Source organism: Ornithodoros turicata, chromosome 7, assembly GCF_037126465.1.
Source record: "Ornithodoros turicata isolate Travis chromosome 7, ASM3712646v1, whole genome shotgun sequence".
NCBI lineage: Eukaryota > Metazoa > Arthropoda > Arachnida > Ixodida > Argasidae > Ornithodoros > Ornithodoros turicata.
In genome coordinates, this window is record NC_088207.1 from 13,973,793 (window position 1) to 14,044,220 (window position 70,428).

General features: G+C 45.9%; 2 long non-coding RNA genes across 2 annotated transcripts; one reads left to right on the forward strand and one right to left on the reverse strand.

Moving 5' to 3' along the window:
- The first annotated feature begins 37,081 nt into the window (after positions 1-37,081).
- Positions 37,082-58,376, forward strand: LOC135399560 (uncharacterized). Its single transcript, XR_010424338.1, has 3 exons — positions 37,082-37,383; positions 37,473-37,519; positions 58,305-58,376. It is a non-coding gene; the product is annotated as an uncharacterized LOC135399560 (long non-coding RNA).
- LOC135399559 (uncharacterized) lies at positions 46,481-47,300 on the reverse strand. The gene is made up of 3 exons (XR_010424337.1): positions 47,277-47,300; positions 47,070-47,209; positions 46,481-46,638 (listed from the first exon to the last, which is right to left on the reverse strand). It is a non-coding gene; the product is annotated as an uncharacterized LOC135399559 (long non-coding RNA).
- Positions 58,377-70,428: the final 12,052 nt, after the last annotated feature.

Sequence of the window (70,428 nt, forward strand, 5' to 3'; positions counted from 1 at the left end):
GATGATGAATTGGGAAATTACAAGATTAATTGGAACGAATAAGAAGTGCATAAACATCACGTGCAGAACAACACCTTTTTCTCAGGCATTCGCGAACCCGGCATGTGGTTGAAGCGTTCTTCGGCATAATGAGCTCGCGGTTCCGTGTCCTGCTGACGGAGATCAATGGCTTGCCTGAAAACGTGACACGGATTGTCCTTGCATGTTGTGCTCTACACAAGTTCGTAAGCCACAAGGGAAACCAGGAGCCCACGTCGCAAGCAACAGGAGGACTCGAGGACCTCGAGGGGTATGGTGCCAGGTCATCAGATGAGGCTCGAACGACGAGGGCCCTCTTCAGGGAATACTTTGTGAGCGAGCGTGGTGCCCTGTCCTGGCAGGACAAATACCTAGATGCACGCTAACCGTGAGGTTTACTTTTTTACTTGCCCTTGTGTAATTTGCACCATTGTCCGGTTGTCTGACGCAAGCCTGTTGAATATCATGCCTTTGAAAGGTTGCTCAAGAGCGGTGTAATATGGGAACATCTAGTCCCTTACAGTACCACCACTGCTCTGTCCCGGGCCACACACACACCCAGCAGTTCTTCTGAATGACCTGGCGCAATGCCTCATCATTCTTGCCCTTCCTGGACATTCCATCATCACCAATCAGGACTCGTGTACACCGTCTCCTTTGGACCCTGTGTATTGGGTAGTTCAACATGGCCTTAAAGAGTACCCTTAGAAGATTATCCTCCAAAATGTGTTGGAACTGTGTCAATGGCAAGAGTGGTTCTGCATGGGGAGCAACTTTATGTGTACTATATTCTACCTCACATTTTCATCTTGTTTAAATGTGTATGCAGCCACATGTATACACCATTGCCACTACCATTTAGCAAACACAACTTTAGCAAACATTTGTTTATTTGTGACTAGAGAAAGTGATTGCACAAAAGGGGTAAACTGTGGTGTTCATTTCACGCCTTGTCAACTTGAGTGAAACCTTGTTTTGGCCTGCAAGCGAACAAAAATAAAATGCTGTGTGCAGGCACCTATAGTAGGAACTAAAAACTGTTCACTGCAAATTTTTCTATTTGCAGTTTTCTGTTTTTTATTCTTGGGTGAGGCTCAAAGTGTTACAAATTCTGTACACAAGTGTTGTGATGCTAACCCAGGAAGCAGCATTTCTTTTTTCTTTTTGTTGCAACGATTGGGTAACATCGTCCAAATGAAAAGTCAATAAGTTGCAATTATTTTCTGACCCAAACAACAGCCATATGTGTGAACACTTCTCCATGCAGAGAAAGCCATGCTTAGAGAGTGCACCCTAGGAATACGCACCTTGAGATTGACACATTGTGTTTTGCTTGAAGTATGAGCTCTAGTATTTGTATCTTTAGAACGTCTTTTCGTAAGGGATCCAAGGTGCGGAGCGGAGCTCTGACGCAACCTGCATGCCGAAGTAGTAGTCATCGTCCCGAATATCATCGGGCTCGTTCAACACAGATATAGCTTTGTTGAGCATTTCTTGCGGTGTGGGAGCTGTCTGTTTTTTTTTTTTTTTTTTATCCTGCACTAGAGCTCGGCAGCTTTTTCTTTTTTGGAGGTGGTGCCACTGGCTCAGGATCTGGCTGCATTAGTACACACTGTAAGCTATTTGGTTGCTTGCTTGCTTCTCTAAAATAATGTGCTGTATGACAATTTACCTCATCTAATAGAATTTCACTTATACACTCACTTGTGTCATGGCTCGGAGAAACAGCCTCAGTGCACGACGCCTGACATGGGTTTTCTTCAGGGGGCTCGCACATTGCCTCAGCGTCGGCATCCTCTGTCGGGGTCCCACTGAGGCCAGTGATGTCCAGAGATGAAACTCCCTTGCTTGGTTTGTAGCAACCAGGTAAGAACAACATCTCACTGTAAAGGTCCCATTTTGGGACATAGACCTCATTTGTCCCAGATCCTGATTTTCTTTAATTAGCTTTTGCGTGCTCCTTGAGGAAATATGTCCTCAGGTTCTTGAACTTTTCGAGTGCAGCCTTGGCTATAATGAAATATGGCATGCACAATGTACTGTGTTCATCTTTCTCAATGTTAATGGAAGTAGTAGGGGTGCGTGTTGTTAAGTGGTTGTTGTGCTATGTCAACAAATGAATAAATGACATATTACTACAGCAACGTGTTCATTTTCATAAGGTTAGTAATGGATCCACTAAACATTCATATCCAGTGCTTCAAAAAAGGGGATTGCTCGCAACGTACATTTTTTCCTACGGAAGTTTAGTAAGAATGAACGAGGACAGTGAGAAGCTAGAGAACTACAGCAGCATGCATGGGACGCTTTGTTATGCGTCCACGTACCATCGCAGCCCAATTCCTTTGCAATTTCTCCTAGCTGCCGTTGCCGCAACGTGCGGTTTTTGTACTGCATATTATTCAGATCGTACAGGTTCTCCCGCTCACTGAAGAACCTGACGAGAGCTATCAGATGCTCAGGCGTCCACTCGAAGTTCGAGGCCCGCAGATGAACCCTGTCAATTCGTAAAATAGTCACGAATTTTACGCAAAACATACCATATCTGCTGCAAACGCCGATGCAAGACAGTGGTTCTGGTTTCGACGGCTAGGAAACGTTAAGCGTTCCGGAGAAGGAGGAGCCAAAAGCCGCGGAAAATTTGAAATGTGACGCCAGAAGTCACGTACCCCTGCTCGTCTTAGGATTGGCTGGTGCACGAGCAACTTCAGAATCTTCTTGGAGGTTTTCGGTCGGCGAGCGTTTCGCAGCAACTCGAGTTGCTCGAGGTTGCCGGCTAACAGCAACTCCAAAGTTGCTCATAGATGCTGGAAAAAGTTGTCCCGTGTGAACGCTGCCTTAGGAGGGTATTAGCATACTCCTAAGGCAATGTCTTCATTAACTTTTTAATTATAGAAGCCACGAAGTTGTCCCCATGACAACATCTGGTCCCTTAGGTCACCTGATACCGGAGCCGTTTTCAGAACAAAAATCGGTTCGATACATCGTCCGCAAAAAATTCGTGAAAGAACACCACTTTTTTTTCTTTATTTTGTTGATTGCGCATCTTCAGAGACGCGTCTTTCCTTCACCCCAATGTGAGAGGGTGAAGGAGCACAGTACCTCCTCGTGCGTCGAAGGTGAGCTTTAACTTGCTGAAACAAAACAAAAACAAATGTATCGGGTGACTCTATGGGCACTGCCCGTATCTTGGGTTGCATTTTCTGTTTTCTTTTAATTTTTTTCGAGGACGCAAGAGGCGATAGTGTGCTCTTTCACCCTCTGTCTGAAATGTCTGTTTCATTACTATGACCTCCGCCGTCCTTTCATGGGGTATCGCTATTTATGAAATGTTTGGCGGCCTGTTTACGGCCCCTTTAATATCCCAATAGATAACGTGCACATACCAATGCCTCACGCCAGTGGGTTACACACAATGGGAAGACGACGGATACTATTGCCTGGTAAGAGACATATCTTATCAAAGCACTGCCCCGTTCGCTTGATATGGGAATGGTAGCAAATATTCCGTTTGAAATAATGAGCTGAAGAGCTGCTTTTTTGCGTCCGGTATACGTGAAACGGTTAGTGACGTGTTCGCCTTTTGATACCACCCAAGCAGTACAATGTACTGAAAGTCGTGTGCAATAGGTGTGGACGGGTAGGTGGAAGACCTTGAACAGACTCCTGAAGCTAAAGAACATTGATAAGACACATACCGTCCAACCCATTCAGTACATTGTGCTGTTTGGGCACGGACGCCTAGACTACCTACTTGGGCGTTCCCGGGAGTTTTTTCGAACGAGCAAAGCGTGCAACCCCTCCACCTCTTTTCCTTGAGGCGGACGCTGCGGATTGTGCTAGTCGTAGAGCCAGTGGCGTCACTAGGGGGGGGTGCGGGGTGATGCGGTCCGCATACGGTGAAGCGACGGAAGGGGTGGCGCCCCGAACAAATACTGCCGCTTCCTCCCGTTCTCTGTGGCACGATGACGCCAAAAAACAACATGAAGAGCCTTCTACGAGGCACATTATGTTTTTTTTTCTGAATGTGGTGTAATGTTTATTTATAGTAAATCGCCTGGTACCGAAAGGAATCCGTTAATGGGACATGAGGTGTTGGGGGGGGGGTGACGTAAAGAGCCCTGAACCGGGCGACTAAATTAAATCCAGAACGCACGCGGTCATGGACGTTATCGTTACACTGTCAAGTTCTTGCGGAGGTAGAGGATGCTGTCGACAAACTCCTTCTCTCAGTCCCAACCCTCCTCACCAAGCTTTGCCAACGTGGTTGTGAAATACGTGAGGAGTGAGGAGCAATGTAAAGTGCTCCTTTAAAAAGCTTTGATAATGTTCTAGAGGGTCGAATCATATAATGTCCTTTGCTTGTCTTTCCAAAATATGCGCAGGAATGACGCAAACGCGTGATGATATGAACGCAACCCAACGTTTGAGCGCGTGCCGTCAGAGGATCCGGCAGCACGTGATATCCTCCCGTCAGGGTGAGAGACCCTGAGAGACTGGAAGCCCAGTGCAAAGCCAGTGATATATGTATTAGAGCCCTGCACGGGCCGACTTTTCCGGGCCCGACCCGGCCCGGTCGCATTGCAAAAATGGCCCGGCCCGACCGGGGCCCAGACATTCATATTTTTATGCGGCCCGGCCCGGCACGGTGACCGAGTGACTAGAGCCCGGCCCGGCCCGGTGACCCGGCAAGTAGATCCCGGCCTAGTATTTCCAGCCGCGACGTACGCGTTTCTGCCGATTATCAAACAAATTTAGAAGTAAATTTATAAGGAGAGAAGACAAACATACAAGTGATGGCGCTTTAACACCGTCACCGCACGAGACCAAATTAAATCCAGAACGCACGCGGGCATGGGCGATATTGTTACACTGTCAAGATTTTGCGGAGGTAGAGCATGCTGTCGACAAACTGCTTCTCCCAGTCCCTACCCCTCTCACCAAGCTTTGCCAAAGCGATTGTGAAATATGTGAGGAGTGAAGAGCACTGTAAAGTGGCTTGGAGAATGTTCTACAGGGTCGAATCATATGCATAATGCAGTATCCTTTGCTTGTCTTTGCGAAATATGCATAGGAATGACGCAAGCGCATGATGATATGAACTAGTGCATCTCCATTGTGTGGAATTAGCTGCGTGGCTCGGCCGGGCCTGACTCTCGGGAACATCTTTGTCGGCCTGGGCCCGGTCAGGCCCGCGGTTGTGGCGTATTTTAACGGCCCGGCCCGGCCCGCGGTGATGGCGTATTTTGTCGGCCCGGGCGCGGCCCGGCCCGCAGCACGCAGCCAATAACAAGCCTGGCCAGGGCCCGTGCAGTGCTCTAATATGTATATAGACCGGTTGCTCTGGGCCAGGTGGCTCGAGTGAGCAGCAACGTCAGCGCCCCAAATAATGCAACACTCCCTAGTTTAGCAGACGACGCGGCACTTTCAAATACACGGTCTCGAGTTGTTCGCACTTTTCAAGAAGCACCGCTTTTCCAGTGGATTTCCTACAGGTTTTGTAGCTATCCTTGGCGCTATACCGTTTGAAACACCATGCAAAACCCGCTGATGAAACTACCTACTGTTGGGATCCGTGGCCGATTGGGCCCAAAATGGCGCTGTGCAAACTTCGCTGCAACAGCCGTATACAGAAAAAAAGAGAAGCCAGAGGTCTTTCGCTGCAGGTAATGTATGTGTTTGTTGCTCGCATTCGCGGCAATAACCACATCGTCAACCTGCCTCCCTGTCTCGTCTTTCAGAGTGCTCTTGTGACTCATCCCTTCTGTGTCGAGCGCCTCACATACCGATCACCTATTAGAAAGTGCTGTCCCATTCATAATCAAAAGTGCCAGTGGCAGAAATTGCGCTGTCAATGACACGTCCTAGTTAGACAGAGCCACCACGAAAGCAGCGAGAGTATTAGCAAACGATATCACGCTGTCTTGTCAACCAACTGGAGGAACTTTCCGTGACTAGAACGCTGTATGCGCTGTTCATGTAATATGGAACAGCAACACGCTATCGAAGAAGAATGGGGATGCATTTCTGAGTCTGGTGTTCGCCTCTATTCACCTGCGTTGAGCAGCATTACGGATTTCAAATCACGAATTTGATTTCAATCCACATGAAACCCGTTTGGATTTGATTTGAATTTGATTGGCGCAATTTTTGGATGGAATTTGGATCTGTAATGAATTACGTTTTTGCAGGGGAAATCGGATACAGATTTAATCCATTTTGTAAAGAAGGACTTGGACTTACTCAATCGTATTTTGCACTCGTATTTGACTTCGGATCAATTTTTTATAAAGAGGTATTTAGATTCAGACTGAATCCACCTTCAATAGACGGACGTGGATTTGAGTTGAATCACTCGTTATTGATGGGCTTCAATTGTAAGCTCTCTATTCATGTTGAAAAGCACGTCGTACGTTTTATTGGAACATGAAGGGACGCCCACAGTTTCCTCAACACAAATAAGCTAAATAAGCCTTGAAAGTAGTTCAGCCTTTCGTGCCTCCCCTCAGTTTTTCCCCTTTCCCATCGTTCACTAAGAACTGTCTCATTGGATCGCTCTCAAATAAGGTACCACAATAACTGCACGTGAGGTCCACGTTGCTTCACATACGTGAGGCCGACAACGGCAAGCCCTTTCACCATCACCACCACCACCACGTTGCTTCAACTTTTTCACCATACGGTTGTGGCGCGTCTGCGTATATCCCCTTATTGCTGCTTTCTGTTACGCTTTGTTACATGCTTTCTCCCACCTCTGTGAGGCTGACAACGGCAAGCACATTCCACCGTCACCACCACCACCTCCACCAACCTTCTGTTTCCCTCATGCGTCACCTTTCCGCTTTGCTGTTTCGGTGATCGGAAGAAAAATAAACCCAAGCTTCCGCGACGCCACTACGGAAAGAAGCTCTCAATTGGTTAACGCAGACTTAGCGCTCAAAATGGAGATGGAAAGGTTGACGTGGCTCTACCTCCACAAGCGGTGTGTTATTGCGGCTCGCAGCACTGAGAGCAGGAAACCATAGCGCTGTTTTTGTTTTAGTGCTGCGTCTTAAATCGTTCTGTGTGGGAACAGGCCTGAAGTGTACATACAGGGTATTTTTATACATGGTATTTTAAGAATGAGCTACGAATGCCACATAGATGCCGCTTTCTTTTTTTTTTCTTTCTTTTTCCTAAAGAGCGTACCATGGATGACAAATTAATAGAAATTCATGAATGTATTAGAGGATTTCGGGCAAAAGCGAGATAGCAGAATGAGAGACAATCTTCGTTCAAAGCCATCCTGATAACCAGCATTATTCCGCATTTCATGCGCATATTTTTAGGTCTCCTACTGGCATTAATACGTCTTGTCATCTTCGCAGACCGGAAGTTTGAGAACAGGCAGATGTTATAAGGGGTGGTGCTTGTCGTGGGAAGCATTTGAGTACCAACAACAGCTGAAGCAACAGCAGCAACAACAACAACAACTCCTGCTATAACAACAGCTGGACCGTGTGTGTGAATAAAATCTAATAGTGGCATTGAGATTGCCATCCTACGTCTCTATTTTGTGTTACCGGAAATTTTTGCAACTTGACTAGCATGTAATATAGACTAATATGGTTGATGTCGAGCGATGCTGTAGACACTGAAGCCCACAAATATTATGTGGATACTGAGAGCATTCCGTCCTACAACTGCTTACTCATGCCCGAAGTAGTCTGCCGATGGTTCTTAACCTCATAACCTCTGCCTTACGACGTAGTTCTAAACTTGCGAAGCATTCATGAGGAGGATTCAGGGAAATTCCCTCTGAACGCTGGCTTCACCTCTCTTCAGAGATGCCTTGTAAGATAAGCAATGCCACGGGTCACAACAGATGAAAGGAGGAACCGTTGGATAGGGCGGGAGAGTAAGACGGAGGCCGCAGAAAACGACTTACCGTTGTTTCGCTATCCTTCTGCCAGCATGGTTATCAGTTTATCATTTCTCGTTTCCCTGATTTTTTTTTACCAGACGCCTCCTAAACAAGCTGAAGAAGTAATCCGCTTCCGTTGTACGGCCATTTGAAAGCTCGCCGTTTTCAGGCTACGGGAGTACAGCTTAGAAAAAAAAGCTTCTGAAACGCTGCGATTTTGTATTGACCTTCTCTCAGCCTCCCCTGCTGCTTAGGGGAGCAGGTGTTGAGCAAAATCCTGGTGGTTGTTGTGGAATATCAGGTGGTCGTGCAACCTTCAGGACGCTTACCGAATAATGCGACCTTTCTAATACGTGACTACAATTCTGCTATCCTCGTGCTTCCGAAAATCCACCAAACAGAAAGAGCTAATTTTGGAAATATTCATCTGACACACGTGTACTGTAGGCCATGGAATTTGCACCACGCTACGTTCGTGTGTATACGAAAACAGAATGCGTATGCCACTCATAATTACGGAATCCAAAGTGTGCGATATTCAATATCCCATTTCACCCACGTTTTTCGTTCCTCTCGGAAATTGTCCATAAAGTGTATAACCATAACGTAACCGTATAAACGTCCATAATAACGAATCGTCCTACACTTAACTACATTTATTACGAGCAAAAGAAAAAACACAGTAACCACTGCTTGCTTGTGCGCATACCTCGTGGAGCTCAAAGTCGACAGCATTCCAGCAATTTTCATTGCTTCAGATCCGTCCCCGTTATATTTGAAAACTGGAGCGCCGTTTGGAGACCTGCTCGAGCCATGGCCGCTGTGACAACTGGATTTGCGCTGGCTGAATCGTCAGTGGAAATGTCCGAACAGTCTGACAGCTCCACGCCATTCGGAAATGTTCTCACGGTAAATCGCAGATCCACAGTTTGGGGCTCGTTGTCCTCAGCACACTGGATATAGCGCCACACAAGCGCTGCTCTGCAATGGGCCTTAGTAGCTCGAATGATTCCTGCGTCTAGAGGTTGAATCTTGACTGCCATGTTCGGCGGAGTGTAGAACAGTTTGGCATTGGAAAAATTGTGGCACCCTGGAAAGGTGCCACAATAACCTGCAGAAGTAGTGACAAAAGAAAGAACAAATCTGGAATAAAGGACTCGTCATCCGATTCTTCTAGAGGTTGTCGTCCTGAGAACATGTTCATAATAATGAGGCAAAAATGCATAGGGTTCTATGGAATTAATTGGTATTAATTTGTGCTGTCCATTGTCGGAAAAGCGGGGTTCCATATTACCGAGACACCAATACATGGCAAAAGTTTCGTTCCGGGGAAAAACTGTCCATAATTCGCGTCGTCCATAATAACGGGGGTCATATTAACATATTAACGAGGCACGACTGGTACATGGATATGTAACGTCCCTGCGCTGTCGGGTCTACAGGGTGTCCCGCCTAACGTGTCACGAAATTGTATTTGAAGAGGGCGATCAAACGAAAGCGATCGCTACTTTTCTGCCACTTGAGCTAGAAACACGTGCTACGTCAAAAGTAGCACCTGTTTCTAACTCAAGCAGGTGCAAACTTGTATTGTTTTTCTTTTATTACTCAAATTAAATATAATTTCGTGACACGTTAGGCGGCACACCCTGTATGTAGATGTACTATGTATATTGCATGTACTTCCATTTAGACACTGTATTATGTCTTGGTAATGTAGCTCTTTTCAATATAACTTTTTATGCATGAAGGTTTTGGAAAATGACGTGTTCCTTCCATCGTTATGTAATGCGCACGCCGGATGTTTAACGTAATACAGCGCATTGTTAAGTGTAATAAACTCATCTTCTGAGGGTACACGACAAACGTACGAACAGCGTCCGCTGCACTGAATAGATCATAGTCGGACCCGCCGAAAAGCACGAGGAAGGAAAGCAATCTTGTGGATCTGTCCTTGAGGTCGATGCTCCGCCGCAGGCTTCATTCGTCGTACATCGCTCCATTTCACCATTCTTAACTGCCAAAATATATCCCCCTCCCCGCTCGAAAATATAAATAAATAAAAGAAGAGAAACCACTTGCTTGACGCCCTTATCAATCGTTCTTATCATTGCTAATTAACACTCTACCACTGTTCTTAGCTGCCTTCAACCAAGCTGAGTGAGCGTTTCTGTACCAATTGACAGAAACAATTATCACCTGCACTGTCCTTTCGTGGCAAAAGATATTGATAGAGCTGCCAGGTGTGATAGCGACAAGTCTTGTTCCCAAGCAGCACAATGTACTGAAAGTCGAGTGCAATAGGGGTGGACGACCGTGTGTCTTATCAATGTTCTTTAGTTTCACGAATCTGTTCAAGGCCTTCACCTACCCGCCCGCCCCAATGGCTTCCAGTACATTGTGCTGCTTGGGTTCTTGCTCCGCACAGAACACGAATAGCCCCGTCTTAGATCGCAATGGTCTTTTCCTTGTCATTTTGTTGAAATCGTGTTGGAATCGTGGGACACATGGTACATTTGAACTGAAATGGTGTGATGTAAGCTTCGGTTTTAGGCTTACTTTGCCCTCTGATCTGGCGGGCACACGGCGTATCTGTCACAAAGACACGCAGCATGGATATAGCAAAGAAATGGATGACAAAGTGCTAAGCAAAAAAAATGCAAATGACCATCCCTGGGGTAGCTCCTCTGCAACAGGAAGACTTCGCCCTTGCTTCCATGTTTCGCGAGCACATTTTTTTTCTTATTATTATGTGTGAATCATCCAGGCAACGTCTGCCAGCTACTATGTACCAGTGGCTATCCACAGGTCAGTGAAGACAGATATAGGCCTGTGGTTGAAAGAGCGGGTGACGAATGTAACTAAAGCAATAGCATGGGATTAGAAGAATCCTTAACGAGGTTCACATTTAAGGATAAACTGTGACAACACGAGCTATTCCCTTTTTCATAGATCACTTGCTTTGACTTAATTTCGGGAGACATCACTATTCCGAAACTGCTTCCGCGACAGCGAGGGAGGAGGGTGGGAGGGATAACAATAAAGAGGAACTCCTATATTTAAGCCGGTTGTGGGTATAAACGTGCAGATCAGCACACTGCCAACTCAGACTCAAACAGCAGTTGCTGCAACGCATCCGCGATATCGATATGCGATTTTGAAGTTTCAATCAACGAACTGTTGGAATGGTTCCACGACGCTCACCGTGTGCTAATAACAACGTACTCATATTAGTTCCATGCATCTACGCAATGGTATCTCTACAGCGCTAGTCTTCAAGTCCCGATCCCCGTACGCGCGGATTTTAGCACAAAGAAAAATAAAAGAAGCGCAAACAGCAATCGGTGCGAAATGCATAAAATACTTACCAAGGTGGAAATAGAAGTAGTAATGACTGGACCAGACTGCCGCCATCTCACAACTTGGTCTAACCACGATTTAATTAGCAATTAGAGCTAATTGGGACCCCCCACATTAATGAGCACCCTCCAGGGTGTCACCACATTAAGTGGGGAACATCTAACTCGTGTCCAGACCAAGCTGTGAGTTGGTGGAAACCTGTGTCCATAAAAAAGAAAAAAAAAGAAGAAAAATAGATAGAAATAGAGTGGAGAGAAACAATTTATTCGAGTTTATTATACTACTGCACTTTACTGCACTACACTACTGCAACTTATTAGCGCCCGCCATGTTGGTAGTTGGCGATGGGCAGTTGCAGAGATCGATGACAGGTGGCCACTTAGTTGCAAGGCATCACACCAGATGGTGCCACCATCATAGCTCTATGTGAAAAAGACAGAGAACAACAAGATACTAGCGTCAGGTAAAACTGGCAACACTGCTAAACAAGTCTAGGCATGCGAGAGGAAAGGTCTAACCGCTACTGCTAAACAGCACGGAGAAAACACTACACATCGGCGAAAAGGCTCAGGGGGCGATCGGTTAGGCCTAACGACAGCATCACAACACTATGCAGCTAACACAATGCGGGAACCACTGGGCACACATCGCTAAACATGCGTCAACACGAACAAAAGGCTTGCTCACTGCTAAACAAGTCTAAACATGCGCGTACGGCAAACATGCGAGAAAAGGCTTAACACGAGCGCGGTCAAACAACACGCAAACATCGGCAAATCACTCGTTGGTCACCGCTAAACATGCGCGTACGGGGCATGGCAAACATGCGAGAAAAGGAACGCGGTAAAACAACATGCAAACATCGGCAAATTACTCACCTTTTCCCCCGCGGCGACATTGCGACTGCTCCATCCAAGAGCCAGGCAGAAACTGAGCGGGCACGGAGACTGCGGAGCGACCGAGCGTGCGTCTGCTCTCCGCGACAGCCAGCGAGCAAGTCACCAGGGTGCCGTGCTGCGCGCCCTCTGCACCGTCCGTTCACCTGACCGCGGGTGGTTTTGGTTTCACTCTCTGCTCCTTCCACTGCGCGTGCGCTCTCCTAGCGGTAACGGGTGGCTTCTTCGTTTCAGTTTCGCTCTCGTTTCTTTGCGCGCGTTAATCTGCATAAAGGCACGTCATCACTCTGATCGATACGTGAAAAACGCCATGTGTGGTTTATTCTCCTGCGTTTCTCGTCGTCGCCAGGAAAAGACAAAAAACAACGAACTTCGCGAATTTATTCGCGGCGTAGTGGAGGAAGCCTTTCAAGTCCACCACCTGGAATGGTTGCAAGCACTTCAAGAAATGTGTCTGGACGCTCGACCGCATCTTAGCGGTGGACAGACTGACAAAAAATAAGTTCAACTTTAGCCTGGATAATCTGTATTGGGAACGCAGTCCCGATGTAGAGGATGACGACGTGCAAATAAAAGTGATGCATTTATCTTCGAATCTCAGTTTCTTCGTGCAACGTGTACGCACGCAACATGTCACCCCCCGAACCTTTTCGTTTCCGTCGTCCTTTTCGCTGTATCTTAAGTGGCCCCTCCATGTGCGGCAAATCTACTTTCGTTGCGAACGTGCTGAGGGACCTGAACGACGTGTTGGACAAGCCTCCATCACAAATATTCTACGTGCAGAAATATGCTTCGCCGAGCATGCAGGACGAGTTTGGGGACTCTGTAAAATTTACCAAGGAGCTACCGCGAAAGTGGGAACGTCGCGCGCTACGCTCATCGTCGTCGACGATCACATGACCGACGCCGGTTCTTTGAAGGAGGTGACCGATCTTTTCATTTGGGGTTCTCACCACGCCCACGCGTCGATCTTCTTACTCGTTCAAAACATCTTTTTCGACAGTCCTGTGATGCACCGTGGACAGCGTGCACCAGATGGAACATTTCTGGCAACAGCTATTTGGCAGAAAAAGATTGGAGTATTTTCTGGACGCATATAAACAAGCGATGTCGTCGCCCCACGCTTATTTACTCGTGGATCTTCACAACTATACGCACGAGGATCACAGGTTGCGTAGGAACATCTTTCTGGGAGAACGTCAATATATCTACGCCCCGAAATGAACCTCCGCCCTCACCTCACTTTACTCAAAGTACTCTCCACTCTACCCCCTCTGTGCCGTCGCGACGTCTTGAGACGTTCTTCTTCGTCCGACATAAAACATCACTCCGAAATTTGCCTCAATGTATTGAACGGAAACGTAGCTCTAGTTCAAGACACGTTTGCGCATTCGAAGAAGCACAAACGCTTCTTACGTCGGCTCGCCTACAAAAAGATTCACAAGAATCCGCAGCGTTTGAAGTGCTATCTGTCTCAGCAGTAAGGACAGTGCGTTCTTTCATCGGTGGTTCCTCTCCTACTTTCCGCCGTGTTGAACCTCTTCGCCAATGGCCAAGGAAAATTGAAGTGACCGGCTCCTCCATCGGGAACATTCTTTCCTCGAAGGAGAGTGACGACGTCAAAGTGAAACTGATACTGCAAGCACTGTATCGCATACTCAAGCAGTACAGATTTGACCCCTACGACAATAAAAATGAGGCGTCTGATGCTACAAATGACTTTGACTCTTCGCTCCTCTCTCCAGAGGTGGACGAAGAGGAAGCGGAAAGGGTTGTCTCAGAATTAAAGAAGGTTGTTTCCTGGGATTGCGAGGGTTGTGTCTCTGTGTCGGGCAAGCCCATCAGGCACTCCTCCGTTTACGAACTCGCCAATTATTTGTTGCAACGTAAGACAGGAAAGAAACCCTCCTGGTTCCCCAAAGTCTCGAAACTATTATGCCTGATTTCTCTGCCCAAATCTCGCGAGCCTCAACAGCAGCAACAACAAGCCTCCATTGCGTGGACGACTTATCGAGGGATATGAGAAGCCAGAGGGTGGTTTGGGGGAGTGGACCGCTATAGAAAAGCGCGTCACATGGGGAAAAACAAGGCTCTCGCCATTCCCAGAAAGCTGGACGCCTACACACTACACCATCCGGTGAGAAGAAAGTTTAATAGGAGACGCATCATCGCGCTCAAGATCAGCGACGTGTGGCAAATGGATCTCGCCAACTTTTCACAATACAAGAGATTCAACGGCGGCTACCGCTACGTTCTCGTGGCGATCGATTCCCTCTCCCGCTTTCTGCGCACCCTCCCGCTAAAGACGAAGCGCCCTGCCGAAATGAAAAGGCCATGATAAGACTTTTTCGGGGAGGTAACGCACCGACACACATATTTTGCGAGAAAGGAGGGGAATTCTACAACAAGATCGTCAAGGATTACCTGTCATGAAAGAAGGTCTACATGTATTCCACCTTCTCTCCCGTAATCAAGGCATCGCAGGCGGAACGGGAGATACGCACTTTACACGACAGAATATTTCGCTATTTTAGAGTAAGCGGAAAATACCACTTCGTTTCCGTGCTTCCTAAGATCGTGCGCGACTACAACAACACCAAACACAGGACGTTGGGCATCAGCCCGTCCGAAGTCACACCCGAAAACGAATTGGAGCTGTTCAATAAGATAAATGGGAAGCCCGTCATACCCTCTGTGAAAAAGAAGCTCAAAGTGGGGGATAAAGTGAGGGTCCTACTACACAGAAAAGGTTTTCATAAGAGCCCGGAACGGAGTTGGTCACCTCAGATTTTCACCGTCTCCCGCCTGAGAGACACCTCCCCTCCCGTCGTGCACCTGGAAGATTATTGGGGTAAGGAAGTGGACGGATCTTTCTACCCCAAGGAGGTACTCGTCGTAACCCGAGACGCCAATCAGCCTTGGCCAGTAACTAAAGTGCTGAGAAAGTAAAAAGTGAACGGCCAGAGCTCCTCCTTGGTTCACTGGTTCGGTTACGACAATGAACACGACACTAGGGTTCCGAGCAGTGACGTGGTCAAGATTGGGAAAGCACGTCAGACATCTACGTCCACCTGCTCTCGAACGACAGCATGAATAAGTTTCCCTCGAATAAACTCAACGCCTTCACGGTAGTCCGCTTTCGATAGTCCGCTTCGGCTCTCGAATCACTATAATGTCGGCCTGATGGATCTCAGCATAAGCGATTTTTTAATTATCGGGTACGAAAGGCAAGATGCGAAAATCGAGGTTTCTTCCGAGGACACGGTCTAAGCCCGTAGAACCTTTTGTGTCACCTCGGATCTCAAGAGGGACTTGGGAAAAGCCCTTTTGAAATTTAACGTTTCTTTCGCGTACAATAAATCGCGATACGACTTCGTCTTACCCGTAGACGTGAAGGTCGTGGGATTGGACCCTCGGCTCACACAGGCGCTCGACGCCTCGCTAGCATCCCGAGAAACAGGTTGTGCGGTGAAGCCTCCCAAATTGAGCGAACGCGAAGCCACCTTCATCTTACTGGAGCACGCAGCACCCGTTGCTTTCGGCGACGTCACTTGGAATTCGGAAACCACGTCCCTACGTAACACACTCAACAAGTATTTCCAGACGTACAAGCTGGATGCCTCGCTAGAATTCGTGGATAACGTCTACTCTCTGAAAACGCCGAAAGGGTTGCACATACCGGAACCCCTTGTCAAGCTGCTACAGCTCACACCCGTCGAGGGACAAGAGGAAATGCTACGCGTCTCTCTTCCCATAGCACGTAAATTTTCTTTCACGATCAAGACGAAAATTCCACGATCTCTGCAACGTACATCTGCCTCCCAGCTATTATGCAATGCCGCAAGCACTTCTGGATGCGATTAACCAGCGCGTAGGCGAACGCGCGCGCTTCAGCTTCGACAAAACCGAACAGAAATGTAAAATTCGGCTTTCTGAGGGCACCACCACCTTAAGACTTTACGAGTACCTGGCCGTGCTTTTGGGCTTCGAATCGCGTACCATGTTCACGGGGGAGGAAGAGAATGTCACGAGCTCCGACGAGGTACTCCTGGAATCCCCATTTCACAACATAATCGCCTGCACGGATATCGTGGAACCCACGTACGTAGGGAGCGGGAAAAAACCGATAGTAAAGATACTACCCTTTTATTACGAGAAAGACAAGCACGTCGTCACCTACACGTTAGACAACATCCAGTACTTTAACCTGTCTAAATTCGAAATTCCCTCAGTGACGATCGTTCTCGCGGACGAAACGGGAAGACGTTTGCCGTTCCGGTTCAAAGGCAGAACCAATTTAACGTTGCATTTCAAATATGTACCGTAATTCCCCACAATAATTCCCGTGTACACGGGACCCGTTTTCCAACGAGGGGGTGGTGTGTTGAGCAACATATCCAAGTTTATCGTTCCCATCTGGCATCAAATAAAACCGATCGCTACGAGAACGTTGAAGCGCTTGGCGCGGAATTTGGCCGACGGCGAAGGAATATCGCGCGCAGTAAAAAAGACTGCCATAGCAACGGGGAGAGACGTGCTGGATTCCATGGAGGGCTCTGGAAACAACAATGGGACAAAACGCCGCAAAAGACAACAAAAGGCGCCGACGCACGACACACCTGTAGATACCTTTGGTACGCCGTGAAGGTCACACATCCCCTGCGCGCTCCGTCATGACCTCAACGAAACACAAAAAACAGTCACCGCTCTGTCTAACGAGTGATGTGATGATATTAGAACCCCCTTCTGTTCAATACGGAGTGGAGGATACTTCATACCAACTTTTTATCCGGTCAACCGAGTAAATAATTCCTTGATCGAATTTTCTATTCAAAATTTGCAAAGGGCACACTTGGATCTCTACGGCAGTTTCGTGTCTTTCACCGCGCGCATTGTTCGCGACGACGGGAGAGAAATGTACGAGAAAGATGTCGTTTTCCCAATAAACCACCTGTTGAGCGGCATGTTTAAGACGGTCACCGTTTCTGCGAACAACAAGCTCGTCAGTTCCAACGAGTTGTATGCCTACAGGAGTATTTTGGACGTCGTGCTTCATTCCACGTCCCTGGCTCAAGAAACCGTGCACGCGACTGGACTCTTTGTCGAGGGCGACGAACATTTAAAGAACAATTACGACGTCTCGTCTCGCGGTCCGAAACAACGTTACGAAGCGCCGAAGGGTGGAAAATACTTTAACCTGGTCGGACAGATCAATACCGACCTGTTTCAACAGCCGCCCCTTCTGGTACCTGCCGTCGAAATTCGAGTCGTTTTCCTGTTAAACAACGACGAATTTAAACTCATATCGGTCACCAACGACAAGAAAACGTACAATCACTAGGTGGACATTAAAGAAATGACGTCACACATACAGGTGACGCTGGCACCTTCCCTGTTTTTGGAATACGAGCGGCGGCTTCAGACCACGCCCGCCATCTACGTCTTATGCGGATTGGAAACCAAGGTGCGGAGCTTGAGTGCCGGGAGCTTGGACGCTCACTTTGAAAACGTTTACCCCGAAAGGGTGCCTTCCAAATTATGCGTCCCCTGCTGGCCACGTCCGACTTTCTCGGCGACATCCAATCGAACCCCTACAAATTCCGCCATTACAACTTGTCTCATTCGATGCTCTCCGTGGACGGGCAGCAAGTGCGAGCCGAGTACGACTTTAAGAACGATCTCGTCAAAATTTCCTACTTTATCTTCTTGTAAGAACTGCGTGAAAAACATTTCAAGTACAGCTACGAGCTGTACTTGAAATGTTTCCTGTTTAAAACGAACGGGTTCCTTCTCTACTTCAACTTGGACGTGGACAAGTGTTCTTCTCCTTCGCATTTGAACGAGTGGCAAAAAGGAAACGTTCACCCTCAATTACGCTTCGCTAAAGCCCTTCCACACGCGGTCACCGTCCTCTTGATTTCCGAGTGTCCCAAGCTCACGTGCGTCGACAAGGACCGTATTGTCACCTTCCCATAGAAAAGATGTCAAGAGCGAAATCTTGGAACTCGTGTCCCCCAACCCCCTCGCTTCCTCCATGCTGAGAGGCATTTGCGCTTCGGATGAAGCCTACGTCTTACGCGGCGGTAAAGCGCGGCCAGCACTGGGTGCTCTACCTGAAAAACTACGACGGGTCTACCGTGTTTTTCGACAGTTACGGACTTCCCACCATCGAAGCAAACCTTCGAAGGACTTTACCTGCAGTGGACGAGTATAACGACCAGTGTATTCAATCACCTTTTTCGCCTTACTGCGGTCTTTTTTGTATTTACGTAGCCACGTGCATGTCGAAACGCTACAGCTTGAAAAATTGTGTATCCATGTTTTCCTTAGAGGAAGGAAACTAAGGAGATGCCCTCAGCGCCTCTCCCAATGCAAGCGGCCGTGCTGACCCGGCACAAGGCATTGTGGTTAGTTGCCCACACACCTGACCCATAAACGTCACTGCAAAACGTCATTAAACATGGCGTCCTCCATGCCCGTGGCGTATCGACACCTGAATACGGAGACGAGCAGCGGCCCAATAACTACCTTTCGCTTTCAAAACATCTTTGGAGATAGAAGTTATCATACCCGTCGAAACACAAAATAGAACATCTCACCGTGGAGGCAATGGATCACCAAACTGCTAGAAGAAGTACTACGTACGTCATCGTGGCTTCTCTTCTGTTCTGGAGAACTTTCGCTGTGATTTATTACGTGGGAAATGTCTAAATACCCCATACCCTTCAAAATGTTGTGAAAATGGACTCCTTGAAGGCCAGTGGTGTGCTGAAGATGGATTGTAATATATATATTGTATCGGCGAGTAGCCGTCAACGTTCATAGGTATGCAAAATGTCGCGGTAAATACTCAAATTAGGTGACATAACGTTATAACGTTGTTAACAAACAATACATCTCTAAGATATTACAAAAAAGACATTCTTACCCGCTCATATGGGGCAGTAGCATTGATTATATGTAAAATGAATGAGTATAATGGGGCTGCAGAATAGATGATGATTAGAGAGAAACAAGAGCATTTTGCAGGATGATACCTTCTCCCCTTCTGAGAGGGAACAGACAACACACTAAATATAGATTAATATGTGTAGTGTGCCTACAACCCTTGCAAAGCAACTGTATCGCATCCTACAAAAACACACTCTCACTGTCCTTTGAATAATGTCAGCTTAGTGTACATCTGACGACACCTCTGTGTATGACGGTCAGCTGTTAAAGTTTTTGCAGCATGATGGAGACGTACATCTAGATATTTGTGTGCAATACCCTTGATCAGATGAAAAAAATGGTTCTCTAAGGGACCTTCTTCAAGCATGTGGGATCCTCGAAGTGTTGAAAATATGTTAGTGGAAACAGTAACATCGAGCACATCCACTATCATCTTCTGCATTAGTGCTTCAGTTGACAGTCTGGATGCTAGCATAGTTGATCTATATACTTTTTCAGTCTTTTTGCATACTTGGATGACATCCTCCGATGGATACACAAGCCACCCCAGACTTTTTAGACGGATCAGTGAATGCTGAGGAAGGCAGGATGCTGGGGTAGATAGTGCACTTACACACACTTCACACTTCAAGCGGTTTCGCAAATAACGCACCACAAATCCTGCGATGTACGCCACGACTGTGTCGGCATACGGTGACAAGTCTGTGGGGTCCGGTATGTAGTCGTGGTCTAAATTGGGTTCAACTTCCAGATCTTCCTCACCTAGAGTTAGCTGCCGCCGGTCTGCAGACCAGTTGATGATGTCCTCAGATCGCGGCGATGCTGCACTGTACACAGTAAGTATGCTGATACGTTCCAGCGGTAGGCAGTTACCTGTGGTCGTATCACCGACTTCATTGTGAACTATCAGTGCCTTAAATGCCGATGCTAACTGTCTGGCTGTTGGGTTGTTGTTACATGATCCATGGGCACGGATTGCTCCGAAGAATAATTCTAAGTGATCCTGACTTACTTTGTAACAGGGTAGATATTGCAGCTTCGATGTCCTTTCAATGAGATTTTCATACAGTTGTAGTGCACTTTGGTGACAAATGAGGAAGCCAATAAATCCTGTTCTTCGGTTGCTATCTACGAGCAGTTGCCCATTCTTGGTGAGTCGCAGTGCCGCCAGATAGGATGATGCATCAGTAAGGAATGACCGGACTTGTATAATGTTTTCTGAACACAGTGGCTTTTTCTATGAGTACTGCCTGATATTTCTGGAGTTTAAAATGTCAAAACAGTTATTCACAACACGAATGAAGTTTTCTGTTGGCTCCGTATCGTTGAAGCCTGGAATATCAAGTTCGCGGCAATGCTGTAGTGCATCTGCAACTGATGAGCTGAGCAGTTGGGCTGCAAGTTTGACTTTCATTGGCTGTTTCTGCCAGTGGAGATGTGCGGTACGTAACCTGTTGCCGGCATGAATTCCTTCTTTCTGCTGGAGAAGGTGCAGCTTGTCAATGTGGTCCCAGCATATCCTACCGCCGTTCTCATCCACAAAACTTTGTTTGTGACAAAGGGCATTCCGGACAAGTTTTAACATGTGGCACGGATCGAGAAAGACTGCAACTGGGTTCATGGTCACTGGATGTGGAAATGTAGTCTTGAGCCCAGCATCGACATCCAGACAGCACCCAAGGATTCGTAGCATTGCTACGTTTGAAGATGCTCCGTCACATGTGAGCGACACAACCTCTGCCCCAGCCTCGTGGGCAACTGAAAGCCCCTCTTTTACCAAATTTGCCTTCTGTTCTCCAGACAGTCCACCAACGAGAAAATAACCCAAGGGAAGCTTCCACCTGCCATTTACAGAGACGACCATCAGAACCAAAGCCTCTTTAGCTATTGTGCCATCACTGCTGGAACCCATTCCAATGTCTACATAACCATGTGATTTTTTCCCATCCCATTCAACATGTTGCCGAATTTCCATCTCATCGGTCATTGCACTGCAGAGAGTTGGAATCTCCTTCATTTGATTCTCTGCTACCTTCATTTTAAGTGCATTCAGGGCTTCTTTGGAAAATCCTGGTTGACCATCAATTGACTGATATCATTTTTTGAGTGTACGAGGATGGGGCAGACAAGTGTCAAAGGTCCTTCTCACATATCTGTACGCCCTTGCAGAATAAAAGTAAAGTGTAAGTGCAAAAGCACGGAGCTCTGGACTGTACTTTCTAGGGAGTGGTCGCCTTGTCTTTTTAGCTGTCTGTCTTAGCAGTAGATCTTTGTTAGCTCCTGCTATATTTGATAACACATCCGCATTCTCTTGCAACAGAATATTTTTAGCCGTCAAGTCCTGGATGACATTTTCTAGATTTCCCATTCTCCGCTTCACACGTCGCTGTTTTTCTTGTAGGGCCTTGATTCTTTTTTTGCTCGCAGTATGAAGATTTCCAATCCGTCTCACTTCTTGCTTCAAAAAAACTTTAACTGGTGTGTCTTTCATTGGGGACGTTTCCTAGTGCAGTAGACAGTTCTGTATGAGCATGACTGATAGGTAGGCAGATTGCTAGTAAATATGAGGCTCCTAGTAACAGTACTGCAGCTCTAACAATTAAAACATATTAGTCAGTCCATTTTACGTGGACCTTACTAACACTCAAATGTGTATTTTCAGATATGCTTTGAGCTGTTCTTATATGAAAGAAGTTATGCCCACTTGTTTTAAATGTTGAACTTGCAAACAACATTGATCCTCAACAAATAAATCAACTATGCCAATTGCCGCTCGTGGAGCAACATTGAAGGCAAGACTATGCCACTTTTTTATCACCCAGTGAGCCTCTTCATGCGTACATTTAGGTCGGACGTTAACAGCCTCTGCTTTCGAACTGAGTCACTTACCCACCAGTAGGATACATGGGCAGGGAGATATCAACACACATGCTGATTGTCAAAATTTTATTTCTATTCACCTGCAGAAATTCATTGAATTGTCAATGTGACATAAGGTTATGCAGAGTAATCACATCGAAACATGCCAGAAATGAACACATGCAACTCATGAACGGCATCATATAAAACTTTATTTCCACATAATTGCAGGAATTCATCAAACTCTCAGTGCCATGCGGGGTTAGTTGAAATAATCATACTGCTCCAGTTGAACATACACAAATCACAGCATGCAAATCATGATTCACGTCATATAAAAATTTATTTTCATACCACTGCAGAAATTCATCAAATTTTCAGCAAGACACATGGTTAGTCATAGTGGAGTGATGACACTGCCCCTGTCTATATAGAAAATCACAGCATGCAAGTCATTACTTACATCATGTATCACATGCTTGCACCACCCCTGCTTTTATTCACCAGTAAGTGTTGGGACTCAGGTTATTTGTATTTACAAAAAGTCACGGATAAATATATGACCGTCAAATATTTAGGTGGTTGTTATCACATGTTTGATGGTAATTACCCGCACTGTTGAAATTTCAAATATGTCACCTCACTGATTATCTTCTTACTCGTTACCATAACTGTGTGATAATGAACTATTAGTGCAGCAACAGTGTTAGTAACTACATGTGTTACGCTAAGTAATGATGTCAAGGCACGAGTGAATGTAACGGGGAAGCAAGTTGGCACCAATGAAGAAACAAGGAACCCAGTGAGAAGTTATTTAAAAAAAGGAGAGTGGTAGCTATTTTACAAAGATGGTCTACATATTGCCATGATGAAAACATGTCTACATAAGGACAGTATAATGCTGAGGTCAATGTGAGGGAGCCTCATCCCCACCCTGTAGAACAAACTAAGTACATCCAGATTGAGAACCCCTGCTGTATACTGTATGCAACTATGTCTATTGCATCTGATAATGTGCCTGTATCTGGGTTATATCTTACCACTGCCACGTCCATACTTGTGCTTGGTGTGGAGAGCCTTGTATCCTGAATGTAAAGATTATAGTTTTTATGTGATGATTCATTTGAGCAACTGGGTCATGAACTGCTACGAAATTTGAATTATTCCTGACTGGCAATTACAAATGTGTCACACTTCAACACATGTACAGAAAAAGAAAATATCAATTTAGATTATATAATGCTTCTGTTATATTACTTCACATGATCATATATTACAGTGACAAGAAAAAAATATATTATTGTTTCTACATAATGTATTTCTAAACTATAATCCCACTGCACTGTTGTGACCAATGAAATTATTATAGATTAATGTAATCATGCACACCATCCTTGAGAGACAAATGTATACACACCACTTCTGTTCCAACAGTCGATGAAGGAAACAGATGCTCAGGTTCGCATGGGGTACACTGTATTCATGCATAAATAAACAAGCCATTTTGGTTACCACTGTCTTGCAATTTCAAGAAGCCATCACATCAGGTATCTACTTACATACTCCTCAAACGGATTCTGCAGAATGTTGTTTGTGTCAAATCCTGCACTACCCTACGTAGGTAAGAAATAAGGAAGATACTTCGTTACTGGTGTTTTCTATAGAGGAAAGAGTTGTAGAATTTATTTCAAATATTGCTGCGGAGTGCCTACGCAAATGAGCATGACACTCACATTGGAGTCTTCTTCATGTGCCAGATAGGAAGTGCTCACATTTTCTGTGCACAAGCTGAACTGGTCCACTGAGCCTAGACTTTCCTGCCATGTTGTGATGAAAGTACAAGTAGATTAAGTACTTTCAAGTGCACCACGTCAAATATCTTCCACAATACAACTAGTCTAACAGTTCACCAGAAAGAACGGAGCGACTGATGTGTGTAATGCAAATACAAAAAACCATAATGTAGCAAAAGGTATGGGAAAGGACAACTCACATCAACTTCCATTGCATATGTGGCTGGGACCTGAGCAGCTGTGCATTCCACACTTGGGCCTGGGTGGCTTGTCCCATGTATCGTCTCCTGAGTGGTCAAGAAACTTCACATAATGCATGTATTACTTGATGTTTCTTGTTCTGCTGCTCGATTAATGTTAGTAGCGCATGTCACATGATACTTTTCAATAAGCGAGTTAATTCTTCTTCTTTTATTTATTTATTGTTTTCAGAAACACAACAGGCAGATTTAAAGAAGAGGGTGTCATATTCCTGCTGCGGCAACGAGTCACAAAAATTCAGATTGTATAGTGAACAAATGCGAAAGCGCCATATAGTTTACTTCCGCAGGTTGGAATGGTTAAAAGATTTTCAGATGATGACCACGTCTGAACAACGTGACGTCGTACGTTTGCTCTTAATTTATACGCCGGCACAATTATATATGCATTTAACAAAGCACCGCACAAAATTGTTACCGACTTACCTGAGAAGACCAAGGGAATATTTGGGGAACAGCACCCGCTCGGAGACGCACACGGTTCAACGATCTGTCGAAATCCTGTGCACGAAAGTGCTTCGAACACAGCTTGCTCGTTCTCGGCTTTGGTGCCCAGCCAGTCCTTCGAATTGCGCAGACCCACGCATCTCGTTGGGTGTTATCTGACGGAATGCTGCGTGGAATAAATGGACAACACGGTGCTCAGCTACGTTTCTAGATGCGACGACAACGCAGACGAATACACGCACTCCCGAAATTCAGCAGTCTTTGCAAAAAAACTTACTCATGAAATGTGATTCCGGCCTCTGCACTGCTCCTCGATGAACGGGTGTGGCAGCCTGGACAAGAACAGGTCACCATAATCGAAATCCGAAAGTCTAATGCTTCATGCAGCTGCGAACTTCCTGAACTTCCAAGCCTCCGCGCAGACCGCCATAAAACGGAACAGGTTGGGATCACGTGACCGGGCAACTAGATGGGCGTGGCATTGCCAAGAGCGACCGCTAGAGGGGTCCCACGGCCCTCCGTGCATATAGCCCTCTCCTTAGTTTCCTACCTCCATGATGTTTTCTCACCTCGAAGAGAATGACGAAACAATAAAACGTCTCCTCGTGAGCGAACTCATTTCATAAAAATAGCCTTTTTTTTTCACGACATACACAAATCGCTTGCGAGACGATCTTTCAACGTGCTGACCCGACGCTCGTCGCCGGCCACCGTGACGTCGAGGGATGTGTGGAGAAGCCAGTAGCGACGGACGATAGGTCGGTTGAAACCCGCGTTGATGAGAAACGGGTCGACTGTCTCTCCTCATCTATACTTTTCCAACAGCTCGAGCTTGTAATCTACGAAACACTTCATTTTCTTTGCAATCTTCCCACTGACGGTGAACAGACGTAAGGGTATCGTCTTGAGAATCGAGCGAAAGTCTTCCTCGCAGCTATCGCCATGAATATAATCGCGTAATTGCGGCAAGGCCCGATACATTCGCGTTTGCACAAAAGTTGTAAACCGCTGCTCGGGCGTCATGACTGAGACGGAATGAGAGTACATACACAACCTTTTTTATTTATCATGAGAGGTTATACATCAATCAGGCTCCAGCTTTGGTTTCGTAGCCGGGAAGACAACCCAAATACGTTCAAAGGATCGAGCCTAACCAATGGCTTGGGTTTCCCGACCAGAGTCCACCGCAAAGACAGGTGGTCAGTTGATCGCCAATCCGCAAAAAGAAGGTCTTCGGAGAAGGCTTGGAGGTTAGGACCAGAGGTAGATCTCCCGTTAGTAGCCATTCGTAATCTGCACGAAAGGTGTGTGAGAAACACGTGTTTTTTATCTTAAACACATGTACAATCTTCTTCAGTCACAGAGTGACACTGATGGTCCATTTTCACCATCTTCCTTCAATAGTCGAAGTCCTTCGCAACGTACGTCGAACGGTACCGTCCGACAGCCAAGACAGTTTCTGCCTAGCTGATGAGCAATCGCAGGGGAAAAAGGTGAGTGATTTACTGATGTTTGCACGTTGTTTTACCGTGCTCATGTTAAGCCTTTTCTCGCTGTACGCGCATGTTTAGACTTGTTTAGCGGTGTCCCATACCAAGCCTGTTGACGCAAGTTTACCGTCGTGGGGCTAGTGGGTCCCGCCTTGTGTTAGCCGCGTAGTGTTGAGACGCTGTGGTTAGGCCTTTTCTCTCGCATGTCTAGACTTGTTGAGCAGTGTTGCCATTTTTACGTGCCGCTAATACTTTGTTGTTCTCTGTCTTTCTCGCATAGAGCTACGGTGCTGGCGCCACCTGGTGTGATGCCTTGGAACTAGGTGGCCACCTACCTCTGCAACCGTCGTGCCCCAGTCGCACGCACCGGCGTGATTTCACCAAGATGGCGTCGTTGATTTTCAAATAAATTGTTTCCCACTCTCTGCTTCCTTTCTATCTAGCTTTTTTTTCTACAACCCGAGTTCTACATAGAAAATCCACGGCAAGTATTTCACTGAGTTATATTTTGCCCAATTTAAAAAGTTTAAAAATATAAATTTAAAGAATTTAATGTAATTTTAAAATAATTTAAAGTAAAAAGTGCAATACTTGCCGTGGATTTTCTGTGTAAAACTTGGGTTGAATGATTACTACTAGCGCTGACGTCCGACATATCAGCTGCGGTCTGCTTCAGTGCAGTCAATACAACCGTGTGGAGAGCATGGGCGAAGCAATGAAGTGATCGTAGTGTCTCCGGGTGGCCACTAATGAAAATAATTCAGCCGTATTCTTATGGAATTCGAACGGCGCGACGCGCAGAGTTCGACTCGTAAGCCCCACTCAAAAGTCAAGTGCACTAGCCGCGTTTACATGAATACGACACAAGCGTATCGTATCCAGTTGTCGAATCGAATCCACCCATGTAAACGGGTCATTTCGCTAGGAGAGCGTATCGAATTCAATTCGCTAAACGAGGTGGATCGATACGGTGGATGTGCATTCAGATTGTGCATGTAAACAGACGATGCGCATCGAGAGAGAAAAAAAGAGGATTATGGGAGGGCTCCCGCCGCGGGACAGTTGGGTCGTCTGCTACTGGTAATAGCAGACGACGACGAGATGGCGACAGCAGGACGTTCCCGCTCAGTCTTCGCGCGCGACGAAACACAAGCATTCCTCGCAATAATTAGCGAGCTAAACATTAGTGAGGTCCTCGACTCTACGCGTCAGAAGAATCAAGTACATTTCCAAAAGGTTCAAAAAGAAATGGAGGTTCTCGGGTACAAATGGACATGGCAACAGTTGCGTACCCACTGGAAAAACTTAAAGTCTAGGTACAACAAGGTAGGTGACGTGTTTTTCTATTATTTGTCAAAGCAGTAGTACCTTCTACTGGTAGAAGGTACTACTGCTTTTGTCTACTGGTGGTAGTCGTTTCACTTTTGTGCGTAACAACTAGTATTATGCTCGCCAGGAACGAGCCGCGCAAGAAAAGAGCGGGGCAGCTCCGTCCACATGGACTTGGTTCAGCGAGATGAACGCACTCCTGGCCCACCGCCCGATGGTCGAAGCGAGGGATAACGGGATCGACAGCAACGCCGAATACCCCGACGATAGCCAAGGAGGTTAGATTCCTTCCTGTATTATATGAGTCCTTTCACACGCCCGTAATTGATCCGTATTTTGGATAGGTTGCATCGCATGCACGTTTAGAGATATAGAACTACGAAAACATTGCAGCACTACTTTATTTCACTTTCAGGTAGGAGTGAGCCCGAGGATGAGAGTAACCAGGAGAATCAAGGATTTTCCAGTTGTAAGTCATTAACAGCTTCCCGAACTCTTCTACCCCGCAACCCATCAAATTTATGAAAATTCGCGCTCCCCACAGCTTTTCGTGCTTTACCAAGGTTTTCTATTTCGCTGCAGGATCAGTGAAGCACGAAATTTGTTGGAATTTATTTTAGTATATGGTCAGAATGGTTCAGCTGGGCTACAAACTATTGCATAGAACAACCATTCACCATTATGCTTTTGCAATACAGGATACTGCACTGACATGGACACCTGTCATTTTTTGCTCTTTTGTGTACAACCCAATAAAGATGACGTCAGACATGTAGCATATCCATTCGGATATTGTGCTTTCCTTCTTTCAATGGCCACATCTTCGTATTTGCAGCAACTGAAGCTAAGTATAAACAGACAGTGTGTATGTCAGCGGTTGGTAGAAGTCTTGGTTTGTCAGTTACTGTTGTGTTTCGTGCTGTATCTGTGTTTCCTGGTTCTGAGATTTTGTCGATTTTACTACAGCAATTGAAAGCAGCTCCTTGTCCTCCGCGCAACCAAGAAGCAGGTCAAGACGCAGCAGGAATGTGGAACTAGGAGAACTGCTGGCTGAGCAACACAGACGAAATATGCAGAGCAGCTGCAGCAGCATGCAGATAGAATGTTTCAGCAGCAAAAAGAACTCCTAGAGGAAGAAAGACAACACATGGAGAGAGTTGTGTCTGGCAAAAGCACGTCATATCTCCAAGGCATGCAACTGGTGTTAAACCAAATGAACATGCAATCTCGCTCGTTTGCTTTCCAGCCTCCTCAGTCCTTCACACCACCGGCGACTCAGGCTGCACCTGGACAAGGCATCTTCTTTCAATGCCCCAATGTTGCTGCACAGTATCCTCGAAGCGTTACTGAACAGCAGCAAGAAAATCATAATGAAAGTATGCTTATAATGGGCAGAAGTGCTAAAAGGACCATCACAGAACATACAGGAACTGAGAGGACAGAGCACTCGCTTCCAACGAAGTTTAATCCAACATGGCCATGACCACTATGTTCTGTTACAGTCATCCTTTTAGCACTTTTACCCCACTATGAATCTCTACCAACAAGCCCAAAGACAAATGTTAGTAAACTATATTTAATCAACTAATAAACTTCTTAACTTCCAACACCAATGTCGCCAACATAACTAGGGACAAACAAAAGGGATACCAGATGTATTTAGATAGTTTCAAAGCAAAACATGTATTGAGAAGAATAAATCACATTTAAAGGGGAGGATATATAAGAAGAGATGCACATATACAAATGGAAGACAGAAAAAAGAAGTAATATATTTAGAGAAATCAAGAAACTAGTGCTAAAATAGTGTCCATCTGCAACTAGGCACTTAAATGTGACCTTTGCAATTTCTGAAGTACGAGCAGCAGATCTTTTTACATAGTTCACCTCAACCACACTCATAGCATGTTTTTACAGCATGTGTTTTGCAGCACAGCGAGCTTTAGTACATCGGAAGGTGTTCATGATAACTGTTCAGAAAATATAAGTCAATCCCCGTTTCTTTAAAATGGGCGACATCCAGGGCCAGTGAGAGGGTGGGGCAGCCAGGGCTAGAGAGTGGGGCCCAAAACCTGTCGCAATCATTATAATGAAGGAACACTTGGGCTTTGTTATCGAAACATGAGGAGGGGCCTCGCGATGACCCCTCACTGAGGTCCGTAATTCAACCTCTGTATGCAATAAGGGGATAAGTCGAAAAATCCCAAACCGAGAAAAGGGGCCTGATTTGATTGTTCGTCCCATTGACACACATTCATTTCCCATTTTTTACCCTCCTGTAGCGTGCCAATAAATTGCAATACGGATCTAAATTTTCTTTGGCAGGCACATACTGGTATGCAGATGTCATTGCAGCCAAAAATAGTAAAAACGGGATAAGTCGACTTATCCCCTTATTGCGTACACAGGTTCAATTTCTCTCGCTGGCCCTGGTGACATCACATTGGTAAACGTGAATTTGGTAACTTCCTTTATCATATTGTTTTTGCAGTTCTTGCGATGTACTGAAATGCGTTAATATCCAGTTTTCGTAAATCAGAGACGATAATCCAATCACCCTGCTTCTTCGGAGCACGAGACATCACATCTATGATTTGGTTTGATATTTTTCTTTATCGCATCATTTTCGTATGGAGTCCTTCCGATGTACCAAAACTTGCTAATATTGAGGTGTGTATCAGGAACTGTTCACCACGAGGAAGTGCGCAGAGGAAATTCGTCAGCCAGGTAGTCCTTCAAAAAGTCCCGCACTGCGCAAACAAGGTTTGCATCTCGAGGGCTACTTGATGGCTGCTGATACAAGTTCTGCTCACTCCTGATATCTGATAGCCATGTGTCCCGAATACCTTCACATCTCTTGTCACAAAAATTGTGAAGAATGCAAGCAGCTGCTACTACTGTAGGCATAAATTTGTAATGCATGTCAGCCCGCTTTAAAGTTATGCGCCAACGCGCCTTGAGCCTGCCAAAAGCGTGTTCAACAACATTCCGCCCAGCGCTGTGATACACGTTGAACGACTCTTGCTCTCTAGATAGTCGATTCGATGACACTGTATAGCCTTTCAAGATCCATGGAAGACGAGGATACGCAGGGTCACCCAGCAACATAAACCTGATTGGATGTCCACGAAATATTCTTTCTTCCTTTGGTAGGAGCTCCTCACTTCTCTGATACACAGATGATAGGCGAAGGACAGTTGCATCATGCGCACTTCCCGGTGCGTTGCATGTGATGCTGCGGAACTTGAAAATTTAAAAGTCATGACTGGAGTATGTAATAAGTTGTAGCATTACCTTATCACAGCTAAACTGAAATGACTCCACTGGCTGAACAGAAAGAAGGCTTGTTAATTGGCACAGTTCAATGTTACAAGCACTATAACTGCAGTGCTAATACCCTTTTTTATTAGTTTGACTGCAAAACCACACGCCCATCACAATACTAAGGAAACAGTATGCATAAAGTGTAAGGTTTGATATACATAAATGATACTTACTGGCCTTTATCATCGACTATTGCTTGCATATTATATGATGTCCACATTTTCCGGTTTACAAAGTCTATGTATCCTTTCTTTGGTGGGAGAATGGGTATGTGTGTTCCATCAATGGCTCCAAAAATCTGAGGTATGTGGCATCTGGCTTCGAAATTCCGGGATATGTCGATGGCTTCTTCTGTAGAGGGCAATCTGATGTACTCCTTGAGGTAATACTTCACAAGTGTCTCGCAAAACATGTATACACATTTCTTGACAGTAGACTTGTGTACTCCGAATTGGTTTGCGACTACTCTGTACGCTGAGCAACTCGCCATTTTGTAGAGAGCAATGCCCACTCTCTTCTCGAGAGGTACTGGTTGCCTCACATAGACAGGCTCTGGAGACATATATGGTGCCACAAGTGCAACCAGTCCGTTAAATGAGGACCGGCTCATCCTGAAATTGTCCTTCCAGTCATCATCTGTAAACTTAGTGAGAACTATGCGTGTCCACCAGTCATCAGACCGTGTTTTCATCCAGACTGTTTTCTTGTTGCGTTGACCTGCTGATGTACCTGCAATATATATACATATCACATGTGATATCAAGCAATGCTGGCTCAGTTATACCGTATACTAACAAGCACAGACAAAACGATGCACTGCATAAAGGTAAGTGCACCACAGGACGGTGTTGAAACAGCAGGAAAACGTACCCCCTTCATTCATTTACGATGGCCAATTCAGTGACACATACAAAATCACATATTTTCAAAAAAGTGCAAGGCCATCATTATGACAGCTCGCATAATTGTGTATTATTTAATACATCATTATTAGTGATAGAAGCATATTTATTTATTATTTATTTATTTATATATAAGGCTAGACACCTTTTGGCAACCAAATCAAGTGGGGTAAAAGGCTGTATAAATGGCAGGAAGGTATGCAACATAAGCTACGCAAATAATAACATTGCAAAAGAGCAACTCTACATGGCACTGTACCGTACTGCAGTTGACAACTGATATTGATCGTAGAAATTGTAGTCGTAAAATTTGAAGTTGTAACCCAGGTTTCTTCACAGCGAGTGCACGGGAGATACAGGCAGGGGGTATCATATAACCAGTGGAGTGGAGTAGCCACGGTGGGGCTCAATACACCTACCTGCCTTTCGTCGTTGCCTTTTGAGGTGAGAGTTACTTGCAGTACAGTTCGTGAACGTCTATTTTTGCGACAGACTACGAAAAACTATGACAGCTATTGCTGTTTCCTTACCTTGCATGACTGCCCATGCGCTGAAGTCAGATTCAGAAAGTACGCGTGTTGCATCCAGCACCATTTCGTTGCAAAGAAACCGTATCTGCCGGCAACGCTGTTGATACCGCGCCCATTCAAATGCGCAGAGAAGGATGTGAAGGTGGGTCCACACGAACATGAGCAGCAGAACCTGCAGCTGTAGTGAAGGGTCCATTTTGAACTTCTGAAGTACGCGTGAGAACGCAACACGCTTCCTACATTTCCATGCTCGGCTCGAAGGAGGCGGCACACCGGAAACTGCGCTTTTTGCGGAAGTGCGCAGTGCACCTCTAACTTTTGGATACGACACGGCGTGGCGCAATCTTCGCCCTGTACTCGATGCGCATTCATGTAAACGGTGGCGTATCGTCCCTCTCCGGTTTCGACTCGATTCGATACGCTTGTGTCGTATTCATGTAAACGCGGCTACTGTAACACTTAAGTACGCCTTTTTTTCTCTCTCTCTCTCTTTTCTTTCCTTTTTTCTTTTTTGAAGTCATCGGTCCAAATGCCAAGGGTGACAGTTCCACCGCTGCTGCTGAATATTTCACGCAGCTCAGAGCTCAGACTTAGAGGAGAGTCGCTCCTGGGAATACCCGTGCTGACGCTGCTGCGAGGCGCGCGCATAGCTGTGACAGCCCCATCGCAAACCTACCGCTCACGGCACCAGCTTGCCTCCTTCAAATCCGTCGACGGTTTGCCTCTGAAACCCGCCACTTCGTTGCAGACGCTATTCGATGCAACACCCTTTCTCGGAGCCATCGACCCCGCGATGCAGCTTTACCCCACCCAGCACCTTACCAGGGCCGAGGAAACCCTCGTTCATCGCCTCCACCTTAACGTCACCTACACTCCATCACTCCTGCACAAGATGGGCAGACGCGGCATCGCAAACTGCGATGCCTACGGTGCCATCGCTGACGTAGCCCACCTCCTGCTAACGTGCCCCAAGTTCTCGGCGCCCCGTGCTGCCCTCGCCCGACGCCTCCAAGACTTGGGACACCACCCCTTCTCGCTCGCTACACTCCTCGGGCCTGTCCCGCACCCTGGGCAACGGGATGTTACCAAGGCACTCTTCGAATACCTCAAGGCCACCGAAATGATGTCCACCCTCTGAAGCACAGGCGGCAAGACCCACCGCCCGCAGCACATCGTTGCCATCGCGGCTTCTCCCACACCGGTTTTTTTAATGGAGTAGCAAGCCGGCACTTGCCTGGCTGACATCTCCTTTTGTGTGAATAAACATATACTCCCCCCTCGCGATTTCTTTGATAGAACGAATCCGTTGTGCGATGTGGGCTCGCTTGTTTTACCCACTAAGCTCCCACATGCTCCCACATCTACTAGGTATTGTGCTAACGTAAGAAATCCACTGCACGAGATCACATTAAAAGACTTGACATCTTCGGCTACAAAGCGCACAACGCGTTTTAGTTTCTCATCACTGGCTCCACCAGGAAGCGCGTTTAATGTTCTTTCCGGCTTAGGGTATTTCCTGATACCCTCTTTCTGGCCACGGCACACATGCTTCAGTAAGTTCGATGTTTCAACCTTACGTCCCACAAACCTGCGAAACGACTTACAGCTTGAACAAGCAACCACATTTGGGATCCCATTCTCGTCGGCGACACGGCAAAACAGTTTTCACAGGGGTGATTTGAGGTCAGTTTCCGGTACAAGTGTGTAGGTTCTACGTTGAAGCTCAGCTTCGATGTCTTCCAGGGCAGTTTTCTGCGACATGACGTTGATGGAACCTGCTGTCATCCGTTTTAAAAATCTGAAACTATCAGGAAGGCTCCTTTACATCACTGGGAGATGCGGAAACGGCTCCACCTAAGTGTACACAGATATCCGCACCATCCGCACTGCTAGCGCGGTTCTGTCCGCGTTTTATACGCGCAAGTTTATGTCCCCTAAGTTTTTTTACGCAGAACGAGGTTTGGGGCTCGCTCGAGATATTGCTGTGTGATCGTTGAAAAGAAAGTACATCTTCACACGAGAGGTGCTAGATCCCACGACTGGTTAGAAGCAGGTTGTATTATTGGGAGACCAAGGGTGGAGTCACTCTCGAGATCGTAGAGAAAACCCAATTATTATTTGTTACTCAAGTCAAAGATAAGAAAGGGATACACGAGTCAAGGTAATTGAACCGAAAACCTGTTTTGCGAGAGACTATACTTAATGAAAGTTGTTTCCAGCGATCACAATGTGGTACGCAGTAAACCGCAAACGTCTATTAGACATACCAGAAAGATCCAAACATCTAAGACATTTCGGATGTCTAGTAGACATTCGAATATGTCCAGCTAACGTCGAATGGATGTACTATGGATCGTCGGAAACTCATCCATAACTGTATAAATGGATATCCTCTAGATGTAACAGCTGGACATTTGTCACATCCGCTGGACGTGCCTGTGAAACATTACGACGTCTAACATACGTCCAATCGATGTTCCTACCGGATTAACATACGATAATATAGACGTATATGTTTACGAAACGTTGTTTCGACTATCAATTCAGTAGTAATTTTTACTTATAGCGCTAGAAGAAAGCGAATCTATCTTGCGAGAACGTGAGAAATTCGAGAACGAGTAAACGCAAGTTTTTCCATTTGTTCGCGTCCTGCTCTCTGCAAAGCATCTACGTAGCACTCTTCCACCAACACAGGAAACCTGTCAGTTTGACAGCTCCACTCAGTAGGTAACCTCATCATAGACAATAGCCTGAATTCCAAACACAATATTTGTTAGCAAGGAATATCAGAAATGTTAGCGGGCAGCTTCACTCATTGCAGACGTGCGAATTAATTGCAGAAACACATCCTCGTCACCGTTACAAACGTTTTCGGCCCCACTACACTTAACAAACATCCCGCAACTATTGGTATTTTAGTATATGTTCCATCCAGCACGCCAATAGAGGCTACTGAGAAATGCCCAAGCCGTGTTAGGGAAGGGGGTACGGCCACGGCTACGGCATTTGCGCTGTCCATGCAAACAAAATAGTTTTCGTATCGAGCCCCCCCCTACCTTGGAGGTCTGGCCATCCGCCGGAAGCTCCCGTTTACTCAATGGTCCAGGGAAAATGGCGGCCGCTTAAACCACGTGATCTCCAGGAGCCACTCACAGCGTCCCCGAGCGGGAAAAAAGCTGGGGCCCAGTGCGCATGCGCAGACCGACCTCCTTTCTCAACCTCCTCCCTCTTCTCTCGTCCGGTTTTTCGTCTCTCCTCTCGTCCCCCCTACCCCCCAGCCTCGTCCGTTTGTCTTCGGCGATTGCTGTACAGCAACGATCATGCTGTCCCAAAGCAGACAATCAAAAAGCGATGGTGTCTGACAAATCAAGTTTATTTGTCCTCGGGAACTGCCTCGAAAAAGCTACAGTACATATCTTTTTTTGTCTTGTAACAGGCTTCACTGGAGCTTTAGGTGCTTCGACATCGAAGGGCAGTTCAGAAGCCAATGCTGAGCTATGTGCGTCGTCGTTGCCGATGGCTGCGGGAGAACTAAAACAAAAAAAAATCTATTGATGATCCGTAACTCTGCACGAAAATCACTGCTATGATAGGCAATCGATCTTGATTTCGTATTTGAACACCAAAGCGCATTTGTCACGAATGTTCGTAGATCACAGTGAATGAACGGCTGCGACGTGCATGAGGAGCAACTAGCATAACCACACATAATTTGATTAGCGGCATATCACAAACGTACAAGTTACGGCAATGCACTGCACAATGAAACGCCGCTAACGTACCGAGTGACTCGTAAATGTTGTACGTAATACACTTAACGTGATAAACCTGCATTACTTCCTTTGGTCACAAAAAAGTAATCAAACTTGTCATACCGTTCACCTGCAGTACGTCGGAAAGAGTGCAGACTTCCTCTCTGACGATTTCTGCGTCCTTTGGAGGTGCAGGGATTCCATGTCATGTTCGTCTTCCCGCTGTTGTGATGATCAGGTGGATGTGCCATTCCGTTCTCACATTAGCAGTTCGCCACAATCTAAATCTAAAGCATTCAAAACCCTCAAACTACCCCTAGCGTCTGCGTGCACAACGGTTGCAGTCCGAAGTCCGAGAGAACACGCGTGGCCGGACAGACGCGATGTCTCCTCCGTCGTTTTTCTTTCTCCTCCGTTCGACCGATCGTTTGGATACGCGCGCCTCAATCAAATGACTCGCCCAATCAGCGCGAAGGAAACTGACGCCAGTTCTTGGAGACCAATGAGCATCCAAATATTTATACATATAATGCTCAGCCAATCAGAGATCTTCCGAGCTGGATCGCCGGTGGCGACAATATTTTCGAGGCGGTGCGTTTCGCTTTAGAGCCGGCGGCTGGTCTGGCTACGCCACTGGTCACGATCCGCACATTGTGTGTCCTCACGTAACAGTTTTAACAAAGTTTGTGTGACATATTCTTATACGTCTTTTTGTTCTTATCCTTACGTGATATCCTTACCTGACAGTTTGTGTGACGCATCCTTATGGACGTTGTGTAGTAATTGCAATATCTTGTGTGTTACCGGTGACACAGAATCAAATAATGGCGCAAATAAAACTAGAAAAACGTGACATTTGTTTGGTTATCAATCATTTGCATGCGCCGGGGCGGGGCGTGCGCAAGATTGTTCTGGGCCAGCGGCGTTCTGCTAGCTATGCATTACTAGGATTGTATTGCTAGCTGTGCATTGCTACCAGCGTCTAGCAGGTTGCGTCATAGCTAGCAGCCCCTTAACACCTTATCAAACGCCGCAATAAAATAAAAAGCACTCAGTAACCTGGCCTGGAAGTCGTCATTATGCTTTCGACATGCTCTTAAAGACGAAATACTCCTACGCGAAACGCACAATTAAGGACTACATTTCATCTCAGTTTCGCAGGTGCACAACAAGATCGATGTCGGTTACTGGCAATCAGAACTTCCGTTAACGCCACGTATATCGCATTCGACGGAAACATTTGGCAGTTCACAATTGAAACGCTGGTCAATCAAAACCCAAACGAAACGCCGTAGCACAGATAAGTGCAGCTGTTTTGATTCATTGCCAAGGTTTTGATTGATTGAATGGCATATTAGCCACACGTTACGAGGTGTTTCAAGTGTTTTCTCGTGAAATCTTGAACACGTTGGATTCTCAAAGTTAACAACGAACTATCAAAAACAAACAAACAAAAACAATATAACCAGGCCGTGAGGGTATAGCGCTAATGGAGAGTATAGTTCTTCTGGGATCGGTGTGAGATGAGGGCTGCTATTCTGCTGTTTGTCGCTTTGCTGATTGCATATCAGGGTAAGTGCATAATTCTTCTGAATGGGTAAATCAGCAGAAGTAAGCTTAGCAACATTGTGTGATTAACATTAGCGGGAAATATTTTACAGCTGAAGCACAGTCCACGAAATGTCAACGGAAGTGGCTATCAACTTACGTATGGCTTTTCCTTTCCATTAATTTATCGTTATACCCCGCTATTTTTACATTCATTCTATACTGTGAGTTAAAGCGCAACAGGAAGACAGAGACAGATAAGTCAGACGAACACACGCGCTACTTCCAACGCTGTTTATTCAAGAAACGCTGCGTTATATTCATCTATGAGGGAAGGGCGCAGGACCGAAGAAATGCTAGTTCCTAAATGTTTTGCTTCCTATCCCATGCTCAACAAACAAGCAGAAAGATTAACTCTTCCTTATATGCAGGGTGTCCCAGCTAAATGCGAACATATTTTTTAATAATATATATCGCTTTTACCGAGATGAAATCAATTGCAATATAGCATATGCTGAAGGGCACTCCTTAGGAGGGCATTAGCAAACTCTTAAGGCAATGTCTTAGTTAACTTTTTAATTATAGAAGCCACGAAGTTGCCCCATGAGAACATCTGGTCCCTTCGGTCACCTGATACCGGAGCCGTTTTCAGAACAAAAATCGGTTCGATACATCGTCCGCAAAAAATTCGTGAAGGAACACCATTTTTTTCTTTATTAATGTTGATTGCGCATCTTCAGAGACGCGTCTTTCCTTCACCCCAATGTGAGAGGGTGAAGGAGCACAGTGCCGCCTCATGTGTCGAAGGTGAGCTTTAACTTGCCGAAACAAAACAAAAACAAATGTATTGGGTGACTTTATGCGAACTGCCCTTATCTTGGGTTGCATTTTATGTTTTCTTTTAATTTTTTTCCAGGACGCAAGAGGCGATAGTGTGCTCTTTCACCCTCTCACATTGTGGGTGAAGGAAAGACGCGTTTCCGAAGATGCGCAATCAACAAAATAAAGAAAAGATTGTGTTCCTTCACTAATTTCGAGCTATCGAACGGATTTTTGTTACAACTCCGGTATCAGAGACCAGATGTTCTCATTGAGACAACTTCGTAGCTTTTATTATAATTAAAAAGTTAATTATTGAAAGTTAATTGAGACATTGCATTAGGAGTTTGCTAAAGTCCTCCTAAGGAGTGCCCTTCAGCATATGGTATATTGCAATTGATTTCATCTCGGAAAAAGTGATATATATATTTCTAAAAGATATGTTCGCACTTAGCTGGGACACCCTGTATATATGTACTGTATGGGACAATGCTGTCGAAAGTCAGCACTCCATGGTCTGTGGTTGGAAAATTTAATACGGCGTGGAATGGTCAGTACATGGTCAGCGCCTCGAGAACAATATTTACAATCTATGAGCTATGAGCTATGAGGCTATGGGGCTATGAGGTGAGTGGGGGGAGTTGGGTATGAACAATTGACACTCGATGGAGCATGAGGCGAGTGATGGAAAATGAAAGAGAGGTACTGTTCATGGAGGGACACCTTTGACAGATACAGAGTCCCCTTGCACCAAAAGCGAAGGGTGGAACCGCCACCGCTGTAGAAAATCCGTCGCCGCCGAGTGCAAAGAGCTCTTGTTGTAAGTTATTAGCCACAAGAATGCGCAGTTGTCGAACCAGCAGGAAAATGGGGGTGTTCCGCCGCCGTTGAGCGACAGCCTCACAACGGGCCTTCCACAACACTGCAGCGCCACACGCGGTGACTAGCACACTCAGCTTGTTAGGGTGTTTGTTTCACGTCATTTCAGGCAAGGAGGTCCCATCGACCTCTTGGATTTTAATTATTTTTTTATATTTAGAAGCTCATGGTACATGATGATCAAAAACGGCAAAATGAATTATTTCTACCGAATAGTTTTTGTGCAAAAAAATCGAGAAAATGTGGGCCTGGATTCGAGTATTTCGCTTTTGTCGTTTTTGCACGCGTATATCGCCTGAGTTTTAAAAGCTATTGTTCTGCAGTTTTTTTACGCTTTAGCATGCCTACTGACCAACAGGCCGAGTACAAATTTTGGAGCGCAGGTGCAACGCCCTGTGATATAAAAAATCCTGAACATGCTCTAGAGCGCAGCTTTGTTCCAACTTCGACACGTGATTTCTCTGGCTGTAGATGTCTCTCATTACCGTATTTGGTATCAGTTTACTCAGCTTTTAATGTTCTTTCATTTGATATATCTCTCGCACGTGTACCTTCTATAGGTATCTAGTGAGATCGACAAACGTTTAAGCATATTTCGAAAAAACAAGGATTTTGCGTGTCAGTTTCTCAAAAAGGCCCCTTTTCATTTCATTAATTTTTTGCCAGGATATGGCCCGATGTTACATCTTTCAGCTTATATAAAAAATTCTGCTTCAAAAGGTGTGCACTGGCGATTAGCGCGTTAAAGCGCGGCCCTACTCTGCGCGCGTAGGTGTAGGAGTGGGGCTGGCGGTACCGCGGGGTGTCGGCGCTCTGTCGATGTCGTACAAGAAAATGAACAACTTTGTGTAATCAAAAGTGGTAATTTATATAGACGTATTTACAAGACTGCAAAATCAGAAGCAGCATTTCACAATAGCAGTGACAGAGGAAATGATTTCACTGAGTTTCTATGAAAATGTCACTTTTCTGCATTCACTGTCCGCGGTACGAGCTATGAATGTTTCTCGGCTTCAAGTTTCCGATGTCTTGCTTTGCCACACATGCGAACCTTGTATGCCAGGTTGATGCGGTACATTTACCCCTTCCCTTTTCTTTTCCATTCGAAAAGGAATGAGGAACTTCGAATGAGGTCACTCAGCGCTAGATGCATAGCGCTCAGATGCATGCACTCAGCGCTAGATAGCTCCTCAGCGCGTAGATGCAGCAACTGGATGCGCTTTAGGTATTTTGGCAAGCATGTTATCATATCTTGTGATCCGAGAATGGCGTCTTGCTCACGTGAACGCAGGTTATGTGTCGTGGCATGGTGCTTGATTATTCCACCGATCCCGTCGCACGCACTTTTGCCGTGGCCTGTTCCTGTGAACAGCCATGTCGCACTCGCAAAAGTAGACTTGGAGAGCCCATAAAGCCTATACCGATTTTTTAAAATGGCTTGCCGCTCAATCTGACACATAAATCATATTAGCTGCAAGAGGAACATTCTCGTCAAGCCACTCTTCAATAGCGATGGAAGCCAACAGCGAGTGTGCTGAATCGTGACACAGGTCTTCGCTCACCACACCAAAACTGTAAGTTTCCGTGCCAGCTGTAACCACACATGTGAATATGGAAATCTGTTTTTTTTTTTTTTTTTTTCAGTGGCATGCTTGTATTTCACTAGGCGGAGCTACTGACCAGTTTTCAGCAAAGTCAAAGTGCATTATGTCCGTCTTGGTAGGTGGATTAGTCTTTTTCTCCCGTATAGCTTTGCTCTGAACGTTTCTGACGTAATTATGACAAATGTGGGAACCCGCCCACTTCCTTAGCTCTGAGAGGAAATGTACAGCCGGGACTTCTTTTTTGACTAGAGTTCTGGATTCCCACAAGGCAACTGTCACATCATCGTCCATGTCAATGCCGACTTTGTCAAGAGATAAACCCTCTTCTCCTGGGCAACACTGACAAAGTCTAAGAAAACAAGGTGCAGTATTCACTTCGCACATCATATATGACTTGATTTCCTCGGCTGTTATTGCAGAACGACCACTATTTTGTACGGTACACACACATAACTGGAAGTTTGCGCAGTAAATGCAAGAACAAACGTCCTGCCGAGTATCTATTTTCACCCACTTTGGACATAGGCTGTAAAATTTCGTGAGGCCTAGACTTGTACCTGGGTTTTCATCTTTGCAAAGTTGGTACGCTTCACTCACTGTTCGCGTCATGTAGCGCCTGACAACTTGGACCTTTTCGTCGTTGATCACCACCGTGAGCACGTCTTTCATGTTGGGGCTTTGCACAGAGCATCTATAGTCGTCGTCTGTGTAATATTTCAAGGCAACGTCCACATCTTCCTTTCTAGCCTTTTTTCCCTCGTAGATGTCCGGAACAGCCCAGACTCCTGCCTTATCCTTCAGCTTGCGCGCTTTTTCAATCATATGCTTCGTGGATTCTGGGACCAAGCGCTGAATATCTTTCTTGCTGAGGGAACTAGGAAGAAGCGTGTACAGTCGGCACCGATCTTGGTACGAAGTGCATTTCTGAAGGGCTTTACGGAAGCCCTCCACCCACTGGGAGCAGACGTTGCACTCGTCCTGCTCAGATGTCTCAACGTCATAGGCTGCTTTAACTTTCTGTGACATCTCCCGTTGGGTCTTCCTCTTCTTTCTTCTGACGTACGATTTTCGTAGTCGTTGCTTCACTGCACCAAGGGTCTTCAAAGGTGTAACATCAATATTTGCGGCAACAAGACTACGGTTTACGTCATCAGTTGCATCAAGCTGGATTAGACGCGGTTGATCAACGGATGTCGCTTGACTCGCACACGACGAAGAGGAAGATTGTTGAGATAGAGCTTGAACGATGGAAGCATCATACAACTTGAAACAGTGATGACAGAGATAGCCGTGTTCACACACCAGCGATGCTTCGTTGACAGACAAACAGAACCCTTTAAGAGCCCCGATATTCAGGTCGCTCACCTTTCTCCATTGTCGCTGGTTCAGAAAAATCTTCTTTTTATGCCTCCTCTTGTAGTCAGCACAGAACACGCGTTTTGAGCTCAAAGCCCTTGGCATAACTTAAAAATATTGTAAAGTGAAGTAAAGAAAGCCTCGTAGGAACTTGTGGGAGCTCCCTGAAAAAGCAGCTTCTAACTCGAACTTTATTTGTACAGTATGCACGTCACCGTGTATGCAGCTTGCGAGAGAGAAGTTTTACATTCGCTGACCATTTAGTCGTTAGAATGCAGCTGTCATGTACTTTTCGTTGGAGACTTAATCCTCTTGAAGTTGAAGGACACCTACACAGCAACGTACTCCCAGGGGTGGATTCTTTGTTTAGCAGGAAGTCAAAAGCTTGCCGACGAATAGCTAAAGTAAGGAGAAAGCCAGACAGCCTTGCCCAAACGAAGGGCGCATCGACAAGAGGTCTCCATCGCACGGTGCGGTCAGCCCCACTCCGACAACTACGAGCGCAGAGTAGGGCCGCGCTTTAACGCGCTAATCGCCAGTGCACACCTTTTGAAGCAAATTTTTTTTATATCAACTGAAAGATCTCACATCGGGCCATGTCCTGACAAAAAATCAATTAAATCAAAAGGGGCCTTTTTGAGAAACAGACGCGCAAAATCCTTGTTTTTTCGAAATATGCTTAAACGTTTGTCGATCTCACTAGATACCTGTAGAAGGTACACGTGCGAGAGATATTTCAAATGAAAGAACATTAAAAGCTGAGTAAACTGATACCAAATACGGTAATGAGAGACATCTACAGCCAGAGAAATCACGCGTCGAAGTTGGAACAAAACTGCGCTCTAGAGCATGTTCAGGATTTTTTATATCACAGAGCGTTGCACCTGCGCTCCAAAATTTGTGCTCGGCCTGTTGGTCAGTAGGCATGCTAAAGCGTAAAAAAACTGCAGAACAATAGCTTTTAAAACTCAGGCGATATACGCGTGCAAAAACGACAAAAGCGAAATACTCGAATTCAGGCCCACATTTTCTCGATTTTTTTTGCACAAAAACTATTCGGTAGAAATAATTCATTTTGCCGTTTTTGATCATCATGTACGATGAGCTTCTAAATATAAAAAAAATAATGAAAATCCAAGAGGTCGATGGGACCTCCCTGCCTGAATTGACGTGAAACAAACACCCTAACAAGCTGAGTGTGCTAGTCACCGCGTGTGGCGCTGCAGTGTTGTGGAATGCAGTGTTGTGGAATTGACGTGAAACCGGCCAGGGCGCCTTTGATCACACCGCACGGGACAGAGCACATTCGTGCAACGCCTAACCAAGGTCCAGAAGATGCGGGAAATGCGGCACTCAAATAACACATGGTAGTTCCTTTCTGCTCGGCGGGCTGTGCGTTTCTGCCCCGTAGTACGGGCAGGCCAAATGTCCAGGTGTTTTAAGAGTATTTCTTTCAGGGTAATAAACACGTGCAGCGCATCGCCCACCTTCAAATACAATATTGGCACAACACTTTCACGCGCAAGTGATATCAGTGATATAAGTGATCAATATGAACTTGAGGACCACATTCAAACACGAATCACGTCTCAGTCTCGGCGTGAAATTCCATCATCGTAGGAAGAACATAACCACCCACGAACGATCGAATAGACGAATTCCTTGGTTGGTGGCGCCCTGCCTGCCGGTGCTGCGGGAGGCACGTTGCCCCGGAAGGACCGTGCGTCCTGGACCGACTTCGTAGGGAACCTGACCGGCAATAGAAGCTGAAGAGAATTCATGAAAAAAAAGGCAGCCGGATTGCCCTCAGTTTCGATGTGGAAGGCAATGACCTTAGCCACTAAGCCACGGTAGCAAGGTAAATCGGCGAGTTGGGAATGGCTTACCAATTACGATCAAGGGTGTGATTTTATTTCACTTGCGGAAATTGGATAGATGAATGTGAGTCTTATTCTATTCGAAATCTAAACTGTTACAACCCCAAACTGGAAAAGAAACGCGTTCAATTTAGAAATCACACACGCACTACGTTTTCCGCGCAGTAGCACGTAGCACACCGCGAGCGCCTATGAATATCTGGCGCTACAGTTCCGGAATCTCAGGTGCGCGATGGGTCATTGGGCGCGTTAGGTTCGTTCTCCGGGAACGTTCCCTCTTTCAGGGGATCACTTAACACCTCCAAAGTGACTTCCGGTGCACATTCCCGGGTGCACCCTGCGCACCCCTTCTTCGGAGCCGGTGTACTCCCTATCAAAAAAAATTAGGTATGTGATCCAAAAGGATCACCTCACATGTGATTATGACAGTGGGTCTCATTCAGACATGCCTTATTAGATCATATTGAGGTCTTATTGGACCTTTTGAGGTTCCTATTCATTGAGGTCACATTAGATGTTGCTTAGCACTTATGTGGTCTACTTTATGTGACTTAATGTGGTCCACTATGTGGCTTAATGTGGTCCACTCTATGTGGCTTAATGTGGTCTCGCCTGGACAGCTATTCCAGATATCGTGACCCCAGGATGTACAGAAGAGAGAAGTAATGAGTTTTTATTAACCTTTATTGGTTTTCAAAGATGACTAGATATCATATCACAGTTTATATGCAAAACTCATCCGCTAGCATTGGGACGAGAAAACAAAAAACGCCCCATTGAAAGGACAAACGAGGATGTAAACCGTACACTGCAAAAACTACAGTGTAATATCAAAACAGGTTCCTTCTTTGTTGTATCAAATATGCACAGTAGAGGTAGTAGTTCGTGCCTTTAGAGACAGCTTAAAAACAAGCTTTTGTCTTTAAAACGGTACACAATAAAGGAACATCTCAATAATTCAGCACTTAATTAATGTTAATCTGGTAAATACAATTAAAACTGTGGTTCGCACTCACTGTTATAAAGAGTATGTGCAGATGACCAATTATCTGCCTGTGGATAGCTCACAAAAGCTATCAATGACATTTAAATAAATGAATGAATAACATGCCCAAAGTGATGATGTAGATAAACGGACGCTCTGGCACAACACACACGAGTTCACTGGCGTCAAGGTGCCAAGACAACTTTCCTCCTTCGCCCTCTTTCTTTTATTCACTCCAAGGCACGTGCACCAACGTCAACATCGCCGTTGTTGTGTGGGGAAGACATCCTTTTTAACTGTGCCATTTGAAGAAAAGAAAGAGGATGAAGGAGAAATGTGTCTTTGTACCTAGACACCAACCAAGTCCTGTGTGTACTGTGCCTCAAAATTCTGCTGATTAACATCGAGCAGCATTACAACTACAAAATACATGCTCTAATCATCCAGCGCTTAGTAGACATCAGAGAATCCCAGAGCGCACTCCATCGTGTTGAAATTATGGGAAAAGAGTCATCAGAAAAGATGGGCAGCTAGGCTATGTGAAGGTAGACGGGTAGAAGTCCAGCGAACTAGTAGGGAAGTACGAAGGCAGTTGCCTCATGACGAGAACTGCCGATATTTCGAACAGAGAGTGTTCTTCTGGGCACAGTCCGCATCATTGGTATGTATTTAAAGGGTTAGGTATGACGGGTTAAAGGTTTATGCGAATTGTGGGTCAACAGCCCGAAAGGAAGAAAGGGTCCGTACAGACTTTTATGGCTGGAGTGAATGGCCGCTTTGTTAGAATGTGGAGGGGATTCTGTGAATGAAGTGATCTAGACCGGTTACAGAAGTGGGAGGTTCACGAACAAGGGGACGAAACGGGACGACAGGCAGGAATTGGCGAGCATTCCAAAAGATAAGCAAGTTAGTGGTTTCGGAATGCTCGTCAATTCCTGCCTGTTGTCCCGTTTCGTCCCCTTGTTCGTGAACCTCCCACTTCTGTAACCGGTCTGGAGCAAAGATCACTTCATTCACAGAATCCCCTCCACATTCTAACAAAGCAGCCGTTCACTCCGGCCATAAAAGTCTGTACGGACCCTTTCTTCCTTTCGGGCTGTTGACCCACAATTCGCATAAACCTGTAACCCGTCATACCTAACCCTTTAAATACCATGGCAATGATGAGGACGGTGCCCAGAAGAACACTCTCTGTTTGAAATATCAGCGGCTCCCGTCGTGAGGCAACTCCCTTTGTAAGCTATGTGAAGGTTCGTCACAAAGTTGACGGGGTTCTTCCCTGTTGGCTCCTTTTAGATCGACATTGTGCTGTATGCGAAAGAAAGGGGAAACCAAAATGTCAGACCCCCAACTTTCTTCGGATAAGCCTTCTCCCATAATTCCAAAGCAGTGCAAGGGGCTCTAGGATTTTCCAAAGTTGTCTATTCTCAGCTGCAGGATAAAATTAAATCAGGTTTGTTGTTCATATATTAAAGAGTATCACAAACAAAGAAGGTGGAAGAGGACAGACGGGACAGATAGTTGGCCATCTCTACGGAATGATCACAAAGTAGCCTTGAATGTTTCTGTGAGGACGAGAGAAAAAAAAAGATACAAAAAGAAAGGTATACAATGATAATCTTCAATCCAAACCTGTAGGCACCACAAAAACTGAAGTGGTTCTTAACATAAAAAACGGGGGAGAGCACATCCTGGTGATATAGTTGTCTGTGCTTTTGGACTGTTCACGAAAGCTCTGTTCTTCTGATCACGGTGACCTCTGTAAAATACAAAAATAATACGACATTTGCATGTAAAGTCATTTTTTTATTCTGTGCAAGCACTGCAAAGCAGCTGTGGCTACGAGCAACCTACAGATGCGGACAGAGGGAGAAAGGACAGTAGGAAGGAGTGTGTGTGGGGGGGAGGAGGGGGGGGGTTAGTATGTGTCCACGGACGACTTCAGGGGGAACTGTGGCGTCATTCGCATGAAAAGTCTTCGGAGAACCCAGGGAAAACTTTAGGCAGCACAGCCTGTCGTGGAACCGGAACCCACCTCCTCCCATTATTCAGCATAACCTTGGCTACCACCAATTAGTGGGGTACCTTAATCCGATCAGTCATGCTGCTGGTAAAAGTCAAATTGCGGCTCCTGGTTCATGCCTCAATAAATACAAGAGAGAAGACTATGCATGCTACTGATGTACTTACCAGGGCTTCTCTCATCTTTTGTATCTTGCGAGTTTTTGTCAGGTCTCTTATTTTGGCACGCAGTACGTTCCTTACAAACAGCTGCTGCTCATTCTTAGACTTTTGGATCGTGTGCGTACTGCAGTACTTAGCGAAAAAATCTGAAGTGAAGAAATATTGCAGTGGGCACTGGCGATCCTTACAATAAAGATAAACAGAAGAACATACTGTACAAGGCAACGAGTTTTCTTCCATCAACGCACTCCTTGCCAACGGCCCCACTTTGAACAAATCTGTTGGACGGGAGGCCAGTGATGCTTTTGTCCAGTAGCCCAGCAGTAGAGAAAATAGAGACGGCAGCGTCCCTAACCGCCTTCTTTTCATCACCGATTGCCAGTAGGTGTTCATACTTTTCGCATGGCAGCCATACTTCATTCCCTAGATGAATCTGAGAAGAAACGACAGGACTTATAACACTGCGGCTAACACTATGGGTAGAAAGCCATTACTATACAAGCTGCATTGCAACAATGTGCAGTTATAGTCTTCCCACACCACAACTGAAGCAAATGAAAGGAGAAGGGTGATTGCGTGCCAAACGTTCCAGGCATTGCACTGGACCATCATCTTTTTTTTTTTTTTTTTCAAATAAGTTGTGGTTGACTGTTCTCACGCAGGCAATGCTCTCCTGGCTTACTTGTTACATAAAAGGTTTTTCGCTGCATGACAAAAAAAAAAAAAAAGATGGCTTCCTAAGATTGTGATGGGAGATGTGACCGACCTGGTGAAAAAACATTCCAATAAAATAGCCTTTTCGCAAATTCCTATCAAATCTCTTCTGAGTAAAGGCAAAGCATAACACTTTGATGCCCAGACCCATTTAAGGTTGATCTACACTGTATCGAAAACTAAAAAATCGAGAAGCTTTTGAATGTTACAATGAACTCTGCAATTTTTCAGACCCATTTAAACTGTTCAGAGCTGTTGTCTAGGAGGCGTAGAATGCGTTAGAAGTACTTTGAGGCACCCAGACCTGAAAGGGTGCTTAGCAAAAAAACAGGAAATAATGCTTTTTACTGCGCTTTGAGCCGTCATTTGCACACTGAGGAGGTCCTGGTGAAATTTGAGACTCGTTGCATTTAATTTGATTGCATTTGCCCTTGAACATTTTCTACAAAGTTTCAACAAAACACTGCTCTGTCTTGGCAGCGAAAAAAATTGCACTTCATCACCCTCGCAAATATCTAGTGTTGCACCAGAAGGCAGGTTTACCCCCAAGATGCATCACTGCTGCCGCTGACAAACAAATATGGGAGTGAAGCAGCATGATTTGCATCCTCGAGAGAAAAAAAAAAGAAATGCCCCAGAGTATGCACACTATATGGTGTTACCGTGAAAACCACAATTTACAATTATCATCAGGTCATTAATGCGACTTCTTTTTAACAATTGGCTTTGCAAATAATTCCCCTGAGTATCGAAACTGAGACGTTTTCGCAATGTTCCCTTGAGATTGAAAACGAAACTTTACGCTCTCACTGCCACATAAGACAGTGACGGTGCCTAATGATCACTAGTGTCAAATGAAAAAGCTAAGTAAAGAAATAGTGAGCAGAGCATGTTGGTTGAATGTTGCACATTCAAGTATGCATGTTGAACAGAACCCCCGCATGGTGTTTTCTAATGCTCCACTGTTGAACATGATGCTGTTTCACACATTCGATCCTGTGAGGTGCCCGTATCGCAGCACCGCCCCACGACACTAAAAGATGTGCATAGTTGAGAACGCTACACTTAGAAAAAAACAAACAGGACACATGCAAACAAAGTGTTTGTGCTGTGTTTGTGCAGTGCTTGTGCTGTCCAGTATGTTTTTTCCCCTCTGAGGTTCTTAACTATGCACAGCTTTTAGTGCCTTTTGACGGTGCAGGTGAACGAAGCACATCACACGGTTGAATGCATGAGACCTCATAATATTCAACAGTGCAGCATCAGAACACACCAGGGATCCTGCTGTGGAACATCAGAGAACAGACACTAGGAACACCACATTATCCCACAGTGAAGAAACACCAGAAATGTCCCAAATCACAGCTACTAAGATCATCTGAAAGCTTCAGGTTCCAACGAGAACGGCCTAGTCAGGCGACACAGTTCAGTAGGAGCACTGGGACTACTCTATGAATAAAAAGTGTCGATCAGCCTTCAACGGGTCTTTGCTCGAAAGTGTTGTGCTTTGCCTTCGTTCAGAAGAGATTTGGTTGGAATTTGCACAAAAAAAAAAGAAAAAACGATTCTGACCGGCAATCCAGAAGATATGGGTTCGAGTCCTACAGCTGGCTAACCTTTCAGTGACTTTCATCTTTCATCGCTATTTTGTTAGGTTGTCTTTTTCACCTGGTATGTCACATGTCCCATTCCAAATCTTGGAGAGGCAACCATGGCACAAAAAAAAAAAAACATAAAAAATGCTGGGAGACCACTAGCTGTATGGGAGCAATCAACCCCAATATATTTGAAAGAAATCAATAGATGGTCGAGCACAATGCCTGTCACGTTTAGCATAGAATGACCCAGGAGAAAATGCAAAATTGAGAACAATAAACATCACTTTGCCAGTTATTTCTACTGTACCCCACTTATCTCTATGTTTTTTCCCTCCTGAATAAGAAACCTTCAAAAAAGTTATCGCTTGAATACAGGGGAGTCAAATGGAACACCCAGTCAAGTTTTCTAGAGTGTTACTGCGCAATAAACAAGGTTGAATTTGCCCATACCTGCCCATTGTCAACAACAAAAGCCTCCTTTGATGGCTCACTGCTTTGACTGTGGTCCACCATTAATGGTCCCTCCTTCAATGTGTCAGGTGTCTCCAATTGTGTCACGGATTCCGTTTCGTTCCATTTCTCAGATAAGGAAAAATCTTCCTCCTCGGCGCTTTGACTGACATACTGCAATGATTACACTTACATACTTTGTTTATGCGTGAAACACAGGGTTACATACCTGGCGAAAGGAAGTATTTAAATTAGTAACCTTGTGGAATGGCTCAAGGTTCTGGGCAGCACGGGACTGATGGCCAGATGGCTTCTCTGGAAAAAACAAAGAACAGCTGCAGGCATGACGTTTACAGCATATGACCGACAATTATGGCAGGATAGTTTACCCAAATTGAGCACCCCAGATACAAGGGCAGCTTGTAGCTTATCATTTTGTTCCTGAAGCTTCTTTACACGTTGCTCAAGTGTTTTCACCTCTTGTCTCGCCTCTTTCAATTCGCTCTCAGCCACCACGCCCTCATCGTCCTCTGATGTTGATGCATACCGCTTCCTACTCTCTGCCACTAGGTCCCTCTCAAGTTTCTTTTTCACCTCGTCTGTCCTTTTCTTCAAGATTGCACGTTGCTGCAAATTATGAAAAGTTCTGCATACGGCATATACTGAAATCCTCTTGACTGAATCCATAAATTCAAGTGATCACAGAATGGGATGTGTGCCACCCACTATACACCATGTCACCAATCTGTCAAAAACTTAAAATCATGCTCCAGTATGGCTGTATACACATACACGTATCCTGTTACACCAACAAATTAAAACACAGTTACATTCCCCCAAAACGAGATAGAAGCAACGTCAAGAAATCTCGCAGCACATTGAGCTGCACACTAAACTACATTAAAGGGACGGTCTCGTACCTCATGGTTATTACATGACCGAATTGAGTTGATAAAGATTTTAGAGCATGCCGCGATCTGTGTTGTTAACAATAATCCCACTTGTATCCGAACTGTTAACAATAAGAACGGCTACGTCAACCTGCAGGGAAGTCCGTGATTGGATGCGGAAATCGTCTGCTCTTGTGCCCAGTAGACTTCCTGCAGACCGATGTCATGTGTGACATTGCATAAAAGTGAAGCGCACGTTTAGTCGTCTGCGATTAAGCTATGTTTTGGCAAATTCCCCGAAGATGACTTCATTGGTCTGAATGAAACTGACGGTCGTATGTGTACAGTACTGATGATAGTTTGGGCTTTGTTTTGGAATCGCCCCGGCTGTACGCGACCGTCCCTTTAAAGAGGAAAACGAATGCCTCCAAACTTATTTCTGATTCTCATTTCCTACTGTTCCATACTGTGAAGTTGCCAACCGGACTTGCATGAACTGATTACCTATTGTTTTCCCTTTCTTACCATTGCATGTTAAGCACGCAAAACAGCATTTATTATGGCACATAGACATTGTCCAAGCAGCGTAACAGCCCATTTTTGTTGCAACTCTTGAATACAAGAGCATAAAACTAGAAAACCCGAAACCACAAACCCGAAATACCAAGATATCCCATGCTGGAAATCTCAGTTAGGTGTTCCAATCAAATTCAGTATAAGCATTCAAAATTTTGAAGCGCCGTCAGATGCCACTCTGCATTACGTGGCTTTTTGTATATGATTTTAATTTTTCCGAACTCCAAATTAGGCACTGTAATTGATTCTCCAGTCCATATACTTTCAAAATATATAAGGTACGTGACGCGCATAGTTTCGGAATGTTCCCGCCATTTCTCTATATGTGTGCAGGGCGCCAACGACACTAGATTACCATTCCTTTCGTTTAGCCAACCCCAAGCTACATGCCAACCTGCCTGGCGGACCTACACAAAAAAATCCATATCACACTTGACACTCACAATACTAATATTGGTGCAGATACACATCAAACGCAAAGAGAGTAACTTACGAGCTTCGCCGTTTCAGCGGGTTCATCGTTTGATGAGGATTCCTCGCTCACATCGAGTTCGCTTCCCATTCGAGGCGGCGGTACAGCTATTCTTTTCTTCTGCAGCGCCTCTGCCTGCTTTTCCGTTTCTGTTACATACGAGGCAAGATCCAAAGTTTGAACATCGACGGTTGCTACTATTACTCTATACACAAAATGGCTTACCTGCCAAACCCAGTATTTGAGCCTGGTAGTGACTATTTTCCATAGGGTTTTTCTCGGACATCCATTTTACGGCGTATGGTCGCGTTTTGCTGAAGTCACTGAGGTGTTCGGGATAAAAGTTCTTTATGTCTCGGACGCGAACAACGTGACGCTTCATATCACACATGAAACGAACGTACGCGTACCATGAGGGAGCCGAGCAGGAAGACGCTGTGGACATTACTTCGTGACTACGCTACAAATGTCAACTAAAGGACACAAAACGCACAAAAGAGTACTTATAGCTCCCCGAAGAACTCGCTCACGAACTCACGAATCGCAACTCGCAACCGCCAAAAGTGCCAAAAGTACCCACATGCCGCTCTGGCTGGCGTTGGATTTGCCCGGATCATGGATTTTGGCTTAGCGATTGGATACAGAAGAGAGAATATCGAGAATATCAAGTAGTAGGATGGACACGAATTAATTAAGAATATTCAAAGCCAGGCTTTGTGATCTCAACAATATTTTTTTTTCAAATACTTTTGATTTTCTAGTCATGTACGTATCATTCGTTCTTACCGTATAGAATCTGACCATTTCCGTTTCCGGTTCATCATTCTGCGTCTAGATTATTCCCGCGTCTTTTGGTTGCTCTATTCACAACAAAATGAATGAATTCAACACACGAAAGAGGTATCTAGAACCCGATCGGCCTTTTGAAGTTCCGTACGAAACAAAACGAAGAAAGCAGCGTGAAAGCCAAGGGCGTTCCTCCGTCACTGATGTGCCACACAGTGAGACTTGCGAACTGGACGAAGGCAGTGCTCAATCAGAAGGTAAAAGGGGTCCTGCGTGCGACCGGAATCCCGACGTGGAACCCACTCAACCCAGTGATCTTCTAGATATCACAGACTGGACAGGCACGGAAGCGCAAGAACACGACGGTGCTCCTGAAACCTCACACGATAACAGTTTCTCGCAACGTTCCCACGGAGATGAAAATGCCGTCCAGCGAGATAATGAAGGGCCGGAGGGTGGAGACACACTTCCGGAATCTGATCCGTGTTTCGAACTACTGGACGACCTTTCACGCCAGCAATTTCAAGCGAACCCTAATCTTACGAAGGCAGAAGTAATGGTGCTTATAATGGCGTATGTGTCTGCTTTCAACATCACCTGGCAACAACTAGAGGGCCTTGTGCAGCTTTTGGACACATTACTGGGCGTCCGATGGGGTCTACCGAAGTCGGCATACCACTTCCGGAAGCTGTGGATGTCACCTCGTCACACCTACCATTTTTATTGCCAGTATTGCTACGCTTACCTCGAAGAACGAATTTCTCGGCCAAAGGGACAGGAGAAAAAGAGGTGCCCTGAGTGCTGCAACAGTAATGACATGGGCTCGCTTGTCAATGGATTCTTCACTATTATGGACATAAGTTCGCAACTCAGATCCGTTGTGCAGAATTTTTCTCGTGCAGTAGGACACGTTATAGACCGGCGCTTGTCCTCCAAACTTTCAATGGAAGACATTGGGGATGGCCGCATTTTCCAGTCTCTAACCAGGAAATGCAGAGTTGGAATACACGACCTCACCCTCCTGATAAACACTGACGGAAGTCCAACCTTCAAATCCTCAAAATTCTCAGTTTGGCCGATTCTTGCAGTTGTAAATGAGCTCCCAGCAAAACTGAGGAGACAGAACGTGATAATGTGTGGCCTATGGTTTGGGAAAACTCATCCGAGGATGCAACTGTTTCTCAAGAAGTTCATCGACGTTGTGAAAAGTGTCCCAGACATCACATGGGAATGGGCCGGCCGTCAGGTGACCTCAGGCGTACACGTCCTTTACGGATGCTTTGACTCTCCAGCAAGAGCTGCCGTTACAAATTGTAAGCAGTACAACGGCCGATTTGGATGCACCTGGTGCCTGCATGAAGGAGTCACCATAGAAGGTAAAATGTTTGTATGACTGCATATACGATCACATTAGTGTGTGCCATACATCTAAATATAGTGTTGCACTAGAGAGTGTTCTGCTAATATCACTTAAAGGATAGAAAATGGTGGGCGGCTCCTTTCTGCTTCTGAGATATGCACCCATAAAAACTGAACAAATGTTGCCAAAAATTCCAGAAATTATCAAGTGAAGGGGGTGTTTAGTAAAAAATTGCATAACACGTACTGCCTCATGCAAAGCTGTGTATACTTTTGCTCACATTTCTTTCCTATGGCCATGAAATTTCACTGAAAGCTGATGTGCTTTTTATGAAGAGCCAAGCAGGACACTCATAAGACGAAGTATTGGCATAAGAAAGTGCTCCCAGATGCCCCCACAAGAGAAATCAGTGAAGCCTATTCCATCAAATATAGCCTAATCATTATCGTTGTGGTTTCTTTTCCTCACCAATGACAGTTTAAAAATACATAATCTTGGAAAGTTTCAACATGGTTTCTGATTAGGAAAACAACGGTGGATGTTTTCTTTCTATTGTCAGATTCGGAGGTACTTAGGTATGAAACAAGGAATCGAGTTTCATATGCATTTCTGTTGCAAGTATGCTCTAGTGAAATGCTAGAATTATCATCATTGTTACGACAGCAGGAGAGCCTTAAAATACTTTCTGCCATCTTTTTTATGCAGGTACAATGAAGTATCCTGTGGATGCAGTTTTAACTGAGGAACGAACTTCTGCAGGGACATCAGAAGACGGGATATTAGCACTGCAGAGTGGAAGCGATTCCCGTGGTGTAAAAGGACCGACGGCCTTAGCATGTGTGCCCAACTTCGACATTGTTTGGGGGATATCAGTGGACTATATGCACGCTGTGCTGTTAGGTGTGACTAGGCAGCTTACTGAACGCTGGCTCCAGTTCACGTCAGGAGACTGCTATATTGGGGGCCCATCAAAAATGTGTGCCATAGAGAACGTACTGTTAAAGTTAAGGCCACCAATTTCATTTACCCGTCTACCTCGATCTCTAAGGGAATATAAAGACTGGAAGGCAAATGAATGGAAAAACTGGTCGTTGTTTTATGGTCCACTTGCGCTAAAAGGCTCTCTTCCTGCAAGATATCTCCGGCATTTTGAACTTTTGTCTCAAGCAATATTTACCTTGCTGAAAGAAACCGTCTCACAGGAGGACATAGATTGTGCTAATGAGCTTCTAGTACGATTTGTGTTCAATGCTCAAGAGCTATACGGCAAAGGATTTATGACATATAACATGCACCAGTTACTGCATCTGCCAAAATGTGTTTCGAAGATGGGTCCACTTTGGGCACATTCTTGCTTCCCTTTCGAGAGTATGAACGGCAGGCTCGTGAGACTGATAAGCGCAGCTAAAGGTGTCCCTCTGCAAATTGTGGAGCGTTACTACCTTCAACAGAAAGTGCGGTATCTACACTACACAAGTCTAATGTCTGATGCTGCAAAGGCTGCTTGCGTGAAAATCACGAAAAGAACTGATCCTACCCTGTGTTCAAGTGACTGCATCAGGAAGATATCTTTCCGTAGCCCATCTGTGTTGACACTCACACCACAAGAGACTGCCCTCATAAACGAAAAATTTGCAACTCAACGGTGGACATGCAATGTGTTTGAGAGAGCCACGGCAAATGGGACAACGTTTCATGCAAAGTCCTACACTCGACCAAAAAAAACCTGCACTTCTTATGTCATTATCACTACGCAAAAGAGGTACGGCAGGATCGCAAAGGTATTGGAAGTTCTGTGTGAAGGAGAAAGAAGCTGCTGGCTTATCGTTGACTTAATAACAGTATCAAGCACCTCACTTTCCCATATACATGTTGTTCGTGACTGTAGTGCCGGACTGTGTTTGTGCAAGCCATGTGACGCCAATGTGTGCCTTTTCATGGAGGTTCACGGGATGTATTACATCTCCACCATTCCAAATCAATTGGAAAGTGACTGAGGTACCGTAATTTCACGCATATTAGCCGCGGCTTATGTGCGATTTTTTTTCCTCAGGGGCGCTCTGTGGCTTATCCAGCTGTGCGGGTTATCTGATGACTATTTTTTCCTGGTATTTTCCCCATACCCCATTTTTAACGAAAGGGCCAACAGTGTCTCTGGAACAGCACTGCCCTGCCGATGGACGAACAGTGCGTAACAGGGATGGGTCCACATTCGAGTAGATTGATCTTCCTGGTGCATTCCCATTTTCTGGAAGACCACTGACCCATCAATCCATGAAAAACGCCCAACAAGGGCACAATCCGATCTTGGTAGAACTCTAGAGCTGACCTCCTTTGTTGTACGCTATGGACCACAGGGGTTATGGCCTTCTCTATGGTCTCCTTTGTCACACAAATCAGTAGTCTCGTATTGCCCACAGCTAATCTAACAGAGAATTTTCAAAACGTTCCTAAAAGGGCGCCCTGCGGCTTATCTGCGGTGCGGCTAATATGCGTGAAATTACGGTACATCATGGTACATCAAAAGTACAGCATGTACACGTCTCAAGGTCTTGTGTTGCAGAGGCTGCATGTAAGAACAAGCGATTGAACCGCGTTTTGAAGAAGCTACATTTGCATGGCCAACAACATGACCACAAGAAACACAGTCATAGAGCAGAAATTTGGAGCTCAACAGTTGAACACTCCACTGTGTCAGTGTTCGGTAATCAACCTGCTATGTAGCGCCATAGGCTCGTACGTATCATAAGTTGTACGGCGCTTGTATTGTACAAAACAGTGTATGATGAAATTGAAACATAAATAAGAATACTCGTACATTGACCTGTATGTAGTGACCTTTTATTGCCAGTAGGCATGTCAATGCACACTGAATTTTAATGTAAAAAGCAGTCGATCAGGTTCACATGTTTGTCGGAGCTGGAAGGTGCACCACATTCTCAGAGATCCTACGAGCTTACATACACTGGTCGGGGGGGACCACCACCCTACCAAGACGAGTTGAAATCAGGTGTAGGGCGAGCCCTGTAGGTTGTACTTTTCCCCTTTGAAGACCCCCCCACATCCCCCCCCCCCCGAACTGACCTCTAAATCCTCCCATGACTTTGGTATGTACATGATCACATAAACCCCCGTTTGTGATCTTTCGACCTCGTACAGGTCCCCAGTGAGGGTCCAATGTGCATACCTTTGTGACCCATTTGACCTACTTGAGACCTCACACAAACTCATTCCTGTCTTCGCTGGTATCACATACAACATCATTCACCATATGTGGGACCCAATCCGACCATATTCAACCTCATATCTGAAGCATATTGGATTCTATGCTTTTTTTTGATAGGGCAGCTGCCTTTCGAAATGACGCAGCCGTTACAACACGTTGCAACCGTCCATGCTTTTTGTGTTTCCGGAATCATCGGATGTCGGCGGTAAATACTGATAATATTCCAGAGGACTGTTATGGTTTACTGCTATGTTTACTTAAAAGCAGACGACAGAAGAAAGCTCCATAGGTGGCGCGCGCTCAGCGGCTCTGGCGCTCGGCTTCCGGATTGCCTCACAAACACCATTAAGTGGAGACACCAAGGGTACGTTCCCCTAAGAACCCGGGATATGGCGCTCGGGAGCCTGCCTAACGCGCCCATTTTCGTCATCTTCGAATGGTCCCCACGACTGGGCTGTCGTACTTTGGTTTGAGCCAAGCGCTCGAGCATCGCTGCATCAGATCGCGTGTCTCAGTGGTTAGCGTGCTGGCCATGTCACGTCGTGACTGGGACGTACCCGAGTTCGAACCCGAGCTTTCAGACATATGTCGGCACAGTTCCCTTAGAAGTCGGCCCAGGACGCACATTCCCCCATGGCGTGAGTAGTGACGTTGCCCACATACGTGAGGCCGACAACGGCAAGCCCTATCACCACCACCACCACCACCCGAGTTCGAATCGCGTCATATGATATAGCAGCCCAATTGTTGACGTTCGCGTCAGAACTAGGCGCTCAATATTGTTTAGTCCAACCGGAGATGTTGGAGATGTCACGACGCTGAATTTCAGAACCACGGAGCGCAAAATGTAGTCCCACACAAACACACGGAGCACGCCGTCTCGCGGCTGATAATGAAGCCTGTTTATTGGCTGGAAATTTGAAAGGTCACGTCCCCCCAGAGCGTGGAGCTCGGCCATTCGGTCCCTGATTGAACGGCAAACGGCTACGTAGCCATGTGACGTGTGCGTGGCGGGTTACTTATCTTTCAAAGCATTTATATGGGTTACTGGGCTGGCACGAGCCGAACGAAATGTCTGTTTGATTACTATGACCTCCGTCCTTTCATGGGGTATCGCTATTTATGAAATGTTTGGCGGCCTGTTTACAGTCCCTTTAATATCCCAATAGATATATTGCACATACCAATGCAGCACGCCAGTGGGTCGCAGAGAAAACGAAGACGACGGATACTATTGCGTGGTAAGAGACACATGTTATCAAAGCACTGCCCAGTTCGCTTGATACTCGAATGGCAGCAAATATTCCGTTTGAAATAATGAGCTGAAGAGCTGCTTTTTTGCGTCCGGTATACGTGAAACGGTTAGTGATGTGTTCGCCTTTTGATACCACCCAAGCAGCACAACGTACTGAAAGTCGTGTGCAATAGGTGTGGACGGGTAGGTGGAAGACCTTGAACAGACTCCTGAAGCTAAAGAACATTGATAAGACACATACCGTCCAACCCCTTCAGTACATTGTGCTGCTTGGGCACGGACGCCTAGACTACCTCTTTTCCTTGAGGCGGACGCTCCGGATTGTGGTAGTGGTAGAGCCAGTGGCGTCACTAGGGGGGTGCAGGGGGATGCGGTCCGCACAGAGTGAAGGGGGTGAAGCGACGGAAGGGGTGGCGCCCCGAACAAATACTGCCGCTTCCTCCCGTTCTCTGTGGCACGATGACGCCAAAAAACAACATGAGGAGCCTTCTACGAGGCACATTATGTTTTTTTTTTCTTTCTGAGTGTGGTGTAATATGTTTATTTATCGTGAATCGCCTGGTACGGAAAGGAATTCGTTAATGGGGCATGAGGTGTTGGGGGGGGGGGGGTGACGTAAAGGGCCCTGCACCGGGTGATGCGTACCCCAGCGACGCCACTGGGTAGAGCTAGACACCGGAGAAAAGGTAGGACGTCCTCTGAACAAAGAAACTTTCTGAAAAAAGAACTTTCACAAGTGACCGTGAAGTTCCAGGAAGCTCCCCCCCCCCTACTCACTTGCTCCCTCTCGATACGGCCATGGCCACCTAGACTATGGTGCGCTAGCTCACCATACTAGACTGCGGATTAGAGTCCTGCACGGGCCGACTTTTCCGGGCTCGACCCGGCCCAGGCGCATCGAAAAATGGCCCGTCCCGTCGTCTAAGCAAATAGAGCCCGGCCCGGTGACTCTGCGAGTAGATCCCGGCCTAGTATTTCCAGCCGTGACGTACGCGTTTCTGGCGCTTATCAAACAAATTTATAAGTAAATTTATAAGGAGAGAAGACAAGGCCACAAACATACAAGTGATGGCGGTTTAACATCGTAACAGCACGCGACTAAATTAAATCCAGAACGCACGCGGTCATGGACGTTATCGTTACACTGTCAAGTTCTTGCGGAGGTAGAGGATGCTGTCGACAAACTCCTTCTCTCAGTCCCTACCCTCCTCACCAAGCTTTGCCAACGTGGTTGTGAAATACGTGAGGAGTGAGGAGCAATGTAAAGTGGCTTTGATAATGTTCTAGAGGGAAGAATCATATAATGTCCTTTGCTTGTCTTTGCAAAATATGCGCAGGAATGACGCAAACGCGTGATGATATGAACGCAACGCAACGTTGGAGCGCGTGCAGTCAGAGGATCCGGCAGCACGTGATATCCTCCCGTCAGGCTGAGAGACACTGAGAGACTGGAAGCCCAGTGCAAAGCCAGTGATATATGTATATAGACCGGTTGCTCTGGGCCAGGTGGCCCAGAGCAACCATATCACGCTGATCCGATCGCCAATCAGCAACCGATATCACGCTGTCTTGTCAACCAACTGGAGGAACTTTCCGTGACTAGAACGCTGTATGCGCAGTTCATGTAATATGGAAGAGCAACACGCTATCGAAGAAGAATGGGGATGCATTTCCGAGTCTGGTGTTTGCCTCTATTCACCTGCGTTGAGCAGCATTACGGATTTCAAATCACGAATTTGATTTCAATCCACATGAAACCCGTGTGGACTTGATTTGAATCTGATTGGCGCAAATTATTGGATAGAATTTGAATCTGTAATCAATTCCGTTTTTGCAGGGGAAATCGGATACAGATTGAATCCATTTTGTAAAGAAGGACTTGGACTTACTCAATCGTACTTTGCACTGGTATTTCACTTCGGATCAATTTTTTATAAAGAGGTATTTAGATTCAGATTGAATCCACCTTCAATAGACGGACGTGGATTTGAGTTGAACCACTCGTTATTGATGGGCTTCAATTGTAAGCTCTCTATTCATGTTGAAAAGCACGTCGTACGTTTTATTGGAAGTTGAAGGGACGCCCACAGTTTCCTCAACACAAATAAGCTAAATAAGCCTTGAAAGTAGTTCAGCCTTTCGCGTCTCCCCTCAGTTTTTCCCCTTTCCCATCGTTCACTAAGAACTGTCTCATTGGATCGCTCTCAAATAAGGTACCACAACAATGCACGTGAGGTCCACGCTGCTTCAACTTTTTCACCAAAGGGTTGTGGCGCGTCTGCTGATATCCCCTTATTCCTGCTTTCTGTTACGCTTTATTACATGCTTTTTCCCACCTCTGTGAGGCTGACAACGCCGAGCCCTTCCACCGGCACCACCACCACCTCCACCAACCTTCTGTTTTCCTCATGCGTCACCTTTCCGCTTTACTGTTTCGAGTGATCGGAAGAAAAATAAACCCAAGCTTCCGCGACGTCACTACTGAAAGAAGCTCTCAATTGGTTAACGCAGACTTAGCGCTCAAAACAGAGATGGAAAGGTTGACGTGGCTCTACCTCCACAAGCGCTGTATTATTGCGGCTCGCAGCACTGAGAGCAGGAAACCATAGCGTTGTTTTTGTTATAGTGCTGTGTCTCAAATCGTTCTGTGTGGGAACAGGCCTGAAGTGTACATTCAGGGTATTTTTATACATGGTATTTTAAGAATGAGCTACGAATGCCACATAGATGCCGCTTTCTTTTCTTCTTTTTTTTTCTAAGAGAGCGTATCATGGATGACAAATTAACAGAAATTCATGAATGTATTAGAGGATTTCGGGCAAAAGCGAGATAGAAGAATGAGAGACAATCTTCATCCAAAGCCATCCTGATAACCAGCATTATCCCGCATTTCTGGCACACATCTTTTAGGTCTCCTACTGGCATTAATACGTGTTGTCATGTCCGCAGACCGGAAGTTGGAGAAGAGGCAGATGCTATGACGGGAGGTGCTTGTCGTGGACAGCATTTGAGTACCAACAACAGCTGGATCCACGGCGGCCACGACGACAACTACAGCGGCTATAACGACAGTTGGATCATGCGTGTGAATAAAATCTAATAGTGGCATTGAGATTGTCATCCTACATCTCTATTTTGTGTTTCCGTAATTTTTTGCAACTTGACTAGCATGTAATATAGACTAATATGGCTGATGTCGAGCGATGCTGTAGACCCTGAAGCCCACAAATATTACGTGGGCACTGAGAGCATTCCGTCCTACAACTGGTTGCTCATGCCCGAAGTAGGCTGCCGATGGTTCTTAACCTCATAACCTCTGCCTTACGACGTAGTTCTAAACTTGTGAAGCATTCATGAGGAGAATTTAGGGACATTCCCTCTGAACGCTGGCTTCACCTTTCTTCAGGAGTGCCTTGTAAGATAAGCAATGCCACGGGTCACAACAGCTGAAAGGAGGAACCGTTGGATAGGGCGGGAGAGTAAGACGGAGGCCGCGGAAAACGACTTACCGTTGTTTCGCTATCCTTCTGCCAGCACGGTTATCAGTTTATCATTTTTTGTTTCCCTGATTTTTTTTTTATCAGACGCCTCCTAAACAAGCTGAAGAAGTAACCCTCTTCCGTTGTACGGCCATTTAAAAGCTCGCCGTTTTCAGGCTGCGGGAGTACAGCTTAGAAGAAAAAAAACTTCTGAAACGTTGCGAATTTTCTATTGACCTTCTTTCAGCCTCCCCTGCTACTTAGGGGAGCAGGTGTTGAGCAAAATCCTGGTGGTTGTTGTGGAATATCAGGTGGTCGTGCAACCTTCAGGACGCTTACCAAATAATGCGACCTTTCTAATACGTGACTACAATTCTGCTATCCTCGTGCTTCCGAAAATCCACCAAACAGAAAGAGCTAATTTTGGAAATATTCATCTGACACACGTGTACTGTAGGCTATGGAATTTGCACCACGCTACGTTCGTGTGTACACGAAAACAGAATGAGTATGCCACTCATAACTACGGAATCCAAAGTGTGCGATATTCGATATCCCATTTTATCCACGTTTTTCGTTCCTCTCGGAAATTGTCCATAAAGTGTATCGTCCATAATAACGAATTGTCCTACACTTAACTATATTTATTAGGAGCAAAAAAAAAAAAAAACACAGTAATCAGTGCTTGCTTGTGCGCATACCTCGTGGAGCTCAAAGTCGACAGCATTCCAGCAATTTTCATTGCCTGAGATCCGTCCTCGTTATATTTGAAAACTGGAGCGCCGTTTGGAGACCTGCTCGAGCCATGGCCGCTGTGACAACTGGATTTGGGCTGGCTGAATCGTCAGTGGAAATGTCCGAACAGTCCGACAGCTCCACGCCATTCTCGCGGTAAATCGCAGATCCCCAGTTTGGGGCTCGTTGTCCTCAGCACGCTGGATATACCGCCACACAAGCGCTGCTCTGCAATGGGCCTTAGTAGCTCGAATGATTCCTGCGTCTAGAGGTCGAATCTTGACTGCCATGTTCGGCGGAGTGTAGAACAGTTTGGCATTGGAAAAATTGTGGCACCCTGGAAAGGTGCCACAATAACCTGCAGAAGTAGGGACAAAAGAAAGAACAAATTTGGAACAAAGGACTCGTCATCCGATTCTTCTAGAGGTTGTCGTCCTGAGAACAAGTCCATAATAATGAGGCAAAAATGCGTAGGGTTCTATGGAATTAATTGGTACTAATTTGTGCTGTCCATTGTCCGAAAAGCGGGGTTCCATATTACCGAGACACAAATACATGGCAAAAGTTTCGTTCCGGGGAAAAACTGTCCATAATTCGCGTCGTCCATATTAACGGGGGTCATATTAACATATTAACGAGGCACGACTGGTACATGGATATGTAACGTCCTTGCGCTGTCGGGTCTCCAGGGTGTCCCGCCTAACGTGTCACGAAATTACATTTGAAGAGGGCGATCAAACGAAAGCGATCGCTACTCTTCTGCCACTTCAGTTAGAAACACGTGCTACGTCAAAAGTAGCACCTGTTTCTAACTCAAGGAGGTGCAAACTTGTATTGTTTTTCTTTTATTACTCTAATTAAATATAATTTCGTGACACGTTAGGCGGGGCATCCTGTATGTAGATGTACTATGTACTTCCATTTAGACACTGTATTATGTCTTGGTAATGTAGCTCTTCTCAATATAACTTTTTATGCATGAAGGTTTTGGAAAATGACGTGTTCCTTCCATCGTTATGTAATGCGCACGCCGGATGTTTAACGTAATACAGTGCATTGTTAAGTGTAATAAACTCATCTTCTAGGAGTACATGACAAACGTACGAACAGCGTCCGCTGCACTGAATAGATCATAGTCGGACCCGCCGAAAAGCACGAGGAAGGAAAGCAATCTTGTGGATCTGTCCTTGAGGTCGATGCTCCGCCGCAGGCTTCATTCGTCGTACATCGCTCCATTTCACATTCTTAACTGCCAAAATATATCCCCCTCCCCGCTCGAAAAGATAACCGTTCTTATCATTGCTAATTAACACTCTACCACTGTTCTTAGCCGCCTTCAACCAAGCTGAGTGAGCGTTTCTGTACCAATTGACAGAAACAATTATCACCTGCACGGTCCTTTCGTGGCAAAAGATATTGATAGAGCTGCCAGGTGTGATAGCGACAAGTCTTGTTCCCAAGCAGCACAATGTACAGAAAGTCGAGTGCAATAGGGGTGGACGACCGTGTGTCTTATCAATGTTCTTTAGTTTCACGAATCTGTTCAAGGCCTTCCACCTACCCGCCCGCCCCTATATGGCACTCGACTTTCAGTACATTGTGCTGCTTGGGTTCTTCTTCCTACAGAACACGAATAGCCCCGTCTTAGATCGCAATGGTCTTTTCCTTGTCATTTTGTTGAAATCGTGGGACACATGGTACATGTGAACTGAAATGGTGTGATGTAAGCTTCGGTTTTAGGCTTACTTTGCCCTCTGATCTGACGTGCACACGGCGTATCTGTCACAAAGACACGCAGCATGGATATAGCAAAAAAACGGATGACAAAGTGCTAAGCAAAAAAAAAATGCAAATGACCAACTCTGGGGTAGCTCCTCCGCAAAAGGAATACTTCGCCCTTGCTTCCATGTTTCGCGAGCACATTTTTTTATTTCTTATTATTACGTGTGAATCATCCAGGCAACGTCTGCCAGCTACTATGTACCAATGGCTATCCACAGGTCAGTGAAGACAGATATAGGCCTGTGGCTGAAAGAGCGGGTGACGAATGTAACTAGAGCAATAGCATGGGACTAGAAGAATCCTTAACGAGGTTCACATTTAAGGATGAACTGTGATAACCAGGGTGTCGAACCGAAACGTTTTTTGTTCCGGTTTTCGTTCCGGTTACATCATAAACGATCCGGTACCGGTTCTGCTCCGGAGCAAAACAATAACGCTTCATACCGGTTTTTAACCGGTTCCGCTTCTGCTGGGAATATTCATCCCCACAATGTTACAAAATGTAATCCCGTTTATTCCGCATACATGGTATTTAATATTAATAGACAGCTGTGAAATTGGTAGCTCCTGGTTCCTGTAGGTTACTGTCTGTCCAAATGGGCTTTCTCCTTTCATGAAGCGCATGCTACAAACGGACTTGTTTGTCGTGATGTCATACGTAAAGTACTTACTTGCTGGATTGGAGCGATCGCGTCCCATCCGAATGTCTGTTGCTACTGTCTAGCCAGCAAGCACCACCGCACGAGTAGGACGCAAATCGGGGAACACCTTCACTCACGAACGCGCTCGACCGCTCAGTTTTATTTTCTTCGTGTCCTGTCCACAAAAGAGTTGCCACTTCGCACGGGCTTGCCCTCGCGTATACGTAAATGTATTCAACCTAGCTGCTCTCAAACAAGGGATGCGTTGCGCGACATTACCGATAAAGAAGCCATTATGCAGCCCCCTTGGGTCGCCGTTTAGTTGACGAGAGTTTGGGGGGATCAAATTAAAACGAACACTACGGCACATTCCTAGAGAGTCACATGTACCTCTAAGTCTGCGTGCGTGCGCGAACGATAAACCATTACAAAGGGAGCCTAAGGGTCATAGTATACCGACATACATTCTACCGTAACTGTAACCCTCGTATAGTATCCATGACATGACTTCAGAGCACACAACGTCTGTTTCATTCGCCTATCCGTAGTCCAAACCGGCGAAGTTTTTTCTTGAACCGAAAACCGTTAAATATATTTTTCGGTTTCCCTCCTGAGCGAGAAAAACGGATACGGTTTCGATTCCGTTCCGGTTCGCACCAAAATAGCGTTTCTTTTTCAGTTTTCGGTTCCGGTTTTTGGTTCGCTCCGACACCCTGGTGGTAACACAAGGTATTTCCTTTTTCATAGATCACTTGCTTTGACTTAATTTCGGAAGACATCACTATTCTGAAACTGCTTCCGCGATAGCGAGGGAGGAGGGTGGGAGGGATAACAATATGGAGGAAATAGCTCCTATATTTAAGCCGGTTGTGGGTATAAAAGTGCAGATCAGCAACCTGCCAACTCAAAGACTCAAACAGCAGTTGCCGCAACGCATCCGCGATATCGATATGCGATTTTGAAGTTTCAATCAGCGAACTGTTAGAATGGTTCCACGACGCTCACCATGTGCAATAACAACGTACTCATATTAGTTCCATGCATCTACGCAACGGTATCTCTACAGCGCTAGTCTTCAAGTCCCGATCCCCGTACGCGCGGATTTTAGCACAAAGAAAAATAAAAAAGCGCAAACAGCAACCGGTGCGAAATGCATAAAATACTTAGCAAGGAGGAAATACAAGTAGTAATGACTGGACACAGACTGCCACCAAGTCACAACTTGGTCTAAACACGATTTAATTAGCAATTAGAGCTAATTGGGACCCCCCACATTAATGAGCACCTTCCAATGTGTCACCACACTAAGTGGGGAATATTTAACTCGTGTCCAGACCAAGCTGTGAGTTGGCGGCAACCTGTGTCCATAAAAAAGAAAAAGAAAGAAAAATAGATAGAAATAGAGTGGAGAGAAACAATTTATTCGAATTTATTATACTATTGCACTTTACTGCACTACACTACTGCAATTTATTAGCGCCCGCCATGTTGGTAATTGGCGACGGGCAATTGCAGAGATCGATGACAGGTGGCCACTTAGTTGCAAGGCATCACACCAGATGGCACCACCATCATAGCTCTATGTGAAAAAGACAGAGAACAACAAGGTGCTAGAGGCAGGTAAAAGTGGCAACACTGCTAAACAAGTCTAGGCATGCGAGAGAAAAGGTCTAACCGCTACTGCTAAACAGCACGGGGAAAACAGTACACATCGGCGAAAAGGCTTAGGGGGGGTGATCGCTTAGGCCTAACCACAGCATCACAACACTATGCAGCTAACACAAGGCGGGAACCACTGGGCACACATCGCTAAACATGCGTCAACACGAACAAAGGGCTTTCTCACTACTAAACAAGTCTAAACATGCGCGTACGGTAAACATGCGAGAAAAGGCTTAACACGGGCGCAGTCAAACAACGCGCAAACATCGGCAGATCACTCGTTGGTCACCCGTAAACATGCGCGTACGGGGCATGGCAAACATGCGAGAAAAGGAGCGCGGTTAAACAACATGCAAACATCGGCAAATCACTCACCTTTTCCCCCGCGGCGACAGTGCGACTGCTCCATCCAAGAGCCAGGCAGAAACTGAGCGGGCACGGGGACTGCGGAGCAACCGAGCACACGCCTGCTCTCCGTGACAGCCAGCGAGCAAGCGACTGGGGCGCCTAGCCGCATCAGCTACGCACGCGCGCACGCCCTCTGCACCGTCCGTGCACCCGACCGCGGGTGGTTTCGGTTTCACTCTCTGCTCCTTCCACTGCGCGTGCGCGCTCCTAGCGGTAACGGGTGGCTTCTTTGTTTCACTTTCGCTCTCGTTTCTTTGCAAGCGTTTATCTGTATAAAGGCAGCACGCACTGCGCTCACGTCATCATTCTGATCGATACGTGAAAAACGCCATGTGTGGTTTATTCTCCTGCGTTTCTCGTCGTCGCACGAAAAGACAAAAAACGAAGAACTTCGCGAATTTATTCGCGGCATAGTGGAGGAAGCCTTTCAAGTCCACCGCCTGGAATGGTTGCAAGCAAGTCAAGAAATGTGTCAGGACAGGATGAAGACGCTCGACCGCATCTTAGCGGTGGACAGACTCACAAAAAATAAGTCCAACTTTAGCCTGTATAATCTGTATTGAGAACGCAGTCCCGATGTAGAGGACGACGATGTGTAAATAAAAGGGATACATTTCTCTTCGTGCAACGTGTACGCACGCAACATGTCTCCCCCGAACCTTCTCGTTTCCGTCATCCCTTTCGCTGTATCTTAAGCGGCCCCTCCGTGTGCGGCAAATCTACTTTCGTTGCGAACGTGCTGTGGGACCTGAACGATGTGGTGGACAAGCCTCCATCACAAATATTCTACGTGCAGAAATATGCTTCGCCGAGTATGCAGGACGACTTTGGGGACTCTGTAAAATTTACCAAGGAGCTACCGCAAGAGTGGGAACGTCGCGCGCTACGCTCATCGTCGTCGACCATCACATGACCGACGCCGGTTCTTAGAAAGAGGTGACCGATCTTTTCATTCGGGGTTCTCACCACGTGTCGATCTTCTTACTCGTTCAAAACATCTTTTTCGACAGTAGCCATTGTAGAACCATATCGTACAACGCTAATTACGTCGTCCTGTGACGCACCGTGCACAGTGTGCACCAGATGGAACATTTCTGGCAACAGCTATTTGGCAGAAAAAGATTAGAGTATTTTCTGGACGCATATAAACAAGCTATGTCGTCGCCCCACGCTTATTTACTCGTGGATCTTCACAACTATACGCACGAGGGTCACAGGTTGTGTAGCAACATCTTTCTGGGAGAACGTCAATATACCTATGCCCCGAAATGAACCTCCGCCCTCACCTCACTTTACTCAAAGTACTATTCACTCTACCGCCTCCGTACCGTCGCGACGTCTTAAGACGTTCTTCTTCGTCCGACATGAAACACCTCTCCAAAATTTGCCTCAATGTATTGAATGGAAAGATCGCTCTAGCTCCAGACATGTTCGCACATTTGAAGAAGCACAAACGCTTCTTACGTCGGCTCGCCTACAAAAAGATTCACAAGAATCCGCAGTGTTTGAAGCGCTATCTGTCTCAGCAGCGAGAACAGTGCGTTCTTTCGTCGGTGCTTCCTCTCCTACTCTCCGCCGTGTTGAACCTCTTCGCCAATGGCCAAGGCAATTGAAGTGACCGGCTCCTCCATCGGGAACATTCTTTCCTCGAAGGAGAGTGACGACGTCAAAGTGAAACTCATACTGCAAGCACTGTATTGCATACTTAAGCAGTACGGATTTGACCCCTACGACAATCAAAACGAGGCGTCCGATGCTACAAATGACTTTGACTATTCGCTCCTCTCTCCAGAGGTGGACGAAGAGGAAGCGGAAAGGGTCGTCTCGGAATTAAAGAAGGTTGTTTCTTGGGATCGCGAGGGTTGTGGCTCTGTGTCGGGCAAGCCTATCAGGCACTCCTCCGTTTACGAACTCGTCAATTATTTGTTGCAACGTAAGACGGGAAAGAAACCTTCCTGGTTCCCCAAAGTCTCGAAACTATTATGCCTGATTTCTCTGCCCAAATCTCGCGAGCCTCAACAGCAGCAGCAGCAAGCCTCCATTGCGTGGACGACTTATGGAGGGATATGAGAAGCCAGAGGGTGGTTTGGTGGGAGTGGACCGCTATAGAAAAGCGCGTCACATGAGGAAAAACAAGGCTTTCGCCATTCTCAGAAAGCTGGACGCCTACACACTACACCTGCCGGTGAGAAGAAAGTTTAATAGGAGATGCATCATCACGCTCAAGATCAACGACGTGTGGCAAATGGATCTCGCCGACTTTTCACAATACAAGAGATTCAACGGCGGCTACCGCTACGTTCTCGTGGCGATTGATTCCCTCTCCCGCTTTCTGCGCACCCTCCCGCTAAAGACGAAGCGCCCTGTCGAAATGAAAAGGCCATGATAAGACTTTTTCGGGGAGGTAACGCACCAGCATACATCTTTTGCGAAAAGGAGGGGAATTCTACAACAAGATCGTCAAGGATTACGAAAGAAGGTCCACATGTATTCCACCTTCTCTCCCGTAATCAAGGCATCGCAGGCGGAACGGCAGATATGCACTTTACACGACAGAATATTTCGCTATTTTAGAGTAAGTGGAAAATACCGCTTCGTTTCCGTGCTTCCTAAGATCGTGCGCGACCACAACAACACCAAATACAGGACGTTGGGCATCAGCCCGTCCGAAGTCACACCCGAAAACGAATTGGAGCTGTTCAATAAGATAAATGGGAAGCCCATCGTACCCTCCATGAAAAAGAAGCTCAAAGTGGGGGATAAAGTGAGGGTTCTACTACACTGAAAAGGTTTTCATAAGAGCCCGGAAGGGAGTTGGTCACCTCAGATTTTCACCGTCTCCCGCCTGAGAGACACCCCCTCCCGTCGTGCACCTGGAAGATTATTGGGGTAAGGAAGTGGACGGATCTTTCTACCCCAAGGAGGTACTCGTCGTAACCCGAGACGCCAATCAGCCTTGGCCAGTAAGGAAAGTGCTGAGAAAGAAGAAAATGAACGGCCAGAGCTCCTTCTTGGTTCGCTGGTTCGGTTACGACAACGAACACGACAGTAGGGTTCCGAGCAGCAAAGTGGTGAAGAATGGCAAATGACGTCAGACATCTACGTCCACCTGCTCTCGAACGCCAGCATGGATAAGTTTCCCTCGAATAAACTCAACGCCTTCACGGTAGTCCGCTTTCGATAGTCCGCTTCAGCTCTCGAATCACTATAAAGTCGGCCTGATGAGTCTCAGCATAAGCAATGATTTTTTAAATATCAGGTACGAAAGGCAAGATGCGAAAATCGAGGTTTCTTTCGAGGACACAGTCGAAGCCGGGAAAACCTTTCGTGT